Consider the following 72,089-nt stretch of genomic DNA (forward strand, 5'->3'; position numbering starts at 1 on the left):
CCCCGGCCCCCCATGGCCCCACGGCCAGCCTGGAGCTGAGGTGAAAGAGCAAGTCTGCCCAATGCCAACCTTTTCCTTGGCACAGTATGGGCATGCCCAGAGCATCACCCAGGGGGCATTAAGTTTCCTGGCCTACCCTATTTTAAGATATCTGTGCTTTTCCTAACATCTAAGATATAAACAGAAGTCTCTGGTACAGAACTGAGTGGGATTTGGGGCTGCAAATGGGAGGAAATTTTCACATCTGTCAAGCTAATTTAAATTGGTTAGTCAGAGCAGCTCAGTGGTTTGGAAAGGCAAACTAAGGCCTGAAGATATGAGCGGAGTCTCAGGAAATTATGATAAATATACTTATCACAGGCTATGCAATTTACTGTAACATATTCTATACGTGTGTATGAAGGCCACGTGCTCCTGCAACTCGCACGTGCACGCACACACTCACCAGTCAAACTTCAGAATGAGAATTAGGGGGGTCTTTTGTCCCTTACTGCATTAGAGCAGAATGGATTTAATCAACAGCTTGACAAATGACATGCCTGCTAAATTTGCTCAATTGCCAGGGCTTAGATTTTGTTCAATGCATTTCGGTGTCCCCGAACAAGAGCTGAATGGCAAAGCCGCAGGCCATGGAAACACCCGGCCTGGTGCTCCCTGCAAGCCCCTGCGCAGCAGTTAATGGCCATGACCTGCTGTTTGCTACCACAACTCGCCTGCTGCGTGCCCCTGTGCTAGCTGGCGGAGGCTGCCTTGCTTTAGCGCAGCCTCGGGAGCAGGCAGCCCTTGGCACAGCTCTCCTCGTCCCCATGCCTCGAACCAGGCGCGCTAGTGAAGAATCTAAGCTGCAAGTACAATCCTGCCTTGGACATGGCACTGAGATATTTGACCTGCAACACAAAGATAATAAGTTGACCCTTTCCAGCATTTTACAGTATGCACTACAAGTACAGGATACTCGGGCTGATCCCTTTCTATATCTATGGGGGCATTTCTTTTCCATCTCCAAGCCTAGCTGCAATGCCTTTCCTGCGTGTAAGCCATAAAGAAGCAATGATTCCAGGACTGTAAAGCTTATACATCTCGCAGTATCATGCATCAGCTTGATCTTTGCCCTCATACTCATACTTTTATGTTACTACAGCCCTTAAATAACACACAACTGCTATACGTGCACCATTTGCACAGATTCTCGGCTATACACGCTATAGGATGCAAACTACTTTTTAATTCAACTTTTTCTAATATTGCATAACATATACTGAACTGCCAAATTTTAATCTCTTTTAGACCAGCAAGTAGATATAAATAGTTGCAAAAGAGATTTGATTTTGACCCAAGGTATCTGCCCAGCTCTCCTTGTTCATTCGCTCTGCACTGAGGAAGCTGCAAGGTCCCCTGAAGCAGGACACCCTGGCAGACAGGAACGTGCCACATAAGTGCCCACACCAGCTCCGGTCCTGCTTGTCACACAGCTCCGTGCATAAGCAGACCTCTGTCAGAGACTCCCCAGCAAGGACTAAAACCATCCACAGAGAATTGAGCTTGAAAGATCTGAGGAATGTGGCGGTAAATTTTGTACATTACAGAGAATCAGACAGCATATAGGAAGAAGTGAAAGCTGTATTATTCAGAAGTAAAATGAACATGGAGGTGAGAGTGGACAGTACATTGTGGCACTGACCTTATCTCAGGCATAACAAGGCTCTTTCAAGCTATCCGAATGCTTTGATGTATTCCAGGAATCCTTACCTCGGTGTTTAGTACATGTACAGCCTGCCTTTAGAGGCAAAGAATCTCTTACTGCTCTGTTAGCATTAAAGATAAGTGAAAGAATTTAAGTCGAATTCACTTTTTGCAGATATACTGGTCTTGTGATAAACTGGAAGTATCATTTCATTAACCAAAACTGCAGGCACTAATTATATAAATAGTATATAGGATGCAAAAAGGTTCCTGACAGAGGAGGCAGGAGTGACTGTGTTACACAGAACATCAGGAACCTTTATCTTATTGATAGTTTCCTGATTTGCTTGTATTATTGTCTTTTACTTTGACATAAGCCATGGAAAATGACTTGAAGTTATAAATGGGCTCCTGTCCCTGAATCATGCTAGAATACATCACGCTCGTGGTCTCCATTCCTTTCAGGAGGGAGAGACTACAGGGAAGCAGTTTTCCAGCCCCACTCGCTCCTTCCCTGCTCGTTTGTTCCTGTGGAGTAGCTGTTGCAGAAATTGTCCTTCCCAAAGGCAGCTGACACTTTTTGCACAGCAGCTTTAGAGGAAGGTAACCTCATTATGCAATTGTTCTTAGGAACATTAGGAAAGCTGTTAAAATTTGATGTGATCATTTATCATGAGTATAGTTATTACAAATACTGATGCAACAGATGTGATTATAGTTTACAACTAAATGCTACAAGAGCGGATGAAATGTTGGCAATTGTTGTTTGTCACACTTGGCTTAGAATTAATTCACATGAAATAATGTTTTAAATGCATCATTTTGTTTTCTCCACTGCTCCCAGATGGATGTTTGTCTTCTGATAGCTCATTGTTTAAACACTGTAAATAGTTAAAACATCGTAACTAATGTTAAAATGAGTAAATTACCCAATAATACCAAATATTACTGCTTCACTTGTCAAACACAGTTTGATACAGAAAATTGGTAGTGTGCATTTCAGAATGAAAATATCTGCTTTGTGTGAGAAAAGTATTTGTTCTGAAAGGTCTTCAGGAAAAGCAAAACTAAAAACAATCCCGACATATGGTCTTATTGCAAATGCAGCAGTCAGGCACACTGTTAGCTAAGGATGTTTGCCTGACCTATTGCCACCTACACAAACCTTTGTATTCTATGTTTGCATTTTAGATAGCTTCTTTTAGGCATACTCATTTGCTAATCAAAATGCTAAATAAATCAATAACCTGTCAGACTTTGTGCCAGCAGTAACAGAAGGACGGGTGTCCCAGCATTAACCAAGCCTTATGATTGACGGTTAATCACTTCCTATCTAGTGATCAACCTTCTATAGATAAGCTCCTTTTTGCTCCCATATAAATGTGAAAAGGCATGCAGACAGCATCAAAAATAGCTTTTCTACATTTTCATTTACAGCTGCTTTTGCACTCTGCTGAGCCAGAAGATTTTTTTCATCAGATACTGTGAAAAATAGGCAGCTAAATAAAAGTATTTCATTAACAAACAGAGCTAATTTCTAAGGCCCTTATTGTCACCTTTGATTACTGTAGGAGCAGAACCACAACCAGTGTCAAACAAAAGCAACTAGGAGCAACATTTAGCTTTTTTCACCCTTTGCCTGTGCCCATAATTCAAGTTTCACATCTTACTTGTTCTATGTGGTTTCCAAAAAGTGAGGCAGGTTGCAAAATGCAGAGGTTCTTGTACAATGTCTCCAAAACTGTAATGAGGAACAAGTCCAAACACTACGCAGGTAGAAAATCTAAGCTTAAAATCCTACCAAAACATCCCTGTCTTTCAGTTGCTGGGATAAAATGGGAAAACATATCTCTCAGTATGAGGTTCTCACAGAGAGCAGTTGAATTCATCGAAATCTCACTGCTGAATTCAAAAAGAGAACGGGCAGAACAATTTATCTGGCAGGTAAAGCAGTATTTTATCCTGCTGCTATCCGTTCGCACAGGAACACGTGAGTTGTTTCGGGGGAGCAGAGGGGGCTGCACCGACGTGCGGGGCCCACAAGCGGAGCCCTGGGCTGCCGCTTTCCACCTATCCCTGGCACTCCCGGTGCTCCCATCCCTGCTCCGACGGGATTTCCCTTTTCAGCCTCCCCACAGGACCACACTCACTGCCATATTCACAGGCTCCAGGGCTTATAAGCTCTGCCCAGAAAGATGCACGGCAAACGCTAATAGAAATTGCTCAAATCCATAATGATTGATGAAGCAAATGAAGAGGTGAAGCTGGGGCTCCTTGAAGATCCCAGTGAAGGTAAACCTGCAGATCAATGGCAAGCTTTTATGCTGAGTTCTTTTAACCTTTGTGAACACAGAGGTTAGGACTAGAGCAGGTAAGATATTTTCACTTTCCACAGAGGAACGATCAAAACTGTAGATGTTAAATGACCAGCTACTTAGGACAACAGGTACTGTACCCTTCCCTAGGAAAATCCACAAACACTGTGCACACGGTATAAAAGTAAAAAATTATTCTTTTCCAGATTTGCCCCTTCTGCAGCAATTTGTTCATTTATGCACGCAACTCTAGCAATCACCTTGGCCACTGCCCTCCTCTATGAGCTCCAGCAGCTCCCCAGTCCCTCTCCTTGCACCACCTTCTGCATTACCTGCCACAGAGGCTTCGCAGCGAGACAGCAGGGTCATGGGCAGTGATGTTGGATGTATTTGCCCCCATTCAGCAGCCTTCCCTCTGGCTCAAGTACCCCCAAGGTAGATGTCCCCTTCCTCTGCTCTCGGGATAGGCTAACATCGTGCCTTGCTTGGAATCACATGGATTTGGAAGCACAGCGCGCTTTAGTTTTACGGAAAATTATTAAAAATATTTTTAAAAATTGTATCTGTAGTGAAAATAAATGATAAAGACTCCTAGAGGGTATTACCTCCCCCTAGCATTTTATTCGCCAAGCAAAATACAAAAAAAAAACCCATGAATTTAAAGCTACATTCATATGTTTAAAACATTTTTAAATTATTCATTTCCATTTTTTTAAAGCCCAACATTATTACTGAAGCTCCATTGCTTCAGTAATAAATATTTAAGGTGTGAGGGGACATTTTACATCTCATAGTACTCTAGAGACTTTGCTTTGCAACGTGAGTTGTGCATTAAGCCAGGAACATGGCACAGGATTTGCAAAAGGCGTTTCTGGATCGGGACTGCCTGGGCACAGGCGCCGTGTTTCAGGTTCAAAAGAAGGGAGGGATGCAGGGCACGGCGCACTGCTCCCTGGCACTTGCCTCGAGAGTGAGGGCGGCTTCGGCAGCGCGAGCTACAGCGATGCCCGCACCACTTCTTGCTGTTACAGGCTCTGCTGGTGTCACTGTTTTTGGGGAGCGTAGGAGCTCAAATTTGGGGGGGAAAAACAGAATTAAATCTCTTTGTTTATGCACCTGAAATTGTGTATTTTTGAGGCTAAAGCCCCCTCCAGCAACGCTCTAACACCACTTAAGGCTACTGTTGACACTCTCCTCATATATAAACATTCCCTACTCTTCTTGTGGGCAAATATAATCATCATTTCATAGCACAGGATCTCTCACTATCCTAGAACTACCCAAACTAAATACTATAATAGGTTAGCAAGCTACAAATTTGCACTGAATTTTTAGTATAATGATGCACACTTGACTTTCAAAGCTACGAATCCAGTGAAGCTTTACATACGGACAATACAGAGAAAAGCCTTCACACACAGAGATTTTAGTCAGCAATTTCTTGCAATTTGCTTCCAAAGAGTGGGGACAACAAAAAGCAACTACCCCTCCTCTCCCCAAATCCACGGAACGAGAAGCTTGCACAAGGAAGCGCGAGCTGGAACGGCATCCGGCGCCGAGCGTGGCCACCAACGGGGCCGCTCCTGAGCTCTTGGCAATTAGAGCCCTGCCCCGCCGTCCTCATTCAGTGGAGCTGATGGGAGTTTTGCCTGAAATTGGTTCTATGAAGCCAGCAATGTGAGACTGCCATGAATATTTTAAAGTAAAGGAGTTAGAATACTCTAATGATCTTATGTAAATCTAGTCTCAGAATTTCATTTGAAAATTTTTGAATGGGTCATTAAGCAGGGGAGAAAAGGTTGGAAAGCAGCCTGAAAAGGAGAACATTTTCAAAAGCCAAAATACTCCCCACATTCTTTGGAGCCATCCAATTAGCCTGGCTGCTGAAGTCAGAGAGCAAGAAAGTGGCAGAGCATCAACTCCGTGTCTAACTATAGGCAGATCCTCCAGTTTGTCAGGAGAGAGACAGCAGAGAGGCGCTAATAGGAAAGTAACATGCTTAAATGCTAAGTTTTGACCTTCAGAAGCATAAAAAATTACTGAAGGTTATAATATGTTTTTCTCCTTATCATTAGTTTAAAAAAAAAAAAAAACAACTCTTGCAGAAATTCAAGAGTAGCAGTTGTAAAGACAGTGGTGAACAGTAACACTGATGAGAGAGTATCAGCTTCTTGTGGCTTCGTGGGGCCGCTGCCCCTGGGTTACTGGAAACGATCATGGACCAAAAGGCTGGGCCTTTGCACAGCTATCCCCTAGCACCCTAGGGAAGGAGGCTGTCCAATTAGCTCAACTAATCAGTATAGCTATTTTCTTTTTTTGTTATTAACGTGAAGCTGCACAAATGCTTCCTTAAGAACTGTTTTTAAAAAGTCAAGCCATTGGCAGTTGAAGGACTTTTCATGCCTGGCTTCCTTAGTCTCTGTGTAAATGCATACCATTATTTACAATGTGGGAAGTGCATATTTATGAACACTTTTTGTGAAGAAGTGATTAGGACAGGAGCTATATTTGCACAGTAGGCAAACAGCTTTACAGTATGTGTCTGGCACAGCTCATTCATTAAATCTCATCAGTTTTCTGTTTACTTTCCTCTTGAAGATTTATTTCAGAAGCTACACTTAATGTCAGCAGCACCTATGCTGCATTAGCAATTACTTTATTGCAGCACTCCAAATGCAGATAAGTAATACTTATTCAGCACATATCTGGGTAAAGGACTTTTCTTCAGTATAAGATACTGTTTTACTGTCCTCAGAACCATAAAGGACATCCAACCTATCTCTCACCTTCACAGCTGAGCAGTCTTTCTCTCAGCTAAGGACTGATTGTCGCTGTGATTGCTCCCAGTGTTTTGGAAATGAGAGGCATCAGTAACTGGGGTACTCTTAGGACATCCTGGCACCTATGGACACAAGAGAGAATTTTTCTGAAATTTCAAAGTTCTCTTCCTGTCTGGTCCTCATTACGGCAGTACAATGACCAAGTTTCTCATGAGCTCCAAGAGGTTGTCTTGACCTCAGTGAGGAAAAGAGAGAGATGTCACAAGAGGTTGTCTTGGCCTCAGTGATGTGAAGAAAGAGATGTCACCCTGGTTTGGCAGCTGAGGAGCTGCCGTTCTGCAAGGTTACCCGGCCCCACCAAGGCCACAGAACCACCGTTCGGAGAAGACGCAAAATCAGGTACTTTAAGTCCTAGAGCAGTGCCCATATCACAACTTTGTTCTCCATTCTCTGTTGTGCAACAACATAAAACCTTCAAGGACACGTAGATTAAAAAAGAAAGATATTTCCTTATTACAGGGAAAAATGTAATAGTATTAAGAATCCCTGGCTTGTAAAAATGGATCGGCTCTTGAACATGCTGAAAACACAAACGAGTTTCAAGGAAGTAAATGTTTTCAAAGCAGAGGTGTTCTTTAAAACAACGTATGATTTGTTATGAGGAAAAATTAAAGTTTTTATGGCTTTACCAAGAGATAGTGCTGAAAACTGGTGCAGATAGTGCTAGCAATTCCAGGGGAACACAAGCTTGAGTTTACGCAACAAGCAAATTTTCACAAACTGCACAAGCTGATTTGCCAGAAAATAACCTCCTGAAATTATCCATATAATCCATATCCAGCTACAGAAGCAAGATCTGTGACCCCCCTGTGATTTAATAAGGAAAGGACATAAAACCAAATATCAACAAAAGTTAAATTTGGGGGGAAAAAAAGGCACAGTAGTTGAGTTTACTGCAGATAACTAATCCAGATGATCAAAATTGAAATCCAGTAGGTTCCATATCATCCCCAATAACATACTGCAAGAATTTACAACAAATGCAAAATACCTGGAAGTTGGCATTGGTGTGTGCTGAGAAGGCAGTTAATATTCAAAGATATACTTATGGCAGACAGAAATATATAGACTGTTTTCAGTAAGAATTAAGGGATCTGGGCTATTAACCTATTCACAAGGGTGAGTAAAGGGTGATTTACAGTGAAGAAGAGGTAAAATGGGCTGAAGGATCTTTACATAAACCCCCAGAAACAAAGCACGTTGTGACATTTTCTATGCTTCTCCTCAAGGCTTGGATTTGTTTCTTTTTCTGATAATGGAGTTGCTGCTTTAGCCTCTAAATGGGCACTCAAAACAAAATAATACTTGCCACTCGTATCTCAAAAAGTAAATGTGCAATACCAGATGACCGCCAACTACAAAATGATTTAAAAACACCTAGAATATTTTATACACTAATACTATATCTGAAAATACCACATTGGTTAGTAAATTCTAAAATTTAGAGAAAAATTGCATACTTTTAAGTGCCACAGAATTGCCTTTCATGCTTGGTATCAGGCAATGTAAAATAATTCTTACTGCTATTGATAGGAATTGAAACTTGCCTATATTTAGACATCAGAATAATCTTCCTTTTACAATCCTTTAAATAGGTCAGAATGTGCATTGTAGATTTATAAAATGCAACCTCAGGATCATTAGTTGATTGCTTCTCTTTCCCCTCCACATTCATTTCATGTGCAACTTTATAAGAATAGAAAAACTGACCTAGGTCCAAAGCATTAGTGACCATAATCCTAACAATATACTAGCAATTCCTTCCTTTATATTTGTCCTAAATATTAAGAGTTAAATCCAACCACTATTACAGAAAGAAACTGGATACTATTTTTCTATGTAAATTCCATCTTTTCATACTGCAAATATCAGTGCATATTAAATATTTGAATTTTCACTGCATTAAAGGTTCTAAAGTTCAACAGTAATTAGTGCAATCAGGTACCAAATGATTCAGTTCTCAGGAGAGGAGTGTTACAGCATGAACCATGGCAAGATTCCAGGGACTGAATCTATAATATAATAAGTGTAAACTTACAGTTTTAGCATGATGCAATAATTAATTTGGTCTGTAGGTTTCACAAAAAAGCCACTTAGAAAATATATTTTGAAGTAGCTTTTAGACAAAAATAAGAGCTATTATATACCGCTCTTGGCAATGTTTGAGGGTGAATATGACAAATTATCTCAGGAAAAAGATTCCTACTTCCTTGGGGTATGTGTTACTGTAGCATATTTCAGAAACCAAAGTTATGTAAAGGTCAATGCCCTCTAATTCCTCTTGATATTTACTCTACTTCTCCTTTTCCTCACACCAATCTCATTTTGTAACAGCATAATACAGTACTTCAGAAACAAAAATACACCTACTTGCTAATAAAAGGAAAACAACAAAAATATTTGTAATAATTAGCAGCCATCAATTCAGAATCTAATCTTATATTCTTGAAAGCCTGACAAAGACTTGGCACCTCACATCGCTGGCACTAAGATCAACAAAACAAGAACACACTTAAGACCTTGCATGGTTGGGAACAAAATCTTTCCAGCCATCATTTGATTTAAAAAGTACTTTCCAAGAACCTCATTTCTTATCTGATATCAAAAAAGAAGTCACCAAAGATAATATTATAAGTGGAGTGATCTCACTGCATTGCATGGCTAATAGAGGATCAAACCTGATGCTCTCAGCAGCAGGGTGCTCAGTCTGGTTTATAGCAAGCATGAGTACGAGCTTTGTGAGACACAACAGTCTCCTTCTCTCCTAATCCCATCTTCTTTCAGGCTTCTGTAAGCTGGACAGGGTCGTCCCTGCGGCAGCACCTTTAGGTCCTTGTCACCTCGGAGCATCTGCTGGAGCTCAGCCCTCCCCACCCAGATCTGCGTCTCCAGCAGTTCCTAAACAGAGATATCATTTTGGTTTGTGATAAATGGCAGCGATGAACGCAGGCTTCGTCAAGGATATTTTGTTGCTGGGACACGTTTTTCTAATCGTTCTCAGGAGAAGCTTACCTCATGGAAAGCCAAATAATCACCTAATCTAAATTAAATTGTAATGGAGAAATACTCAGTATATTGCTCAGCTGTTTTCCCTAGCCAAGAAAGTTCACAGTGTGCGCGCGGTGCAAGGCTGTTAGCACCGAAAATGAACTACCCTGAACCCATTTGGTGTGGCAAAAGCTTCATTTTCTTACAAGCAAGTTTCACTAAAAATTCATAAAATACAACCTCTAAACTGCAATTCGTTTGATTGATAATTTAATGTCTTCTAATAATTTTTTTCCCTCCTGAAAAAGCTTCACCACTTCTAATGAAGTATGCTGTGCTTTTAATGAAAAAGTCACTTTTGAACATCTCTGCTCAGGTCTTTGGGTGGAAACTATTTGGCAATTCAGGGCATGTCAAACTGAATAGAGCTGTAACTGTCTAGCACAGGAAGAACGCTCCAAAATATGTTCTCATGCTTCAAGGTTATCTCTTAGATTGCAGATTAGATATTCGTTTGCCTTGGCTTATATCAGCGAGCACTGTCCTAGGCTCTGAAAAGGACTTTGTTCCCTCGAAGTGCAGACTGTGCTATATTTGAGGCTGAAATCTTAAACCCAACTGAATATGTGGGGGACAAGGCCACGAACTGGCCAGTGTTTCCTTGTCACATGCGGACACTTTCCTCAGCCAAGCAACTCTTCCACTGATGCTTGCAGGAAAATCCTTTGTCCTTTTCCCAGAGAAGCCTTATGTAAATCTTAATTACTGCATCACACTTTCAATATTTACTGACATGCTATAAATCCACTGCATACAAAGCAGACTAGGATCCAATAATATGGATGCATTGCTTAATTATATGTTTATTAGAGTGGTAAAACTAATAATCCCCAGTAAAATCTTGGTAAATTATCCAATCATGATAATCACTCTCCTTTCAGCACAGAATAAAAGCACTACAAACAGATACTGCTGTATCAGACGGAGTTACTCACTCCACAACTGAATTCATCCTGCCAGCCTCACACACTCATTTGTTTCAAAAGATGCATTAGAAAAAGGAACCGAGTAAATTCAAATTTTGGCACCTAAATCCATTTACATCATTTTAATGGGTCTTACTCACAGGGAGTGGATTCTAGAGGCACGTTTAACACAGCTTTATTCAAAGCCAGTAACAGTTATGGGAGCCTTTCCTTCATATCAACTACCTAGATGAGACTAATCGTGACTAAAATCCTCCACCAGCCCCGCGCTGCTGCAGTTCATGGGGTTTTGTAGCTACAGAACAATCCGCGGGCAGACCTGTCAACACGAGGGTGTTTTGCTTTGTGCAAGACTACCGCTTGCACAAAAACACAAGCCAGGCACGTAAAAGACGACACCCATTCGCTGGCTTCGCCCACCAAGCGCTTCCTGCCCCTTGCCGCGAGGCAGGTGCGTGTCTCCGTTTGCGCCCGGCGCCTCTCCAGCTGCCCGCCCGTTGAGCGGCCGCGCTTTGGCTTGGGGCTGCCGCCGTTGCCAAGACGACTGCGGTGCCACCACCGGCAAGCCGGGATTCACCAGGGCCTCCTCCGTCACTGGAGCGGGGAAGGAGTGGGGCAGGCGCTGCACTGTGAGCCACCCACAGGCCCGGCACGAGCGGCTGTCCCGGCCCGCTCAAGGACAGCCGCTTATACTGGTCACTGTGCTCAAAAGACACCCAACACTGTGGTAAATGCGGCCTCCTCCATGGAGGGATCAAGAAGGGCTTCTTGGCATGGGGCTAGAGGCCACACGAGCCGCGTGAGGGGCCCTTGCGGCCACGCTACCTGCCATCTGCAGCCAGCAGAGCAGCCCGGCACAGCCGGATCGCAGTTAAACCCCACCGCAGTGGCGGCACACGCGGGTGCCACGAAGCCTCCGCGCTGACACCGACGCCCGCAGAAAGAGCTGCTCCTCGTCCTGTTTTGTGTTTCCAGCGTTCGCAGAGCCGCAGTGTGTGTTTGGGAGCGTGTCAGCGCTGCGCGGCCGAGTCGGCATCACCGCTGATAACAAGCGCCAGGGAGGAGGGAAGTGAAAGACAGCTATAGAAGAGAACTATGAAATGCATGTCAAAATATTTCATTTTCTTGCAATCCAGTACTTCTGTTTCTTTACTCTTTCTCACAGTCCCACACACAGTCAAGACATTTGTAAGTATAGCTCCCACTCAATTTTTCACGTGGAAAACAACTAGTCACATTTTAAAAAAAATTCACATGCTACAGTATACCAATATTTAAGATTCTTCTTATATTGTTTAAAAACTGAATTGATTGTCCAAAGTGCTGCATTCAAACATGAGCAGTCAAATGTATGGTTGTTGCTAAAAGTTCAGCATTTTCAAAAATTCCCCCGTTGAAGGGCCTAGATTTCAGATTTTTCCTCCAAGTACCAGTTTCTATTTTTGGAATCACAGCATAATCCAATATATTTGACCTCAGGTAACTGGCCCAAGTTTTCCTGCAGGGATTCACATCTCCTGGGCTGCAACACACACTTTGATCAGTCTTTTCACTGCCTGATTTTGGCTTCATAACTGAGTTCCTAAACTCCCCTGAACTCTGTGGGACTGCTGAGCATGAAAGGAATTGAAGAGCAGCAGGTGAGGAACATGCCTCTGCCCTCCCCAAACCCATCCTCCTGCAAAGTTCCTGCATTTCTTGCCTTTTTCCCCAAGAAACATGAAAGCTTAAGCAGATATAGAGGAATGCATTAATTAGGGCTGAACTGATGCTAATTTGACTCCGTTTGTTTCAAATGTACTTCAGTCGCAATCTGTTCTTAAAATGGAATGAATATGCAAATACCGAGCGTTTGCTGCTGTCCTCTATTTCCTTCTGAAGCAAGTCTATTACACAGTCATCTATTTACCCACCCTCAGATTTTCTCTTTGTAACTGAGCCTCTTCTATAGAAGCAGAGAGCAGCAAAATCGCTGCTGGGCTCCCCACATTATCTGGCTCTCATTTCTCACAGGATGGCACCACCTAGTTTGAGGGGGAGGAAAACTTCAAGCAGAAGAGGAAGTGTTTGACACTGTTCAAACCATTCTGGTTTGTCCAACTGGAAATATCTATTTCTGTAATGCCTGCTAATAAGTGAAGACCCATATATAGTCCTAGGATTTCTGTTCCTTATATTTCCCAAGTGGGTTTTAGGATGATGTCTGGATATACCTGACATTTTCCAGAAAACCTCCAAACATGGCCCTTATGACAGAATTTATAACTGTTCAAGACCACGGTCAAGCTCACCTTGAAATACAATGGCAGACTGAAGACTATACCCAGCACAAGTAGTAGGTCCTTCATTTCCCCCCCCTTACACTACCTATAAATAAGTGACAAAGTGAGCTCAAGGTCTGTCATGATTCCAAATAAGTAGTTTGTAATCAGTACAAAGGAAACAGTGAATGTCTTACGTGTCCCCTAACCGTAGGAGCTATTCTCAGAAAGAATGACTGCTGCTGCTTCTAGCTGGCTGGACAGCTGATGGTGATGGATTTTGTCATCGGCGGTATTAATGACAACCTATTTCGGTACAAAGACAGAAGCCGAGTCCTGTCTGCACCTCTCTTTTGAGGCTTCACTAGAGATTGCTGTCTTTTTCCTGAATGAAGAGGAAATAATGCCCATAAAATCCTTTAGATCTGTGTGTTCCGCTTCTCTATACTTTACTCTTTTTATTTTTTTAATCTTTGTTACATTTCAAGCACAGTATGTCATTTATATATATCAGCAACTTGCCTTGCCTTCTAAGATATTATATTTAAAACCTGTCTGAGAGCATGATAAGTAATTCAGTTTGACAGAACATGATGCATTAAGATATTCCATTCAATTCTTACAAGCACCTTGTCTGTTGGTAGAAAAAGTAATGGAGCATCAATGCCTTTGCATCCCGACTTCCTACCTTTCGCCACTCACCCAGAAAGAAGCAAGTTAACTCCAATCCTGAAAGTAAAGGTCCACTAATTTTATTGAATTTATTATTTTAATTGATGGATACTTCAGCCTTAAAGCAGTTTAAAGAGCAAGAGTCCCTGACTGTTTCAGGAATTGTGTCACTATTGTTGTTCAGGAAGGCAACCCCCTGTCAGTTTTATACATATGAAAGAAGTCATGAAAATTCATATCCCCTAGGACCCCTATAGGGTGATATTTCTCTCTCTTGGGGCATCTGTGAAAGTACTCTATACAAACATAAAGGAATATTATAAACATCAGTAAAGGCTGTACCAGAAGTGAACAGAAATAAAGAAAAGGATGAAGTACAGAAGTCCTGAAAAATGCAAGACTCATTTTTACAGTTAAACAGATGAGAACTGAATATATACAAAGCTATATTTGAAAGGATACATTTATAAATAAGAAATAATGATATAGAAAGGAAGATGATAATGAACAACTTCAGACACCACAGATAACAGAGAGAAAGATCAGGGCTACATTTTTGACTGATGGAAACAGTGCCATTTTCCGATTTCCAAAGGCAAGTGAATTAACAATTTCTTAATTTAAGTCAGGCCATTTAGACATAAGATTGTTCCACTGCCCTTTGAAAACCTCAGATTTATATTCTAAAGCTGCTATAGTAAATTCATTACTCATATCACTTAAAAAAATGGACACTTTTTCCTCCACTGGTAACACTGCAGCACCTTCTTGGGGAAAAAAAAAAGAAAAATGACTAAAATGTATAAATGACTTAGTTTCTAAGTGCCTATGGCAGAACTCTGACAATCACTAACAAAATCCAGCTTGTCTGCAAGCTTGCTTGGGTCTGAGATGTCTCTCATAAAAACAGAGCAGCTAAATCAAATCCTTGCACGCAATTAAAAAGGGCTATCATAATTTAGTAAATTATTCCACTAATGGAGGTAATATAACCAAAATGGCCCAAATAAATTTTAAATAACCTTCACCAGTGAACTTTTTAAAAAGGAACTCACTTTTAAAATGTCTTAATTAAAAAACAAATACAAACTATTCTTACAGAGCTCTTGTAAGGTTCTTTCTGCCTTCACTAATGAGGAAATATAATGGAGCTAATTTTTACAAAAGCTCTTGTTATTTAGTATTATTAAATTGGATCAGGTTTCGAGGGGCTCATAAGCAACTTATTGAAATGGAATTAAATGGTCCATGTGCTGGATTAAAGGTAGCATAAAAATAGAGAACGGAAGCACATAGTAAATAATATAAAAGGCAGAAATTTTCAATGCAGAGTATGTACCCTGTATTATTCATTTTTTATGAGCAAGTTATACATGAAAGAATATTGATTCATGTGTAATAAGTGAAGTGGAAGCAAAAGTAAGAACTGAAGGAATCTATTTTGTATATTTCGTATATAATGAAGGAAATATTCATTAGAGTCCGATGCTTGAGGACCTTCTAAGTCAAAACTTAGAACATTTAAGATTATTTCTTTCATTCCACAAATGACAAAATACTAGATATTTGTTAAAATGAAAAGCAACATATTAAATTGTTATCTTTGACTTAGTGTTTATATATCTATCTCTGGCAGTACAGAACTTGCTCACACAAAAAATGAAAAAATTTACTGCATGAGATTCAAATGGATTCAATATTTTCAGTGCAGACTGAACAGGATTAAGGATTACAACAGAAAGAATGGTGATTGCTCGAGATTTCTGAAATTAAACAATTCAGTTTCACTGAATATACAACATTTTCCTGCAACATTTCCTCCTTTCTTTCTCCTGTCCCATCTTTCTATCTTCCTCATAGAATAAATTAAACTACACATTCTTGCAAGGAGGAGGGAAGGGAAGAAATAACTCAATATAATTTTATGAGGTTTTCAGGTATTTGGTGATTGTTTTCATTTGAAGAAGGTCAGGTTTGAGTTTTACCAGCCTTGACAATGTCACTTTAGCTTAAGACCTATAAGCCAAGTGGTTGCTTTTGCACAGAGCACATATGGGCCCTTTTAAACAAACATTGACACGGTCTGCAAACCGTATCAACCCACTGCAAGGCACTGGTTATGGAGAGAGAGCAGCTTCAGGCAGCAGGAGCCAGGCACAAGGACACGATGAGGGGACAAATGAAAACGAGGGGTCTCTAGGACATCCCTTTAATGCAACCTGGTACTCCCTGCTCCTAAAGCAGGGAATTTAGGCACCAAACCAAACCTGGCATACAAATCACTGGCAGGAATGAGGACTGTGCATTTCAGAGAAAAAGATTATAAAAGCAAAGCTAGATTTTGGTGCTAGGAAGGGTGAAGTTCACAGTCTCTCATGGCACTATGCTCTGAGCAACCCTGCCCACCCCAAACATGCCATAAACATGGAAGAAGCAGGAGCTACAAGAAAGATTAAAACAGGTTTGGGAAAGGATGCTGGAAGCTACAAAAAAAGTGTGGATATTGTTACTGCTCTGTACATAACATCCTACTGAACCATGCACAAATGCCAACATCAATTTTCCTTAAGGCTGCACAGCTGAAAAAAGCGGAGGGACCACGGGTAAAACTTCTGGCCCTTAACCCAAAATAAAAGGCAGATGTGGAACAAACGAAAATGCATTTTCCATACTGACAATGCCAATTTAATCGAAAGGCATGCAACAAGATTTTAGGAAGGAGCTGGGGTGGGGAAGGTCTGAAGGAACATGGGAATGAGTCTTTACCATGGCACTCCTAAAGACTGAGCTGATTTTTAAAGTACTGCCCCTTGTCCCTCCTGCAGTATTTCCAAATCTTTTTGCTTCTTTCTCTGCTTGTACAGAAAGAGTTAAAAACTATTTGTGAAAACTGTTTGAAGCTGTACTAGTTACGTTCAAATCGGAACTCTGAACGTGCTAAGATTTGTGACACCACAAGATGAGACCCAGGTATTTAAAAAATACACATTTGGTGGCAATATACTTGACAAAGAAGCGCCCCCTTTCTCCTCCAGAGCCGACTGAAGCCCTAGGAAGGAGGTATTAACTTCTGTGGGTTCTGATCCCAGCCTTTGTATATTAACAGCAGTTGATGCCAAGTTATAGAGGTGTTAGAAATCATAAACCAGTGTTACCTCACTTTATTAGTTACATTTTATGTTTTATTTTGACTTTAACAGAGTCTCTGGTGGTATATTTCCCATTTAAAAAGCAATATATTTTCTCCTTTCCACCAAATAAAAGCAGTCAACTTTGGGATCACTTGTACTATTAACACTGGTTCACCAATTCACTTTCTTAAAAGACTTGTTTTCAATTTCAAGTAGAACACAAATTTGGCGTTCCTTTAAATGAGGTAGAGGAGTACGGGGAGAGGAGAGAAAGCAGCAGATCTGGCTTTGTAAGGAGCAGCCAGGCTCACTGCAGCTGACATTCCCCTTCCCATATATTGGGGGAGCGCAGGGAATAACAGCTGGGATACATGACTCACAGAAATGTTTACAGAATTACAAGTTCTTCATTAGGATACATATAGTTAATTATTGATGCTGTGCAATCTCTTTTTACTACAGTATTGACACAAATTACATCGGAGGCCTTACAGATCTGATTTGGGGAGCAATTAATTTACAACTTCTAGAGCAATTTCTCATTCAGCTTTTATCTACCCAAAAACTACACAAACATTCTCAAAACAGAGCTGAGGAAGCGAGATGTCCCTTCCAAAACCAACCCAGCGCCGAGCCGAGAGGGCATTTCAGACGGCGGCAGGTACCCTCAGCAGATGGCAAGTTGCTGACAGCTTTAGATGCTCTAAATTCAATGAATCGAGGTACTACTTGTTCCAAGTGAGTGGGTGGTTAATTACATTCGCCCTTTGTATTGCTGACAGATAATGTTGATTCTGGTAATAAGGAAACGGAGAATTCTGCAGGAGAGGAAAACGTGTTTTAAATTCAGAACAAAAGGTCAATTTTGCACCCATAATCAAATCATTTTCCTGCCCTAACAAGCCACATCTGAAATAGGGAAATGGTATTTTACAAGATAAAAATCTGTGGGTTCTGCAGTAGAGGTCAGTAAACAAGTTGTTGAAAGGTTGTGTGTAAATGATTATTTCTGTCACTTAGAATTACAGCAGAGAGAATCATCTCTGACTGCAAACCTTAAGGTACACCAAAAGGTATGTCAATTCACTCAAACATGTAAATCTTATTTCCATATTCAATTACCTTAGAATATATTGTGGTAATCATTTGTACACATCCATTTCATTACCCCACATCACTGATTGGCATTTGAATGATAAGCCTTTGTATTTTAGCTTGTGTTATTACCTTCATTAGCAGAATAGGAACCCAAAGCCCGAGTGGGCAGCTCAGGTTGCAGTAAATCCAAAATAATCATATGTAAAATAATTAAAGCTACTCAAATCAGCATCAAAGTGGCCTCTTGCATGGTCAGCAGCGTATGAGATTTCTGAATAGCAGTGACTAATCTTAGCTGACATTTCTCCAAGAAACATAAACTCTGTTTCATGATACTTGAGCACGACAGCATCACGAAAGATCCAACTTAACAGAGACTCGCTCGGGTGGCTTGGAGCAGCTCAGGGTGGTTCAGCAGGCACCGAGCAGGCTTAAAATGTTTCCCATGTTTTATCAAATAAGCAGCTATAACGATTATCCAAATACAAAACATAATAAATGTGGAGAATATCTTATGCATTATCTTATGCATTAATTGATATGGTACTTGGCCTTCTAGAGCTATCATCTGATGAGCCCCTGGATCCTTCCCGACACATGTGAATACACCACATGCCGAGCTCTACAGAGCAAATTACTTTCCCTTTAAGTGAGATAATAGGCCCACTGTGGTATCCCAATTAAGAGAGCCCTGGCATACTAATTTTATGCTTTCTAATTAAGACTCATTTGCAGCTCGAGGAGGCTGGCCAGGGCCTGGGAGAACAGAGAAGGGGAAGCGCAGAGGCCGCAGCCTCCGCTGGCCTCCACTGCCCCACAGGCACCAGCAGCGGGAGCTCCCTGCTCAGCATGGGGCTGAACGTGGGCACGTCCAGCCCCAGCTTCAGCCCCTTCTGCAGGTGGAGGAGGAAACTGCCCTCCCAAGGAGTTTTTTTCGCTTCAAATGAAATTCCACTCTGGAGTCGTCAGCTACATTAGAGAGACCCAACACATTCAGTTTTATCTTATATTATAAATAAACAATATTATGAAAGAGAGAAGTGCAGGCTGAGGTGTCTATATCTGTGCAGGAGAACTGGGGGGCAGAACTAGAGACGCTGTCACAGCAGGTGACACACGCACTGCTGCTGTGACATCTTCTTTGTGCTGCAGCAGGAGAGCCAGGAGGGAAAGCAGCCCGGGAGGAGCAGGCTCACCGCCTCTTACAGCTACAGCACCAAAACCACTTTTCTTCCCATTCCTCTGTATACATAAGGAAGGGATGAAGAGAACAAGTGTTCTGCTGAACCGTCCCACTGCTTCCCTGGGTCTTTACCACCAATTCAAAAGAAAAAAAAACTAAGGGGTTTTTAAAAGGTCTGCTTGGCTGGAAGGGGAATAACTTCAGAATCTCTTCCAGAAAAATTCCTTGCTAGCTTGCACACTGCCCCCATGCAAAACTTCACATGCCGATTGCCTGCAACTACCTATGGCAAACGTGTGTTATCAGGCACAGCCAAAGAGAGTGAAAAAAGAAAAAACTTACACTGTGAGAATAAGTTGAAAGTGCAAAACACAGCGAATCTAGATGTTGGTAAAGAAAATATTGGGGTTTTTTAAAAAGAGAAAAATTCAGTACAATAAGAATTTAAGCATCCAGCACCAGTACGTCTTTTTCCTCCACGCTGCTGTAACATGAGACCGAGTACAAACCACAGTGCCATGACAGAGCTATAAATATTGTCTCTGGCATTACAGACTCCAAGGCAGGCTTGCTTTCTAACACTCTCATTGCCCGAGGAAAACAACTCTGTCTTCACATTAAGCCAGCTTTCACTGTCCTTTGTCTTCCTGCGAATCCAATGGAAAGTATTCAGCTTTCTGATCTGCCCCTTTCTTCCTTGGATACAGTACAAAGTATAATTTCCTAATGAAATAAGTAAATTGGCTGTCTATAGAGAGACAAAATGAGAAGCCACCAAAGGGAATGCAGTTTTAGTCCTCGAGAGCAGTACAAGGATATCTGCCAGCTATAAATATAAAACATGGCTTGTTCACCAAAACTCCTTATCTTCAGTGAAACTCCAGAGGTCTAAATTTTCTCAGTTTACCCCCAAGATCTTCATCCTGCTGCAAGAGCCCTTTCCCAAGCCCTCGGTGGGAAGGCTAGAGCACAACCACAAAGGACTCTGCACAAAACTCAGTTTGGGTTAACACTGAACTTGGTGTGTGCAGTCTGAAGCGGCATCTTTTGCTCGCAATTCCGCAAAGGAATTTACATATTAAGAAATAAAAGACTGTGGGCCAGATAAGTATTAAAATATTTACGGCTTTTGGAAATCCAACTCCTGTTTGTAAATGTAATTTATTATGTCCAGTCTGCCCAAGAGACAGCACTTCCAAGTCTTCCTCTAAGTACCACAATCAGTGTCCCCTGCAGATGAGGGTCCTTACTGTTAAATATTCATAAATCACACACAGAAAATCAAAGTTCTCTAAAGCCCCCCCTAAAACCCTCTAATACTCACAACTTCTGAAATTTGTTTTGGGTGTGACATATGACTGCTTTAAAAGGTATCAGAAACACAGAAATTAGAAACAAGTATTTATGAAATAAAGAAAGATGATGAAATTTATACATTTCAGTTTGTATCATGTGCCTCATGGTTAAAAAAAGACTATTGGAAAAAAAAACTCTGACCTTTGCTTGTTTGTTTTTCTTTAAAACATCCTTGCATGAAAGTAGTGCACATGCAGTTAGGTGCCTTCTTCCAAACAAGTCTGAGTTTGCACATTGTCATGTAAACATCTAATTGGGTATTTTTATTTTCTCTTGCACGCACTTTATCTGATACTTACACAGACACATTTTTCTTAATCTAAACCAAAACAGAAAATACAATTTTTCTAAATTCAGGTTGCCTCGGGCCTGAGGGTTTGACTTTTCTAGATGACGGAACATTTTCCCTCTCTGGAGAAATACTCAGGGCGCTATGAACAGCGTGCCAAGGAGAGCATGATGTATAGGACCCCGCACACACGCAGTCCCCATCTGCCGAGAAGGCCCTGCTGGTCCCCAGACGCTCAAAGCAAAGCTGCTCCTATTTATCTCAGAGGTCAGAAACCCACCTGAGCTGTGCTGGGAGCACAGGCCTCACTCTGCAGATTTCCAGTTTAAAATCATGCATTTTTTCATGAATTTCCAAGGAAGACACAAGTCCAGTCAGAACTCATTCAGAGATTTGAGCTCTTCTATTCTCAGAAGTAATGAAAAAGTAGAAAAATGAGTTACAATTCTTACCGTTTTCTGTCAGTCAGAAATACTGGACATAAGATGTAATTGGAAGTAGCAGAGAATTTCCAGCAAGTTCAGAGTCTGCCAAGAAGGACAACTCAATAAAAGAGTCCTGCAACCTTCAGTGTTACCCTGAGGTTTCAGGGTACTTCTTGAGAACACCATCCTCCCACACATAGCTCCCAAGGAGACATGTCCAGCTATCTGCAAGCATAAGGGTAAACCCATTACAACAACTGAGCTTCAAACCACCCTTTAAAAATTGGGCCAATATGTACAAGACCAAAACCTTGGTCAGAATTCCCCCTGCTCCTATCAAACAAAACTAAGAATTCCTGGTTTACAAATGAAAACTGCTAACTGCAATTATACATGGCAGAAAGCACGCTTACAAATGTATAGGTTATTATATGAGGCTTTCTTCTTATTTCCTTCCCTCCTTTGCCCTGTAATGAAGAAGCTGTTACTGGCAGAAGGAATTAAGCATGAGCTGCTTTGAATGCTTTTAGTCTGTCACTTGGCTTAACACTCAAGAGCTGACTTGAGAAGTAACTCCTTTCTAACAACTGTGCGACCGTATTTCCTGAGAACTGCACTCTCTAATGAAAAGCCACATGCACTTTCCAAATGAAGCCTGACAGACCCTATCACAGCACTGCTGCTTTAAATGCCACCTGCACAGAGTCCATCTCCTGCACATGGACTTTAGGGAAGCAAACTACTATTGTCTTCAGTCACAATGTGCGAACAGCTAAAATCAAGTCAATGTTGGAATAAGCTGCTAGGGCTGTTGCTACCTGCTTCTGGCTCCCCTGCATTTAAGTGGTTTCTATCCATGGAATTCAAAGCACTGGGTGAACTGGGTGGGAGCCTGTCTGGCAGTGCTGGCAGGAGCAACCTTGGGATATCTCTGAAAGTAGCTCCCGCTTTCTGGGAGCTGCCTTTGGAGCCTTGGAGGGCTGTTCCGCCGCTGCCTGCAGTTTATGAGTGCAGTGGATGGTACCTGTGCTGAGGCTGGCAGTACGTTTCTGCAGAACTGGAGTGCTGTACCTTGTCCAGATAGTTTTCAGACAGGTTAAAGTGAATAGCATTAACTTTGTCACGGGAAATTCCTGGAAAAACAGGAATAGATGACTCAGTTCCTTTTATGGAATATGGGAATAAATATATATGGAATAAATATATACAGGGTATATTTTTATATATTATATAATAAGATATATATACCAAATATATTTATATATCTAAAAGTATATATGAGATAAATATATACAGGATGGGATGTCCATGGCATTGGCCACGCTCCCTCCCAGACTCACACGCCAGGCAGAGCCCCAGGGCAAACCACCCAAAAGGCCGTGCCGGCTGCTTCCTGCACCCTGCCTGGCACACCAGTTATCTCCCCTTCTTAGACTGCTGCTTTAAAGGATATCTTAGAATTTGTATCTAGAATAACTCAATAGTGTGATTGTGTTTTTTTCACTAAAGGCACCGAGACCACTGCATATATCTCTGAATGGCACCAAACTATCATGGGCCACGTGGTGGCCTTCCCTCCTGCACTGACCAGCCTGCATTGAAGGGCTCATGTTCTGATGGAAAATTGATGCAGGAGTTATGCTCATGATAAATATTCACACACTACATTTAGCATCATGGGGATAGGTCCTGATATATTATAGGGACGTATTATAGCACTATAGGGAAGTGTCCTGACTTACTGCAGTTAAACAGGGACACGTACATTGCAGAATCATTCTGACAGCTCAATAAATTGTTGACAGCTCTGGCTACAAAAATAACCACCCACAGTAGCTGACTAGGAAGCCTCCCAAGCAGCATGGCCAAGTGCTGGAGGAAAGTTGAGCTAACGGAGACAAGCGGGTTAAGGACAGTCATTGATACAACTTTTATTACTGTAAACAAACCTGCTCCAACTCATAACCTCGCTTGTCGTAACCCTGCAGGGCTCCCTTCCCTGCACATCTGACAAGCTGCCTTTCCTAGCAAGGGTAAGTAAATATCTTCTACCATGAACAACTATGCTTAACCTTAAAAGAGGATTAGAAAATGCCAAGAGCCAAGGCAGCTGCACAGGGATGTGTTCACCTGAAGACTCCCCAGTGGAAAATGGCATTTCTGGGATCAAAAAATACAGACTCGAAATATTTTAGTCATCACGGTACGGAACATAACAAGTCAGAAGTTGACTCAGGCAAGCCAGAAAGACTGTCTCAGGTCATAGGCAATCGCAGCCCTTTATGGAACTGTAAATTGTTTTTAATCAGGATGAGAGAATCAATTAATGAGAGAATTAATGCTTTTAACAGTAATGGTTTTGAGTCTCTGGTGGCTCTGGCGGCTAGGATCCAAATGCTAACTGAAAGTTTTTTGCACTTGATGCTCATAACACGTTACAACATTTGCAGTCCAAAAGATGGGGAAACCATTTGCTGCATCGTTGGCAGCGGACACGCAGTTCTTGGAGTGCCACTTCGGGCATTCTGCATGGAGACTGGTGCTCCTTACGGCCAAATCCCAGCGGGACTGCCCACGCTGCAGGGCTTGGGGAAGGCTCCCTGCCTTGGGGGCTCTACCACAACAGCCACATTGAGAGGTCTCTATTGGAAAACACTGCGCTGCTTTTCAAGGAACCACATTTTCTTGGGACAAGCAATTCTGGGTGCAAATGAAGTTTCTCAGACTTACTAAACAGAACTCCCCTTCTCTTTTCTTCCTGTGCCTCCTTCTAGCAATGATCTGGATGGCAGTGCCCTTATTGCACTGAGTAGGTGTTACAGGTAATCCCATTGCAGTCAACTGGGCTAGTCATCAAGTAGAAGATCGGTCCAAGTAAGCTAGGGCACCAGATCCTTTCAGAGAATCCAGGCTAGATCCAGAAGAGATTATTTTGTTTCTTCCCCAGATTTAAGGCTTCAGAATTCTATGCTTTTACTTTATTACAACTTCAGCAAAGGGCCATTTTTTTTGTGTTGAAAAGTATATACCACGACCGGGTATAAAATCATTATTTGAGAAAGACATCTACAGTTTATCTGGTTTCACCAGACTCATTTTTCAGTCTATATTTCCTCACATTAATAAAATACATACAGCAGACCCACTGCCAAAAACTCAGCATTCAGGAAAATAAATAAAATTTGCTGTTGTATTTCATTTCATTTTGACTATTTCACACACCTTTCACCTTGTATATTCATCAGCCTTTCCAAAGCTTCAGGGAGATCCTGAAGGATTGGCTCTGGAAGCAGTTCAGCTGGCACCAAAGCTGCAGTTTACACTGCAGTGCTTTAACCCTCTGACCTCTGCTTGTAGGAATTTATGGGCAGCTACATCCACCTCACGCCTGGAGGTGTGATGCTGAATATGAAGCTGGAAGGGAAGGATTTTTCTCTTGCAAATTGCTTTATTGCTTTTTCTCTGAAGTTTCATATTCACAAGCCAGAGACCTTCCTGTTCATCGTTCACTTTGAGGGAAATTCATTGCTAAAGAAGTAGGTTGAAGACTTGTAGTCTTGTTAACAGACTGTGCCCACGCAGGCGGAGGCTCCCGTGCTGCATAACCCCGAGCATCGATTCCAATTTGAAAAGGCAAACTTTGCATCTTTGAATCAAAAATTGAATCTTTTGAGTAAAGGCAACTTTCTGAAGTGGGCTTTAACCAAACTCTCATGGCCTTCAAGGCTTATAGGGTTTAGCAATCACATTTGCTCTACCCCAATGGTTGGAAACAGAACACAGGTAGGACCTCAGATGAGGTCTAAAGGGAAGCGAATGCATCTGTGATGAACATCAGTGGTGCTTTAGTCAGTTAATCCTCTGTTCATTGTAGGAGTGGATTTTTTTTAACGTCTAGAAGATCATTTGCTGACAAATAATATAAGAGGATGATCTATCACACAAGTCAATGAAATTTCTCATTATCAAAGATGTGCTGAAATTAAAGCAAGAAAGGATCTGTAAGGTCATCTAAGCTGCTATCCACGAGACTTCGGACTGTCACGGGCAGCTTTTTTCTTTTTGAAAAGCAAGTTTTAAAAGAGCAAATGATGACTTTTTTCAGCACCTGCCTTGCAGCAAACAAAGACAGGTTTCCATATCATCTCAGACAAAGGGCACAGAAATAACCAAGGTCCCTCGCGCGGCTTTGAGTCAGACAGCGGTGACAGCTCTGTCACCCGCACAAGGGACACCCCTACTGTAAATGGCAGAATGCAGCAGTTGCCACTGCAGGAGCTTAATTAATCTTTTAAAATTGCATCAGTGCAATTTTAGTACAACATATGTGTCCATTGACTAAGTGCTATTCCATTAGTGTTTTTAATAGACTTAAGTAAAAACAAGGAAAAAAGAAAAATGCACATACAGTGGGATATAAAACTCATATAGTTTTGCAGTACAGATACAAGTGTGTTTCAAACCACAGCACCTGGTTCCATCATTTTAACTTGGGCACTTTTTAAATCAAGCCTTTGCTTTTCTCCCAAGGTGTTAGCTGGCCACTTTGATCACTACCTGCCTCTGATATTCCTTTGTGTTCACACTATTGTCTGCCAATACAAATACAGAGGAAACTGCAGCTTAAAAATAAATGAACATTGTGCAGCATGAGGAGCTGATGTCAAAGCCGACTGAATAGGTTTTTGTCTAATGCTGAAGTCTGTGCTCCTTCCTAAAGCTACTAGCTCAAGGCATAGTAATTCAATGGAAAATTAACATAAAGTAGGCTCATAATAGATTTTGAAAATGGGTAGAATACCTCTAGGACTACACAGACAAAAAAATATGTATAATCTGCTGTAATATAGAAGATTTTCCAGCTCTGATACCCTGACAGGAAGCAAAAGAAACCCCTCACATCTGCACAGAGTGGTGTGATAAATCACCCCAGCACAAACGGGCATAAAAAGAACAAATGCTTTTGCCAGGGATAGGGACTTTGGAAGAAAAAGGGGACAGGATTGACTCAGGTTTTTAAAATTTGGGGCACTATTTCAATAGAAAGAAAATGGATTAGTAATTCAGCACTGTAAAGTCATAAAAAACCATGTCCTGACTGAGAGAATGCAGAGAACAGTGGAACTCGACACATACGCAGGAGAAATCAAGCTGTAATTGCCCAATGGGACAGAATGGCACACCTTACACACACCTTGCAATCCTCACACTGATTGTTTCACAGGTTCTGGAAGGACAAGCTGCCTGTGCAGGTATCCTGCTATCAGCAAATAGCTGCTTATCTCCCCTTTTAGTTTTATTTATAAACTGGCAGGCTTGCCAACGGCCCGGAGGACTACAGGTAGCACATCAGAAACATCAACTCCTATTTGCCTGCAAGACACTCAAAATCATTTTGGTGCACATGATTTTGAGGGTGGCTGCTGGTCCCAACTCTGCTTTCAGCAACTTGGCCAACCTCATTTCCAATTTCGAGTTACTCCCAGCATCTCTAATCCCAAATTTGAAATTCCTATTACCGGGAGCTCCGATCACAAGCGGCTTGGCAAGGACAGCGCTCCAAGCCCCATCGCAGCCGCTCTGCCCACCTGCAGCTGGGCACTCACCCGCTCCCGCAGCAATTACCGTGTCCCTCCAGCCAGGACCTTTGTCGTGCCAATGCTACAGTTAGGCTTTCGTAGGATTTCCAAGGCAGCTATGAAATTGAAAAAGTTAAACCACTCTTTTCTCATTCTTTATTCCTTTTCACCTAGACAGAGTCCCTTTGCAGATTCTTTTTGACAGTAAAAGCTAAAATAAATAGAATGTTTCTAATATACCATATATACCAGTTTTCAGAAATCAACCAGTTTTCACTTCATCCTTTCAAGCAGAAACTGCATTTAATGTGATTTAGCCACTCAAAAAATATCTGCTCTAAAATCTCTCACTTGTTGCCTTTCTTCACACACCCAGAGCCTCTACTGAGGCCATTCATTCTTTCATTACCTCCCTCTCTTTATAGCAGCACAATCTCAGCTGAATATAGAAGATTTTACATCTTTTCCAATCTGCTCTAGGCTTTTGATTTTTGAAATTGTTGACTAATCTGAAGTTTCCACTGTTAAGTGGAAAATAATTGAAAACATCCTTCCTGAACAAGCTGACAAATACCTAACCCCCTACAAACTAATTCATCTCTAATTTCATGCTCGCCCTTTGCATGAAGCTCATTAAGCTCCCGTGCGGCACCTCAGCTCTTCTCGAATTCACAGATGACACCCACGCTGCTCTGGGGAAAGGTCATTCTGCAGGTTTGTGTCAGTCTTTGTTGAGAGGAGCTTTTGCCACAGTTGCTCCACGCACTCTCCAAATCCTAATGCACAGCCCTGGTGTTTTCCTTTGTCCTGTTTCTCTTTCTCTCTTTGACTTAATTTTCAAAGCGTCTCACTGCAGACCTTCCTGTCAGAACTACTCCCAGCATCTGTAGGGCTTCCTCTGGGGAGGCTGGTGGGGTCAAATCTTTCCATCTTAACATTAATGCCTTAACCAGCATACATCTGAAAGATAAAATATTCATGCGTGTAGATGACATTATTCAACTGTTTATGGCAAATGATGTTACATCTCTCTCAAACATGCCTTCTTCTGCAAGCACATATGTGATCAGCTGGCTTAATAACCAGCCACAGACTCCAGTGCCATATAACAGTGTGGTGAAGATTCCTTGCGAGCAAGACCCTCGGCCAGCAGATACCTGCAGAGTGCACAGAACTTCTCCATAAGCCTTGAACAAATGCCTTAAAGCAAAGCTTGGCATTTGGGGTACTATGTCTTTGAAATAACACATCATAAGGGTATTAATAATAAAAAAAATTAAAGGTTGCTTATAGAGAACTAAATATTTACACTTGGTATAATTAATGTGACTTTATTGCTTGGGTTATATATTTATCTGTAAAATTAATAGAGTCATTTTCTTCTTGCTAATTCTTTTAATTCCTAGCAGAGTTAGAGTCAGTATGTTTAGCAAGTCATTTTATTCAGCTGACATGCAGATCATATTGTAATGCAACTGGAGTGGAAAACAGGGGGCATAACATTTTAGGCCATTTTACAATGCACATGCTTCTGGATCTAGGCAAATTACTTTTATTGATTGTTGAGAGGTCTAGAAAAAAAATCAGCTGAATGCACAAACATTTTTCCTCTGAGGAAGAAAAACAGAAAAAGGATGCAAGAAAGAATATGTGCTCAAAGAGAATGAGAAACAAGGCATCAGATGAGGTTTTTTTAGTTAAGTGCACTTTCGCATAATAGACTTACCACACTATATATTTAGAGTTTTCATAATACAGTATTCTAGCTATATATTATTATAACCATGCTAAAGTACCTAACTCTGAAAAAAAAAAAGGAGCAAAAGGTGCTACAGAATTTGTCTTCCCATTAAAGTAAAAATATTTGTTCATACTAAAAGAGATATATCATCTGGCAAACATATATATGCAATTTATTTGCTAAGAAGATTTACGCTTAACTTCTAAATATATTGCTCTATACAGAGGAGACATGAAAGGCCATTGTTTACTATGCAGAGAGAGAGAAAGTTTATCCAATTAAAATACTGGGATATAAATATGATATGAATCCCAAACCTCAGTTCATTCCAAAACCAAGCCCTAGTTCTCATGAGCCTTAGGGCGACAAGCCTTCCCTGGCAGAGGTGACACAGCGGCAAAATGGCATAAATTCCCTAGCAGGAAGCAAATCACTTCAGCTTCGAGAAAAACAATAGTTTTAACACAAGTCTTTCAAAACTCTGCCACACACCATTGGAAAACATTATAAATTCCAGAATCTGTTAAATATATTGCCCAGGAAGAGAAGAGTACAAACATGCAACTAAGTGCAATTGAATTCCAAAAGCTTCATGTGTTACTGCTCTTCATCTCAGTCACTGCAACTGAGTGTGCAGGCTTTCAGCCCCCTGCAGCAGCCCCATGAAGCTCGATATGGATTTTTCTGCAATTAATTTCAGTTCCCAATTGCCTTGACATGGAACATGTGCAAAGGCAGCTACAGCAGCTGAGCTCGAAAGGGGAGCACGGGAAGCCACCCCAGCCTGGGCATGTGGAGCTGGAAGCCCCCTTCTTCAAAGGGATTTATTAGGAGGCAAATGGAAAAATATTCCAAACCTTCCTGACATTGGATAGAAGTTTCTGAAGGACAACACCTACCCTCACATGAAGCTATGTTCTATCTTGTATCTACCTAGTGATGGGAGATTTGACTGAAATTCAGTACATAATTGGCACATGTAGATCTCTCATAAGGAAAACTATAATATATTATCTCAGTATTCCATTATTTCATAATAGTAACTTTACTGTTGCTAAAGGAGGCTGGATGTCCACCATATTTACATAAATGGTTCAGAAATATTTATAGGATTTTGATTCATAGGATTTTTCATCTGTAGACTTGAATTCTGTTTCCTAATGAGAGATTAAGTATCCTAGTGATCCACACTTAAAGCAAGAAATAATTTTAATTTCTTTATTCGCAGTGCCCCAGCTTTCAGCATCATCCATCAAACCCAAAATATATTATAACTGATGTAGCTATATATCTCCGTAAATCTACCCCCACAATTACATTTATTTAGAAATAAATAACTGCATTGCACTTTATTGTCACAGATGCAGAGGATAAATCAACTGTGATATGCTAAATACTGCAAGCTAGATTCCTCTTCTGTTTAAGGTATTTCCAAGGAAATAGCCTATCATAAGCTGAAAATATATTAAGAGCAAAGGGAAGGTAATCAATCCTACAAATGACTTGGAAGGAGGCAGTAACGAGGCTTGCTGCCTTGGCTACCTCTGCTTAAGGACACCGAGTAAAGTGAATTAGGGAAGCTGGGCTGAAGCAGCCCTTAAAAACCCAAAATGGTAGGAGGGCAGCAGGCAAGGGGGCAAATTCTGACTACTCAGGCAACAACCTAAAAGACAAAATTCAAACCAGACATCCAAATTTCCAATTCTGTATTCATTCCCCTGTTGTTGATACAGTACTCAGAGGGCCTTGATGCCCACTCCACTGCTCACTGCCTCCAAGCTGCACCCATGGATCAAATTATTGCAAAACAACACAGCAAGTTTCTCCCCCACACAAAAGTTACACACTTGCCTTTCCTTTACATAATTTTTTTCTTCAGTAATTAAATTCTTAAACTAATTTCTTCACAAATTAAAAGCTGAACAGCCTCCGCAAGCTGCAGCTTTTTATTTAAAATATTTGATACGAAAAAAAGTCTGAGATTAGATTTCCTCTAGCTTCTGGGCGTTTCAAGTCAAAGGTCTGCGTTTATCATTTATGAAGCATGTCTCAAAATACAAAGCACAGTTAGGTGCACACTTCCGTTTTCTGAAAATCCTACCCCCAACTTAACAAGGCAACCATGTAAAACACAAAGAGGGAGCCAAGCCCTGCCTCTAGTTGGGAAGAAAACTGGTTGGGAACAAACCTTCTGCCAGTGCGACTGTGTTGCAAGTCATCTGCACAGGTCTGTCATTCAGTGTCATCTTCCTTACTATTTTAAACATATCCACAAGTGAAATCACTTGGGAATATCTATAGAAATAAACAAACTTCTAAGAACATTTCATTTCATTTCATTCTCTTCTAAATGCTGAGAAAAACATGGGTTAATTTTCCTGTCTCCCAGTGTTTTCTTCTGCTAGGTCACATCTTAATTTCTTTAACTTCCTTTCTGTATTTTACTGAATTATGAATATGTGGATGGATGGATTAATCTCTTTCCTGCATTGCCTCTCAGTAGAATCACTATTTCACTTACTGCCTACTGAACCCAAGGGAATAATCTGTTTTCATCTGTACCAGCAATGCTGTGTTGCTTGTGCAAAACCTTCAGGTCATGATTCAGTTTTTAACTTAGTCTTAGAAAATTCCTTATTGCCATTCTCAGTGACAAGTGGGTGCAGTTTTCATAATCACAAGCAAAGAGAGTAGCTGAGAAAATAAATGTGTGACTTCAAACCTACATGAGGAACATCTTGACATTTAAATCCAATTACCCTTTCTCCTTTCCTGATGAAAATATGATATCAACTCGTGGGAAATTCTACTAGACAAATATATCATATTCTCTATCTCCTACAAACTTTTCAGCGCTATTTCTGGTATTATACATTACAATCTTTATCAATTATTTTTGCAAAACAAGTAATTCTGAGTGAATAGTAACTGGTCACCAATGCAAAAACATCCATAAAAATGCTTTTTGGAAAGTCTTCATAGAATTTTGATCCTCTCCCCAAGTTGAAATCATTAATTGCAAAACTGGAACGAACTCTAAGGTAAGATAGAATGCTGCTTTGCAATAAATTAAACTGTCAGTCACTCAAAGCACCCTTAATATCATACTATGTCCCTGAGCTCTTAAATTAGAGGTTGAATTTCATTTATCAGCCTGCTGTATGTGAAAAAGGATTAATTAAACTCATTCCAGTACTACAGTAAGGCTCCATTTCTCCTAGTACTAGAGAATAATTGACTCCAAATGAATTGGAAAGTGGGTAAGTAATTGTAGTTATTATTCTGATGTAAATATTAGTTCTCTTCTGACATTTCAAAAGATTTAGAGGAGGCACTTTAGTGATAACACAGATCATTACTCTGGCTAGGAAGCAGAGATAACAGAGTGAATGGAAAATTACAATAATTAGTTTATGTACCTAAAGGTACCTGTATCATTTAATGTAGCTATGTATCCTAAAAAAAATGTCATTAAATGTAGGTCCTGATTTACTGTATTAAGGTCAGTGCAATATATCCTGCTGCTTTGGAAAGAATTCAGAGCAATATGAGTTCTGAAACTGAGAGAGGAATTACTAGGAAGCTTCTCAGAGACAGTCATGATATTGCCAATGCTTTAAAATTCAAATGAGCTGGTTGCCACTGCTAATGAAAAACTATAGTGACAAACACCAGAACCACATAATAGTAAGGAATCACCTATTAATTGGGCAGACTACCTCAGACAAGAACCTGTAGTGCCTTCAGAATATTAAAAAAAAAGAAAAGGTATTCACATTAAAAGCTGCAGATAGCATGAACGCACCAAAGCCAGTTTCTCAAGATGGTATCTCCTAACATCTGGCTGTGGATTAGAGCCAAGAGTTCAAAATTAGCATCCCCACATTAGGTATGCATTTTCATTTCCAGGTAGGTGGACCAATTTCAGAAAGTCTTGCACTGTTTTTTTAAAAAACTCATGTAAACCAAGATGTGAAAATAACAGCTCAAGTCAAAGCTCACAATCTGTCTACTTTGGCAGCTTTTGCTTCTTTTCTCCTTTCCCTTCTCAGCCCCTCTGCAGCTTGGATTCTGATCTCAATACAAGATCAGAGGACACCTTCCAAAGCAGTGTTAGCAGTGAACAGTCACTGAAACCCAGTATTTGAGTCAAGGCACTATTGAGAATAAATATATGAATACCAATTAGCACACTGAACTAGATAATTAATTTACCTGCAGCTATACTTTAGAAACAATATTGGTGGGCTGGTGCTTCCTCCTTATCTATTGGTTATAAAGTACTGTATTTTCCGAGTTACTAAAGCAATCTGCAATGAGATAATTAAGTTTGCTCATATGTTGTTGTACATGAAAGTAGCAGATCAATGTGGCCGCTGAAGCACAAGGATTCTTTAAATTAAAGCCAATGCATCTGTAAATTGGGTTTTGCTGCTCCCCACCATGGACGACTTGTCACCGATTAACTGCTACAAACAGGCACTCGGTGAGCGCGGGGCAACGTAAAAACTGACCAGAGGCAAATCAAAAACTCCATTCCCAATGCTTAGTTAGTTCCCTCATATATAACAGGTTAAAGGAAAAATAAAAACAGGTGAGAAAGGGAATTATTAGGTTATCAATAAAACTTCTATTGAGACAAATGCAGCTGCACCATCAAGAATTGAGCTTTTACTGTGTGTAGAATTAAGCATCAGAGTATTATTCAAAACCCTAATAAATTCCTAATATTTGGCCAAGGATTTGCTGGAAAGCAGAAGTTTTCCAGAGGATTAGAATAAATTCACAAGCTTGGACAAAGGATCATGAGCTACATAAAGACATGGCATTGTGTTGGGAATTAGGAAAAAGGTAACAAAATGGTAAATAGATACCAGTCCCAGAGTAAAATACAAAAAAAGGTACCCTGAAGAATCCCATTAGCCAGTGAAAGTTGCACTCTCATGCAGACATACAGAGCACAACAGGGAAGGTTGAGCTCCAGAAAACCCAGTTATCGTTCCATCAAATCCAAGTGAAACAAGACCAAGGATACTTTCAAAAGTAGTTTCATTCCTAGGTGTCAGCATTTGGCTGGTTAAATAAAAATAAGAAGCTCAAATATTTTGCCCGAGTAATATTTACTGCCAGATGGGATGGTTGCAGCCACGGGGAGAACTCTTTGATCAGTTAGCTGCGGAACAAGGATCTATTTTCCAGCAGAAAGCCTCTGCATCACAAGCTTTGCATAACATTCACAGCCTTCTGTCTTTTCCTAACACCTCAGTTAGTAATATCATGCTGAAACACGAAGTCAGGTCACCCTACTAGAGAAACCATGCAAAATAAAATTCACAGCCTTTAAGCATATCCTGAGAATCATTTCCAGTGAAATAATTCAATCCAATAGAAACCGGCACATTCCTTAGAGTAAGTTGGTCTTAAGATCTTGTGCATCTCAAACATCAGGGGAAGTTTGGGTATGAAATTGAAATATGGCAATAAAACGGTGAAATAAGATGGGAATTAGCTGGTTTAGTAGCTATACTGCAGAACAGAGGGACAGGACTCTAAGGCTCTCCTCCTGCCTAAGAATATTTGTACACAGACAAAACAGGTACCTTAATACCTCAGTTTCCACACACACACAGCTTGAGGAAAAGAGTAAGATACTGAGATTTTCTAACTGTGATGTGCAGTATCTGAGTGTTAGTATTTTCCCCATGCTCATCACATCATCAGCATCAACGTAAATATATGAGAAGGAATGCAAAGGAGGAGGTTTCATTTGGAGCTGACCAAGGATGGCCCAGGCATTTATTCAGGGAAAGTAGCAAACCCAGTATTTCTGTTATTTAAATGAGATGTCAGGAAATTAAAGCAGTATTTACATCCAATGGTGGCTTAATTTTAAAGTAGGATTAATACATGGCCCATTTGACTAAACTCCAGTAGATAGCTACAGTGTTCATTAAATCTATCATTGTACAAGTAGTGATGTATAAGACTATATATGTGATGTATAAGACTATATAAAGTGATAAACTGTTCAAAACTTCTAAACTTTCATCACTTTCAACTCTAGCATTGAAAGCGTTCCATATAGCAGCTACAATCTACATCTATTCACTATTATTCCTTTGTGCTTTAAGTCACAAAGGCTTCTGACAGGAGACTATTGTGCTCTGTGTGCAGGTGGGATCCGGCTCAAAGGGCTTTCTTTTGCCCACTATCAATTACGTCTATCAGATTAACAGAGAAGGTGCAGCAGAGATTGCACATCACCCTTTGCAAATCCAGCATAACATTAACGAGATAGTTAAGGTTAATCACATTGTTTAAGAATTTCACAGCATACAGGATTCGGGAGAGTCCTCCGCGCACCGTCCAAAGCCGAGCTCAGCAGCGCCCGGCAGGCGCCTCTCGTTTGTAGTTACGGCCTGTGATCTTCTCTCTAGTGACACCTCATTACCCAAATAGGCAGGACTGCCAACTGGAAATCTCACCAAGCTCACACTCAGACTGGCCTTTGATCTACCTGGTGCAGATGGACAGGAGGGGGAAGTGCTCCTTCTTCTGCATCGGGGTCTTCTTTGGGGAATTTTTCCATCTGATCCCTTCTCTCTGGTGCCATAGCTGCCTGACACCCTCTCCCGTTTTCTTCAGCAGAGCCAATCACACCCTCCTCATTTAATGTCATGTCTTTCCATTACTATCCTAAAGAACATAATATTATAAATTTCACTTAGTCCAAGAACAAAACAAACAACCTTTCTTCTTTTTGCCCTCAAAAAGACACGAGTTGAATCAATTCCTAAAACAAGGACTTCAAAGTGCAATTTTATATGTGCCTTGAACTGAATGCCAGGATCCTACCAGGAACTGAAGACCTTCAGGTCCCCAAGGCTTCAGAAAGACCAATCTGTCTTCACTAAAACATTTTCATTATTCCTTAGCACAGATGTGAACTGGTCAAGTCAGGACTGGAAAGGGGCTTCTGGCTCAGTGGGCGTTGCTGGCTGCACAAGAGGCGCTTCAGGAAGCCTGATGGCAAAGGTCTAAGAGCAGCAAGGTCTAGCAGGCACTAGGAAAAGCTTTCACTGCATAAAATGCACTGCCCAGCTCTAAATTAACAAAACCCATCGTGAATTCATTCAAATCATGTTTGCTTTTTCTTTAAGTGATGCTTCATCCAAAATAAATTTGATTTTGCCACAAGCAGTGGAAAACACTGGCCTCGAATGCTCCACATTAATGATGTTTGCGCATTCCACCAATAAATGAGACTCATCAATGATGCTCCTACATACCCTAGAATATTTCTTCCCATGTTTCTATTTGTCCACAAGTCCAAATATTGCACTAACACTCTTTCATTGTGGTCCTCTTCACAGATATTAACTTAAATGATGATTACATTAAAATCCTGTTATATTGTATACTCTGATACACAATACCAAATTTATTTTCCTCAGATTTTTAAGCTTCACAGTGCATCTAATCCATTTACATGCACACCAGATTCTTTGATTGAACTGCTTTCTAGTTACTCTTAGGAAAAACCTCCAAACGAATGTGGAACCCACCTAATTGCTATGCAGAAAATTCTTTCAAGGACTGCCAGAAAGCGACGCGGCAAGTCTGTGTGTGTGGGCAAGGATCCATTCAGAAACAGAAAATAAATACCAGATGAAATTAATCTCAAAATTGCATGCTCACACATAAAAGATGTGAAATTCTTCTACTGATTGGACTAGGCTCCAAGAGTACTTATATGAAAGATGCCTTGAACATTTAGAATTAAAATTTCTAACGAGGATGGAGCATCACATTAACTAAATAGCTGCAATACCCGGTGTTCAATCAAAAGTGCAGGTTTTAAGTCTTGGTCTGTTTTGTTTCTTACTAGAACCTACAGCCTGACTCATAGCCACAAAGCATCTGCAGTGATGAATTTTTCGTGTGTCACAGACAAAGAAAAAAATTTAAGGAAAACAAAGAGCACATAATGGTGTGATTTTATTGGCTTTGAAACAAACACATTCCGAGGTCACCAGCTATATAGATTTTACTGTTTCATGTCAAAAAATATAAAAAATAAGACATTTTCAAAATGGGGCAAGCGGAGAGAAGGTCATACTACAAGATCCTCCAAAAACAAACAGCATGAAGAAAACCTCTCAATTTAAAAAACCACCAACATCCTACCATTCCTAACACTTTCCCTGAAACACAGAATGAGCTTAAACAGTTTTTAATCCAAACTTTGAAAGTTTGAGGCACCTTTACCTTCTTCCTGCCAATGATGAAATTGCTTGTGCTGAAGCCTGGCGAGCAGGACCTGCCCCACGTGCCCTCTCAGAAGGGTTAGTGCGCGACTGAAGCATCAGTTTTGAGTTAAGCCTATAAGAAGATAGTCCTGCTATCTCAGACCTAGCACTCCATGCATCTGCTCAGCAGCGTTCTACAAGCAGGAGCAGCAAATGTAGCTCCAAAAAGCCAAAGACGCCCAGTAGTTTAGATGCATGCACAAATCCAGCAGCAAGGCATTTAAATCCCGTTTTTTTCCCCTCACAACATATAGGATGCAAAGGACCAGATGTTCACTCAAAATTAGACCCTGCAAAACTAGTGGCATTTTTGGAAGTCTACAGGTTAAAACCTTTCCCTCCTGGAAGCCGATGGGAATTCTAAGATGGATATACAGCAGATAAGGACTTAGTTTGCCCTATTGTTATCGGCCAAGTGTTCTCTGCTCCTGCCAGGGCTATGAGATTTCTAGTGAGCGTTTTGGACTTCTGCCCTCCCTTTCTGCACACTGAAGAAATAAAGCTGTGCAGTTACATTTCATTTCTTGGGAGCTGGAGGCATATGTTTCTCCATGTTGTTTCAGCACTTTTTAAAATTTAATTCAACATTTTGACTGCTAATATACATACATGAAATCAGATAATCCAGATGGCACAAAATCATCTTACTATACATGATCAACAGGGACACCTCTTTCAAACTCAGCATTTAGAAGAAACACAGCCTTCTTTCAGGGATTTCATGTTAATTAAAGATACACCCATCTTCTTTATTGACTGCAGCACACGACTTGCTCATTTCTTTCCGTGCGTAACACTAATTTCATTTGAGTCCATTTAGAGGTCTATTACATTAGTGGATGGAAACTTATCACTTCATCAGTTATTCTGTTTAGACTCACACTAAACCTTACAGCTTTAACCAGGAGATGGATATAGATTATTTCTTAGGGTGAAAGAGGCAAAGATTCATGACCAAAAAATGATGCAGTATCACAAAGTTATAAAATGCCTGTAACCAATTCTGTTGGTGCACACATGCTGCTGTAAATCCAGAATTACACCACTGAACATATCCCAGCATAATACTGATTAATGTATAACCTTCACTTGCAAAGTCCAAGTTACTATAGTGTCATCCAGAGCTCTTTCTGGATGAGGGCCCAAAGAAAAAGAATCAAGCCCTAGAACTTATTTTAATTTTTAATGCAGCTTCTTAAAATTCACAAGCAGAACAAACACAGGGCTTTAGGGCTTGTCTACATAATTTAGTTTTTAAAACTCTGAATTAAAACAATGCAAACAGTGAAGATACTAACCTGAGTTTTAACTACCCCTATTTTAATTAAAGGAGAAATCCATTTAAGACTCAAAGAAGGATTTAGCTGTATAGGACATTAAACAAACTACTAGGGTTCTTTCTGATGGACTGTTCTGTTTTATGATCTTTTCGTAGCAAAAGTAGAGGAGAACTTGTCTGTCCTCTCCAGGCTGAGATGGAAAATTACAGCAAAGTGTTGGAGAACTGTCAGCACTAAAGCTCCAACCTGTCAGCTCTAGCCTGAATCAACATCTCATTATAGACACTGCCATAATTAACTGGAGTTCTACCACCTTCCGAGTTAGGAACTAGTTAAAGGCACTAAGAGTGAATTTACAGGATTCTGATTGAAAATGGCATCCTGCTTAGGGATAAAAGTACAGCTACAACTTGACTCAGCTCTGCTATGAGCTTAGAGGACTAACACACAGTTCTGCCACAGAAACTCTTGTAAAAAAAAAAAATCTGGATTTTTCTTCCATGCACCTAACCCCCCAGTACACCAAGTCTAACACAATGCCTTCCATTTCTCACCTCTGACCATGCTGAAAAGGGAAAACATGACTCCTCATTACCCTAAAACCTGGTTTGGAACCTTGTACAAAACTGCATCTCTACCTCTAAAAGGCTACTACTTGTAGCACTTACATCACTTAAGTTACACCACTGACTTCAACAGGTGATGGATCGGGTCCATAGACCACAATAGACTGAACACCAGAAAAGGGAATTGTATTTGTGAAGTATTTCATCAGTGAAGCTTTCTTCAGACAGAGGAAACAGAACAAAGTTAATTAGATGGAAGAGAATCTGGACTGAACTCTACAGAGCATAGAAAGATGAAAGAGGCAGAATGAAACAAAAATTAAATTGTGAACAGAATAGGGGAGGTACATTGATAAAGGGGTCAGGATCTACGTGAAGGAGGGCACAAAGCCCTGGGGGTAAAAGATGTTTAGCCATTAACATACATCTGAAATGAGGTGGTAATTGTTTTAGAAGCAGTAGAGAGTTAAACCCAATACATAGTAATGATACTACGCACACAAAATCTTTTGAAAAGCTTGAAAAAGAGGGCATTATAAAGCAGAAAGAATGAAAGGATGAGTCTGTGATGGAGAAAGATGAAAAAAGAAAAAGGAATTCACAATTTACAAAAGGCATGTTAGCAAAGGGAAAACCACAGGAAAAGATCCAAACGTGCGATGCATTTAACATCAGCTGCCCAGCATCTGCAATGTCACAGTATTGATGTTTGGTGTCCTGGAGCTCTTCCTTTAAACCGAAGGGGAAATCAATTGAACCTCAAATAGCAAAATTTTGGCTCTGCAGAACATGGCTTTAGGCAATTCTTGTAGGCGAAATTCTTGCAGAATGGAACAGCAGACAGGTAATTTAAATCATGATCACACAGAAATGAAAAAGGAAGCAAAAATTCACAGCAATCACCTCTTAAGTGCTCAGAACCAACTTATATTTTTTCTTGGATATTCTCTTATATTCGCTTCTTCCCATCAAGTCCCTTCAGCTCCTTCAACTGTGCATAGTAGCTCTGCTCAAAAACATTGTTGATTTATAGAATTCCTTTTTAATTTGGGGGAACCAGAAAACAGCACCTTCAGGCACCACATCTCACCCTCATCCTGCCCACCCTTCCCTGTGCCCCGGTGCCGCTTCCCTCCTTTCCAAGAAGGAACGGTTTCCATCAGATAAACCGGAGCTACAAGGAACTGTTGTTCCCCCATCAAACCCTCTGAGAGAAGCTATCACAAATGAGCACAATTTAGGCTGTCAGAACTGTCACTTTTCTACGCGTGTGATTTTAACACAGATTTATTAATCCACATCAACAGTGAACTGAAAACCTTTTGTCATAATAGGAGAGGAAAGAGCTCTTTCAAGCTAGTAGGAAGGCTACTAGACATAGAATAATATTATGAAAACACTCATTTCGAAGTCTCTATAAAATGATTCCTAACGTGAATCACTGAACTGCTCCATGAAACTTTTCTATTATTTAAAATTCATTGTGACAGAAATATCCACCTAAGGCTCAATTTTACAAACAGAACCACTTAGAAATATTTGAGCTTGAACACACGGCTCCCTTTACAGGAGCACCTCGCACCAGCTCTCGAGCCCAAAGAAGCCACCTGGGGATGGGGATGTGCCCACAGGGCTGACAGGACCCTCTCTCCAGAGGCTGCCCAGACCCTCTCACCTCCATTTCTTGGCCTTTCCACCTTCACCTCCATTTTTCTATAGCTTTTCCATGACTTTCTTGCTGCCTAACAGAGGCTCTTCACTTGCATTAATTCCTTGTGTTGCTGGAGATGGAGATCAAGCCACTCGCAGCAGCCAGATGCTGGGCAAATCTGACGACCCCTCTTCTTCCCCCCACAAATACACTGTGGGCTGAACTCAGTGTTTAATGGAAAACAAGGATAGCCAAGAAGATAGTTCCATAGGCAAGGAATGGCTGCGGAAAGGCAGGGATATCCTCTACCGTGCACTGCAGGAGTTGCGCCTGCTTGAGCAAAGCAGCACCCGCTCCTTGGTCTGAGAGGCTGTTCCACTCTTTGCATAGGAACTACTGTTATGCAAAACAAAGAGGAAAAAAAGAGGGGATCAAGCCTAGAAAACTGCTGCTCAAGTGTCGCTTGACATGAAGCTTGGCAAATACTGAGCACTCTTTTGGGAGCACCCCAAAATCTGTAATCGCTCAGAAGACACGGTAGCGGGCAAGCAAATCATGTACTATGTGGGATTTCATTCTAATTCACCTCCTTTTTTCTGATCTCAGTGTAGTTCATAAATGTATTTTACAAACAATGAAAGATAACAAAGTCATGTAAAGGTAATTCAAAAATCCCGTTGCAGACACATGAGTAAAACCTCAAATGATGGTATAGCTTTCTGTCTTAACCTCACAATTGCAAATCACAGACATGAAGGTCTAAGGGAACCACAGTGCTATCAGTTCCTAACCATTGTACACAAATACATTTACTTTTTGTGCTCAGCCATTGCAGCCTTAGAGAAAATTGAAGTTTGCAATACTTTTTCCAATAAACTACAAACAGTAAAGCATATTGCAAGTCTACATTTATTAATCTTCTTGGAATGACAAACAAATCAAAATAATTCAGTTACAAGAACTGAAGTTACTTCTCTTCAGCAACTGCATGAGAGCAATATAGTAAAATATATTCTTAAATTTGTTTCTGGAGTTTAATCATGATCTGTAGATAGTACCAGGTGCTATAATATTAATAACATCATAATCTTCATTAGTATGCAAATCTGTACCATCTGACAAGCTCCCATTCTCTTCCATGAGCCCTTTTGTTGCTGCAGCCTCATGAATTCCATTATGAGCCTGGATTATCATCAAACAAGGGGAAGGAAAAGTGGGGAAGAGTGAATGAGTGAATTTAAAGAGCAAAAAAAGAGCTTAGAAAAAAAACAAAGTTATAATCTCTTATTTTAATAATGATCCAGTTCCATTTGGCACTTTGCTTTCTTGTACCACATGTGCTGAGAAAAAAAGGTCACAGAAAGGGACAAAGTTTACAAAAACCACTCCTGCACAGCAACCTTTTCCAGCAGATATCAATGGAAGAGAGGCTCCCCAGCCTAGCATACACTTCAGATAACAACCATGATTCTACCCATACGTTTCTGCAGTTTATAGCTTTATGTATGACAGAAGAAAACAAACAAGATATATTATTCAGTACCTGGTGACCATTTTCTCTCCAATTAACTGATATCAAAGACATCTTGGTCTTAGTACTCCAATCACAGCAATTATTTAAAAGCTATGATTAGTCTCAACAAAGCTGGTGCCTATAAAACCAAGTACAATCTGACAGAGGTGCAAAAGCCATCAGGAGCGCTACCTTCCTTCCCCTTCCCGAACACCAGGGCCCCATGCCTATTTCTCCAAGGGTTTTCCAAGCTCCCTGCTTGGGGCAGCCCCAGCTGCCCCCGTGGTTGGCACTGTCCCTTCTCTCTCCCGACACTCCTGTCCTTCCAGACCAGGCTGGATTTCGGGCAGAGTCCACGTTTTCCCCAACACCTGGAGAAACCCCAGGCGTTTCCCACCATGGCTGTCGTTGCGGGCAGCTGAGTCCTGCCAACGTTTTGTTCAGAAGCAGGACCAGACATAAAGGTGGGGCTTTCACAAAACCACAACATGTTCCACTTGTCTTAAATACTCAGTTGTGTGGCCTCACTTCCTTAGGTGGGAATGTCTCCTTCCCACCCAAAAGCCAGGACAGCTACCCATTACTTCTCTCACATCAGGTATGAGAACAAGAGTTATTTTGGGTGCATGAATTGTAATGATGCTAAATGATGCTGTTTACTAACCAGGCTGTTGAAAGTCTCCCCTCAAAGTAATATTTTTAATGGAAAAGAATTTGTCTTTATAAATTTTAAAAACAGATGAATTATACAATTAATCTAGGAGCCACCTACCTCGTTTTTGACTTGAAAAAAATCACAGGAAAGATTTAGCGAGTGCCAAGTTTTAAAAGCTGTTGTGTATTACCTGTGCACCCTGCTCCTGCTCAAAGCAAATATATGCTACATTGAGATCTACATAAGATTTTTGTTGCATATATATTCAATTGCTAGTATAAAAAAGTTTATATTTAAAAATGCCATGTAGCATTTCATTGATGCATCTTAATTAAGCCACTTCCAGTTTTCATATTTTCCTCATAGAAGCCTGTCAGAAATCAGAGCTTTCATCACACACAAGTCACACCAGCACGTTCAGAGCTCCCTTTGTTCTCTTCCTCATTAAGGAAAAACCTGTCATTAGGAGAATCTATTTAAAGTAAGTACGAAAATGTGTTTGGACTTTGATTATAGCAATTAAAAACCCTGCTATTCAGAGAAGGTGCTTTTTTATTATTTAAATAACATTTCACATTCCTCTAACACATTTTACTAAGAAGATTGTTAAATTAGGTGATAAAAGGTTACTTTTGTCTTTGAAGTTGAAATATGTAACCACTATTTCTTATCTGTCTGGAATTAGAAAAGCTTCAACATCATATATTTTAAAGGACTCATTATCAAAATTCACCAGACTTCATAAAACAAACAAATGCTTCACTTTTTGCCCCTGTTTAATCCCAGCTAGACAATTCCTTTGGCTTTTCGAAAAGGAAGATTTTTTTCAACATTTGACAGAGCAATATCTTTTTATTTCGAAGCTGCACAAAGTGTGGCTGGGAAACCATAACCACCTTCTTTTCAAAGCATGAGAAATGGGGCCACTTGTCAGGGATATATTTTAGCAGGAAGGCTCAGGCAGAGCAGGCAAAGCAAAACAATGTTCTTGCTTTTTTCAAAGCCAGAACAAGCCTAAAATACAAGTGAACGTGGCGAAGTAGGTCATATCACAATGCAGAGGGAAATATGACACAGAACCTTAATTCTCCTTACTCCCCGCAGATTTGAATATCTGCAAATTATTCATATTGTGCCCACAACAAGTTTCTACGGGTGACATCTGCTGAGGGGGGTGTGGGATGGGTGTGATGAATGACATTTCTGTGCACTTCCCATGTTCTCACCCACCCTCTCACCACTGATCCCTCCTACTGAAATCACACTATTCCAGCTCCCTGAGCACACTTGCAAAACATCATTTATTTTTAGGTGGCCCAACAATAACATCGTTCACCTTCAGATCTAGCATTTCCCATCTAAATCCCGAATGATGCTGGTCTAATGTTATCAGGATGCTGCTGCATGCGCTCCTGAACAGACGATAAGGAGGAGTTATTAATAACAGCTTTGACCAAGTGCAAACTTACAAACTATGTCCAACGTACAAGATGACAAAATTACAAAGTGGAGAATAAAAAATAAATTTATCCAAATGTATAGTTTATTTTTATTTTTCCAAATAAAGGTGAAAACAGCTGCACAGAAAGAAGGCACAAGAATTGCCCCACAATTACTGAACTTCAGCTCCTAATTTTGTCACCCACCTCTTATACAAAACAGGAAGCTCCTCTGGTAATAAAGCAATGTAGAGCATGAAGAGCACCATACAGACAGGGATGGTCAAGATCTGTGCCGGATGCCACCTACCTCCACGTGGGGCTGAACACCCAGCAGGAACACCCTTAACAGAAAACACACGCAGAGCCCTGGGGTGGTCTTCTCAGGGTACGGATTGCAAGAAACACCCTTCAGCCCAGCAGTACAGGAACGCCTGTTTCCAGGGACAATGTTTGCAATGGGGCACCCGCACCTACTGAGAGCCACTGAGCTCCTCCCCGGCTCCCGGGTCTGTGATGGACAGACCTGGTCCCACTGAATCCTGCAGCGGGGAAATGTGCCCCTCAGTAATGGGCACCTACTGCTCCCGGGAACACGTGGGCCAGGGACCAGCAATTCCAATAGCACAAACTGGGCAAGGCTTCCCAACAGGAGTTACCTGACCAGGCAACAATTATCCAGGAGACTATTTCAAGTATAAACTCACTCATTTATCCCTCACCCTCTACCTTTTCTCTCTCCAAGAATATCCACTGTCTGCTTCCCAGACTTAACCATCCTCACTCGCCTATTCTGGTAATCCAATATAACACTTATGTTTTCACTTGCATGATTTTAAGGTCCAACAAGTCTGAAGATCCAGGTAAATCCCACAGCATAAAGTTATATAAACCAAGACATAGAAACAAACTAGAAAGTCTTCAAGCACATATTTAGTTTTTAAACATCTTGAATGGTCTCTAAAGCTTGAGCTTAAAGTCTAAAGCTTTAAAGCTTAAATGACTCGAATTATAGAAAAATTTTCTATGTTCCTGCAACATTAAGCACAAGGTCAGGAACTAATTGTCAGAAAGGCACAAAAATCTCAAAAGATGCTGAAAAGTTTAAATTGATTTTGACAGTTAAGTAACAATTTCATTTTTGTAAGCTTTACCTAGTTACAGTTTTAGCAATAAAAAGAATCTTTTTACCAAAAGTATATATTAATGAGGAGCTGCATCATGCATGAGAAAGACCATTCTACCTTTCATTTTTTATGTATTTTAAAATCATACACTTTCACATCACACTTCAGAAACAGAGTCCTTATTAATAGTCTCTCTTCTATGACCTAAAGTTAAATACACTTCTGTCTTTCTTGTTGACTCTGAAAGCAGAGCCTATTATGAATATTTTCCTAAATGCCAAATTACTTCTCTGATTTCAATAAAGGACATCTAACCTTACAGTAGATACTTAATAAAAGAGCTTTTCTTAATCTAATGTGCTAAAGTTTGTCCTGTAGTGGCTGTATTTTATTAGATCCTAGTCTGTTAATTTATTTACTAGAGCCCTGGCAAATAAAGTGATTACAGGTACCTCAGAATAGCACAGGAGCCTGGAAAAATTCCTTGGGAGCAATCACTCAGCAAGAGAAAGCAGAAACTTTTATAAGTCATCAAAACCAGAGAGGTATTATACAAAATAAATCAAAAAAATACAAAAAAGTACATCACATGTACTTACATTTCTAGAGTTATCTCTGTGAGATTAAAGAGCATGTCCCACACTGAGGGCAAACCAGCCACAGCTGACTCAGAGCACTCATTGCCCAAAGCACTAAGTGCCACATCAGGTTGTAAAGAGGGGCCCTAAGCATTTTTTGACTTTTCTACACCTAAACTTTTATGAAACCCAACATGCTTGGTGATAGATGGTATTAACACAGCCCTGCCTAATTCTGAATCCTTTCAGAAGGCAACAAAGCAGTAGGAAAGTAAGGTCAAGGAGAAGTTAACAACTTAAATGGCTTGCTGAATCCACACTTAATTTTTATACAGTAAGCTTGCTTGGCAGCAGGCCTGTCCCATGGGAGGTTAAGTGTAATCTCTGAAGAAAAACTCCTAGCAGCTTCAAAGGAAGACATGGATTGAAGTTCACATCTGAGCTGCTCCACCTAAGCAGCTAACTCAAATCAGAGCAGGCAAGCAGCAGCCAGCCCGAGCACAAGATTCCAGGCAGTTATGCTGCCCAGTTAAAGACTATGGCAAGAAAAGGCACGAAAAGAAGCCTTATGCAAAGGTATTTTGCCCTGCAAATGGTGACTAGAAATGCTTATCTGTTACAAAGTTTGTTTTTTTTTTTTTTTAAATCCTATTTGCTCTGAAATCACCAGAGGTTTTAAAAATTCTCACAGATAAATCCCTAAGTTGTTAAATTGTTTTTCTTTAGATGTGTGCATTGTATCCTTTTCAGCATTTCAGCACTTAGTTATCATAGACATTACCATAACTTTGATGTCATTTATACTTTGGGTATTCAGCAACTTGCAATGATTTGAACACGGCAAGTCAGTGACTGAATGTTCAATACAGGTTGGCTTGTGAGACCCATAACAGCTTTGATCACAGAGCTACAGAATGGAATTACATGAATAATGCTGGAACGTCTGCATTTATTGTAAGAGTCAACATTGAGGTTTACATTGTGTTTTAATTCCAAGTAAAGATGAGAATATAATCATTTGGTCCTCATCAGTGTAGTTAGGTGCGAGCCTGGTGCCTACAGCATGATCTATATGCAGACAGCAGAGCCAGGGGAAGAAGTTTAAATGATATATCTTTTGCTATCTATCTTTCTATATCAAGAACATAGAAATAATTTTCTGTTGTCAAAATATTTATATAATTCTGTAAAGATTGTAAACTAGGTAAATTTATTCTTCAGTTCTAGTTACCCAAATAAGAGCATTTAGTTTTAGCACTCAAATTTCACAACGCAATTGTTCCTAAAGCAGCAAAGTATAAAGTTTAAAAGATCATTTATACTAAAGGAAATCAAAATACTTGTTTAGCAAAAGCCAAATATAGCTCAAGTTATTAAAAATAGCTAAACCCACAAAAAATCTTGTGTAAAATTGGATGAATTAAATGTAATATTTTTACTCTTACAAAAGACATTATATTCCAACACATTTCAATTCATTATTGAAATGGATACAATGAACACATCTAAAAAAGACAATTTAACAAACCTATACCTTCACAGTTACCTTTTCCTCATAATCTATAGAAGTATAGCTATTCAGAAACACCTCCCACATAACCAAACACACAGAGCAAATAGTATTTTAATTGGTAAAAACAGAAACATTCTCGTCCTGTCTTCTCTGTTCTCTGCAAGTGTATTGTGCAATCTAGACAGCTGCACTCCATGTTATACTTCAAAGGCAACGAGATAACAGCTCGGGATGTCTTTTGATTCCTCTCCATCGCAACCTCCTGCTACACAGATAGCTATCCATGAAACCAGAATGACACTGTATTTGCAAGCTGACTGTTCCTATTTCTCAGATTCTTCCTGCTGATTTTACAGTAGGAGACAACGAAGAATATAAACCTAAAACACAGCAGCTCCAGCTTTAGAAACATTGTCACTTTTCACCATAAATTAATTTCTCTCTTATTTTGGGAAGCAAAAGAAATAAGGAAATTTTTTCAACCTTTGAATATTTCCATATCTACCAAGTGGCTTTTTACATAGTGAAGATTATAGAGAGTGGCTTCCGTCTTTTGGGTTTGTCTGCAAGTGCCAGCACTCAGAAAACAGCACCCAGGCCTTGCCATTTCTTTCCCTTGCCCTGGCCCTTGCAGCCACGAGCTGCCTGTCCCTCCAGAGCCACTGCCACCAGGGCTCTTCTCAGCACCCTCTGCCTCGGGCCCCTCAGGGCAGGGGCTGCAGCAGGAACCACCGACAGGAGCAGCCACGAGGCCAGAACGTCTCCTACCTCCCTTGCAGCCAGCTGAGAAGGCATGGAAAGAAGTGGGAAGAGGGAATATAGGGGAGGGAATGCTCCTATATCCACATTCCCACATCTCTCAAACAGCCAGCTAAGCACCTGCTACCAAGAACTTGGGGACTGAAAGGACTCAATACCAAACTCCAGAAAAAAACACAGGGAAATCCTTACACCTGCTAAAGCTTATGTCAGCTTATCTGAAAGAGAGAACCACGTGGCTGTGGAGAACACAGTCTTGTTGTTCAGACCTGAAAGAATTTAATCCAAAAATATAAAAACCAAAATATGGCTTAGGATTTTGGACTAAACATTCAGGTATTCCTGGTTAAATAAGTGCCAGTGTACTATCTCTTCAAAATTTTTTTCAAGCATGTCTTCCTTTCAGGAAGAAGCATAACATATCAGCGAAATAAATTGTTTTGCAAACTCAAAGTGATACATACTTTGAAGAAGAAAAACCGACTTCCTTACAGATGCTTATAATGAGCAGAACAGCATTATCCCAGAGTTTCACATTAATCATACTACACTGCTTTGTTGTTTTCACTTCTTTGTTTCACACTGGCTTTGTTCCCTTTTCCCTATGGTTTCCAGAAAATAGAGACTCAAAGCTAGACATTAAGAAGTTAATTTCACATTATAGATAACTGAATAATTACTCATGAAAAACCTTCTCCTGCTGAAGGCAGTTGTAAGTTATCGTTTCTTAACAAATCCACAACTCCATCCTATCAAGAGGACATGAAATCTTGAGAAAAAATGTTCTTATCGGAACTCACCTCATTAAGATGCACAAAACACCAACTCAGTTCAAACATAATGGTCCTTCTTACCTCGTCACATATGACAGCAGAAGGAAGTGGGCTTAATTGTGTAAGTAGAGCTCTTTCTCTAAGTGGACATTAGAAAGCTTTCCTGTCCATTTACTTCCTGTGTTTCTTGGGAATTGGGGCTTCCCACATGGTAAAGTTGGTAAATTTGACCCATGACTATTTCACACACAATCATTATGATCATCTTTGGGGTTAATTAATAAGGTATACATAAATATATGGCAGATTTCCAGTTCCTGTTTTGTGGTAGCACTTCAGAAGCTTCCTCTTTTGAGGAAGTTCATTGCAAAATCATGGATTTCTTGTGATACACATGTATTTTGGAGGAAATAATCTGGCAATTAGTGTTAGCTAGTGGATACTTCAGAACTTCCCCTGCTGTTAGAAAGTTGCATACATGTCTTCCAGAAACTTACTAATGTATTCTGTAAAATGACTTACAATATAATGATGCTATCTACTATTTGCATTGCACAGGACATCCTGCTGTCTCACAATTCCTCCTATTCAGAGGAAAGAAAATTAGGTTTTAATAGCATTTTTCACCCTCATCTCAATTTCACAGGCAATGGTGAAATAGGGTTTTGTTGTTGTTGTTGTTGCTGTTTGGTCCAGCTGAACTCCCAAGACTCCCTTTATACAATACAAAAACCTGAAATGCACACTAGTCTTACTTTTTTATAAATAGAATTCATTTCGTCAGACTTTCACTTATCCATAAAATGATTCAAACAGAAACAAAGTAAACAGTTAGTTTTCTTTTTATGCCTAGAACAAGCAGGCTTGCAGATATGAAGTTACAACTATCACATTTAATAGAGCTCTAGCCTTTCAACCATATGAAGTCACATTAATCTTAGTGTAAATCATTACATAGAGTTACTTCCACAACAGTCTTAAACTTGTTCTCCCTGTGTTCTGTTTGGAAATGCCACAGAAGAGCATGGTTGACAAAGCTATCACCAATCACAAGCTGGTATGTGGTATTAATACAGTCCCACTTTACAGATGGGACAGAAGACTTGATTTAAGCTGGCTTCCCAATTATAGGAAAGAATAAGTTATGCAAGGTGCCACAGAAAGCTTGGCCCATTGCACTTCCATATCAACCTGGAGTCATGGATCTCTCAGTAGTGGGAAGCTCATACTTCAGGCTGATACAAGTGCATTTTGTCCAAAAGCCTACATGAAACAAAGCTACTTCACCTAGGAATCCGAGTCTCCCTAACACAAGGATGTAGCTACCTGTCTCTGTCCAAGGCTCATAGGATGAGCTTGTTCCATCACCTGCCTGCATAAGGTGGAGGAGATGCAATATTATTGTCTAAAAATCTCTGAGGTTAAAAAAGCATTTTGACACCACACAATCATAGGAAGTCAGCACCCATGAAGATTAAGAACTACCTAAGGAGGACTTAACCAGATAGACAGGAAATATACGTGCTTTTTATGGAGCTTGCTCAAATAGATTTTCCTTTAAGTATGCTGTGGAGCTCAGGAGGAAAGCTGATTTATCCTGTGAGCACACAGCAGTCACTCTCTGCTAGAGCTGCTGTTTAAGCTTAATTGGAATACACAGCACTTTTGTAACACTGAGATGGTGAAAAACATTTAAGAAAATCATAGACACCCTTTCAGCTCACCACATTTATTTCTGTTGTGATCCCAACCACTGAACCCAAGTAGAAATATGAGCAACAGAATGATTTCTTTGCTGCCTGTTTCAGTCAAGTAATTTCAGAGGCAATGGGCAACTGCTCGCAGAGGGGAATAAAAACTAGCCAAGACTAACAAATGCAAGGGGCTGGTAATGGGATATGGAACCTTTCATCTGTAGGTCACTGGTCTGAATTCAGTACAGGCTTGTAGTAACCAAAAAAGTTACTACCAAAAAGTGAAATCACTTAAATGTTTTCAACTTGGTCTGCATACAGGTTTTTGCAGCAGAGATTTAGCAAAACTGTACGGCCATTAAGGATCTGAATCCTCACACAGCCTCACTACAGGCACCTATTAAGAAAATCATCTCACTTCCACTCAGAACAACATACACAAAAAGTTGGTTAAGATGCTCCCTGCTACAACTAAGTGATCAAAGCAGGAGAAAGACATTTTTTCTCCATCATTAAACAAATAAGGACAAAAAAAATCAGTAGGTTGCACTTGTTCTGTGAAGGTTTAGACAACTCCTTCTATTTAAGGATAAGGCTTGCTAGAGCCAACACTAAGCCTACCAAAATGAACCAGCTCCGGGTTGCACACAGCCTCCATCCAGGATTCACTTGGAGCTCTCAAACACTGTTCCGAACCCAGAAGCAGCCAGATGCTCAAGCCAAGAGTGGATTCAAGCAGACAGCCCTGCTGTATCTTGTAGTGTAGGAACACCAGGTAGAGTTTCTACTTGTACAATCATACTGTATAGGTGCAACCACTACAGCAAGGACCAGAGAATTACTCAGAATTTAATGGTTAAAGAGCCACCTGCGCTAAGTAAATTTGTGCAGTTCCGCTGTGCAGACCCTGTGTTCAATAGTTCTCATTAGGTCTTGTTTCCCGTTACGCCTGGATTGGTTTAATAACATGTTCAGCTGTAGAACAAAACACGTGGGGTAACAGTTCAAGGCTCCTGCTCAGTCCTTCACTCCACGGGTCTACACGAACAGCTCCTGCAGTATGAACATGCAGGAAGGGTGTTCCCATTTCCACATATTTATAACATCCCTCCAAAAAGCTCTAACACTGTATGTTTAAAGTATTATGGTTACTCAACCTAAGAGATTTTTTTTAAACAAAAATTGCTGCAAATATTTACAAGGTACAAACCGCTTGTTTAAAGCTACTCATATGGACAAAAATGCAACATACCCTATCTTCACTCCTCGAAAAAAGTGTCACACAAAAGTATAGGCAGAGATGTTTGATAGATAGTTGGAATATAATTCAAGAACATGATAGATACCCGAGTCTGCAACACACTGCTCTGGGATGTACTGATTTAGGTGCAACAGCAGAAGCAAATAAATGCATTTCCTAGTTAAAAATAGGACACAAATAAGAAAAAAATGACCTCTAGTGAAGCACATAGAAGAGTCCTAAGATCCCAGAAGATATAGAACTATTAAAACAAACTGGAATTTTGTAAAGACTAGGCTAAATTCTGGGTTTTTATCATCCTGAAAAGAATAGCTCATTTATTTCAGCTTGTTGGTGTCTTTTTGAAATAAAACAGTAAGGGGTGCAAGTAGCTTGACCTACGGTGCTCAGCTTGGAGGCCAGCGTATCTCACGTAATCAGCACTCCTCACATTTAAGTATGTCTGTAAATCACAAGTCATACGAGCTATTTTTAAGCACTATGTATAAAAAAGCTGGTCACACTGAATTGAATGATAGTTTCAGCAAAACAGGTATTATGCCATATAGCCATATTCACACAGTGAGAAAGAAAACAGAACTTTTCCGAGTATGAGAGCAACTGAGGGAAATGCTTTCCTATAGTGTTTAAAGGGAACGCTGTCCTTTCCCAAACCACCACGCATGTTGCTAGAGCAGAGCAGCAGTTGTGGTCCAGGTCTCAGCTTTGTAGGAAGGTTGTAAAAACTCCAGGAAATCAGCTGACTTGGATACTAAGAAGAGACTAAGGACCACAACTGCCAAATAGATGCTTTTCTTTATTAAAAACCTGCAGTGGTTGAAAGAGTTATCCAACAGATCCCACGAGTTGAGGTTTTTCTTTCCAGATATCCCAGGCTACCACCAAGAAAGGAAGGGAAGGATGAATGTTAATAATTAGAACCCAAAAAAGCCACAACAATCCTCAAAAGAGATAGCTGGGCATATTGACTACAGTTCCTCAGCTCTAACACTGCCTACCAGTGTTTATTGGCCATACAGTTCACATACAGCAAAAACGTGAAAAGAACATATTGACACCCAGAAGTTCTTCATACTTTTCACTCTGGGAAAGCAGTCATCGTTTCGTAAGAGAGGGAAGGCCAGTCCCACAGAGCTCAAGGCTCACACTGCTGCCCAGGGCTGCTGAGCTGCCCTGGCCCTCCACTCCCCGCAGGCCACGAGCCTGGTCTTGGACTCGGGATTTCCCCAGCCGCCAGGCAAGATACACCTGGCGGTCTGCAACAGCGAGCCAAATTCCTGAAGCAGCCAAGAAGTCACAGTGCATGATCCGTCACATCAGAATAACCCTGATTTCCCCCACATTGCTTCACAGTACTCGAGAGATGTCACAAATTCGTGGAACAGTGGTTGCCTGCTGGCATAGCTGAGAGATTCCACGTTTGTGGCACAAAGTGTGAGCTCAGAGCACGACACAGCAAATCCAGCAGGCAGAAAGGTTCTGGCTGTTACAGAGAGCCTTCCAGGCTCCCTCTCTATGAGCTTGCGCAGGGTGAAGCCGAGACAGGTGGGGTAGGAAGAGAGCGAGACCCTGCGCCGAGTGGATTCATTATTTCCATTTTCGAGTAATATCTTACTGAGTTCTCTGGGGCAGCAGGAAGCAAACAAACAGCAGCTAATGCTAAATGTCTCAAAAGAGCACCCAATAATTGAGCTATAACTGAGGCATGGTTTGCACACTGGCCAAATATCAAACGTGGCAATTACTTTGGATCACCTTACAATAGTTCACCGTTTGCAAGATTCCCTTTTGCAAGATTTCCTTTGCTGTCAGCAGGATTTTTTCCTCTTGAAGGAAATAGGCTTTTCAAAAAAATATTTCAGCCTCACACCAATACAAGTCTTTTCCCCCCCATAGCAACAGTAATTAAAAACAGGACCACAGTCAGACACAGTACAAGCAGACACCCTCAATTTTCCTTTGGTCTATGCTTAATATAAGAAAGAGTAGACATACTGTAGCTATACCTAGATAATTATTAGAAAGTGAGTCTATGTCAATCTTATATTGCATATCAACATAGAGAAACTATATTAATTGAATAGAACACCCTATTGTTGGAAAAAAAAACTTTTTATGAGGCTTCTACAGGCATCTGAGACCCTTTATTTACCTCTTCAGTTCTGCTTCATATGCATTTGGGACCATAAAATATCATTTAAATATTGCATCTCATGTAATTCTCTTCTCCCCACTGACTGTGGAAAACAAAGATTTGAGCAAAATTAGAAAACAAAAGAAAGTCATGACATTCTAGCAGGCTTTTTTGTGCTTTATGAAACCTTCATTAAACTTTTAGAAGACAGAGCCTTGAGTAGCTTGGGAGAAAGCAAAAACCTCAGAGCGCTTTTGGGGAACATCACCTGTAGTTTATTCACTTTGAATGCTTTATATAGTAGAGCTCAAGGCAGATGTATGACATGATTCCAACATCCACAGACCTGAGGCACAAAGTAATTGAATCCACAACCAGAAGTCAGTAAATGGGTAGTCTTAGGAGTTATTCCTTAAGTGTTACGTGAAGAACAGCTTGCTTCACAATCATTATTTTGCTGTGGCACAGAAAGCACATAATGAGGAACTCATCCTGACTCTTGATCATTAGAACAGTTTGGTTATATTGGGAAAATGACATATTGCAAGAAGACAGAGAGAAAAATAGTAATCAAAAACTCAGCAGCAGATTAAAGTCACTATTTACTTACCATTTGCCTCAATAAATGAATAGGTCTATTAATAGGTTTATTAATAAGAGTTCTGTACTGGTTTTGTCACACAGCAGTTACACAAGCTATTTTGTTGCCAAAAGCATGTTAATATACAGAGCTACAGAGAAATCTTATCTAAAGTTACTGAAAAAATGCTAAAAATTCTAGTTTCTGTAGATGATTGAAGAGGAACATGACCTTTAAAGCAGAGAGCCAAAAAACAATACATCCATCCAGCAATATTGATTTCTCAGTTACATATGGTGACTACATTAACAAAATAGAATTAAAAGCTAAAAGTCAACCCTGCTTGATAAAAATAACGGACTGCCGAAGAACAATTCTCACACAACGTTTTTCTAATTTCCACTGCAATTGTGATCATTATCATTATTAGACACCAGAGACCACACTTTATTTTTGGTTATGAAGTTGTAACTCTGAATTATTTCATAGGAAATTTCTTTGCCTATGAAATCAAAAAAAATGTCTTTCTTATCCAGATGTCCAAAACTGCTTCAGAATTTAGGGAGGGTGGAAATAGTAGGTTGACCAAAGACTTTGACCTCTACAAATGTGAGCGTATTTTGTTACCATCACAGAGCATTCCTTAAAAGCTCACTTATGTATTGTTTACCCCTCGGATATTAAAGAAAACACACTGTGTCAGAATAAAAAAAACAACAAAAAATCCAAGTGAAATGAGTCAAATAGATTCAGGCTTCTGTTGTGGCAACTTATGAAGATAAACACTGCATGGCTTATTTTTGAATTCCCTGGATGAAATTATTATAGAAAGAATTCATTTTAGTGGTTCACAGCTTAGCAGAAAGACAGATTTATAAAAATAATTTGTGTACATGTTATAACTAAACAAGTATAAACAATCTCCCACAATTCTTAGCTATTCCCAATTTATCTACTTCAATATGAAGTATATTGTAAATGGAATTTTGCTTTGTTACTTCTTTAATTATTTTCCTTTAAAAAATACACCTTAAGTCAGACTCAGAACACTAACTTTCAACATGACTCCAGCTGCAAGCAGATAATGATTAGATAAAAAGTCAGAAAACAATAAACAGGAAGGCTTCTAATCTCAGGTTAGGGATGAGAAGGAAGCAGCTTGCTTTGAAATGATTATTTTACTGCAGAGCAGAAATGGCATAATGAGAACTTCACACTGCCAGAAGCTGTAACCCTTGATTGCTGGAATACAGCTGTCACATTAAAAGTGACACATTGCCAGTAGATTGGCATTGCTGCAGTTATCACAGACCTCACATCTGTGATGCACTTACCCAATTAAAAAGACTCGGTGCAAGTCAAGGCCAAGGTTAATGAAATTATTTAATGTGCCTTATTGTAGCAGCGTTGCTCAAAGAAACGCACAGGGAAGTACAGTAAAATGTATTGTACTGATTGACAATGGAAAAAAAACGAAAAGACAAAAGCTTTGGCTTCTAAGAAACCCCTGCACAGAGCCACTGGTACTACAGCCAAAGAGTTCACCTGTAACTCCATACGCTTTGAAGACCAATGCCATGTTTCATAGCATCTCTTTGAGCAAGCAGAGATGAATGGAAAAATCAGGCCCTGAAGTATTAGCATTTTAGCTTTACAAAGCAGGACAAAGTCAGCAACAGTGTGACAGGGCAACACAGAAAAATCATCAAATCATTTGGCTAAAAGCTAATTACTGGTATCAAAAATACTTGAGTGAAGGGATGAAATCCACTATGATTATGAACCCTGTACTTACTACTTTAATGGACATCTCCAGCTTCTCCTGCTAGGACAGGTTTTGCTCAGAGGAGTTGCATACTTCCATGCTTCATTACATACACACACACACTTAGAAGTTTCAGTTGCTGGGACCACAGGAGTATTATTAATATTTTCTCTTTTAATTAGCTCAGATGATAGTATCAAATTCTGCATCATGCATTGTAAAACAAAAAGCAGGATCTCTATTTAATAATGTGCTGTTAAAGAAAGAAAAAGGAGCACCAAGCAGAGTGTCAAAGACAGCAGCACCTTGGTGGGGAGACGCCTGCAGCTATTTATTGGGCAGGCTGCCTATCATGAGAAACTGTTAAACAACTCTTTAAAAATGTGACAGGGAGGATTAATGTAATAGACTATTTTCCATACTTTATAGTCCTTTATTTTTGCTCTATTACAGGTGGGAAGGGCTATCTGGGCAAGAAGGATTAACAAGGATAGAGCAAAAGACATTTCCAATACTTGGTTATCAAGCCTTACAGATGAATTTTATAAGTTAAGTTTTCCTATTAATTCGATTGAAAATTTAATGAGCTTCTTAATTTATGACTTCACTAGACTTGAATTATAAAACAATAATACAAGCTGCACTCTAATTGCCTTACTGCATCTGAAAATACAATGTTTAGGCTTTCACTTCAGCATCTAATCTAAATATATTAACAAATAGCATAAAATCTTTGCAGTCATTGGAAGAGATAGAACAATTTTTTTTGGTAAGGAGCAAAACTGTTATTAAAGTGTTATCTTTACTGATATATTTAATCCCCCTCATGGTGGAGGAGCTCCAAGCTCTTTGAGTAATGTTAATAAAGTTTCGTGGCACTCCTGAGAGGTCATTAAGCAAGATTATTCCCATGTAACCAATAAATGGAAACAAGATGGAACTGAGGGTTTCATGATCTTTCAGGAACTGAGTTAGGCCTTTGAAGGCACAAAACATGTTCAGGAGATGTAGTCCCTATCCACCTCACAAGACTAAGCTCCTTCTTTGCCCCTTTTGAGACATTGCAGTCCCTAGAATGACTTTCCACTTATTTCAAAACACCTGAACTTACAACACTTATTTCAAAACACTTACTGTGGCTATAGTGCTGCCAAACCCTGCCGGTGCTGATCCGCTGTGGGTCAGCAAAGGCAATCAGGCTGTGCTTCCAACGCGGTCTCACCAAGGACGGTGTCACACAGTGTCTCAAGCTCTAGAACCCAGACTGCCCCGGCAACCCACCCGCCCACAGCAGCAGCTCAGTCCAGAACCTCTTAACAGCCCAATTCCTCACTACAGAACCCATCAAAAGGGACATTTATTTAAAATTGGAGCCTTATCCTCAGTTATGCCAAACAATTTTTCCCATCAAATAGATATTTTAGAAGTTTACAGAGCTACAGCATTGGTTTTCCATTTTCCTCTTAAGCTTCTAACAGTTTTAGCCTAGTTCTTAAATTTTAATAGGAGCACAGCTACAAAATTGTTACTTACATAGATGTTGAATTATGATTATGTTACTTAAATAATCACAGTAGATAATACCCCCGTACCTTTTCAAGGCAGAAAATTCACAAAACACTTCATATTGCATCCTGCCTTCTTTCAAATTTTCAAAAAGTTTTGGTCAACATTTTGTCATGTAAGACTTATCTTTATTTCATTGAAGAGTTATCCTCTAGCTTTGAGTTGAAATTGTTTTCATTTAAAAAAACAGATTTCTGACCTTTCTGGCTGCTGTAGACAGAGGGTACTTCATTATTTTTCAATCATCATGACTGTTTCAAAAGTGTAATAAACTCTCTGCAAGTTCTCAGTGGCAGGCAGGAGCAGCCACTTCAGGATTCAATCTTCCTACTACTTAAGTGCATCGTTGTTAGAACTAAATGACCTGGAAGGCTGCAAAACCCAAGCACTCCATGATCATCATCTCACACTACAAAGTTGACTACCAAGACAAATAGATAGTTTGGATCAGGCAGCTTGTTGATTATTTATTTTTCATGGTGACTTCTGGTTTTCAGATCCACTTAGAACTTTGGGAAAAGAAAGAAAAAGAAGCCATTTATGAACATTAGTATTCAGCAAATTGTCTTTTTGCAACCTCCTCCTTTCTCCGAAGGAAAAGCAGAGGAGAACATGAACAGAGGTAGTTGCAGGGTCTAACAGTGCCATTTATCACTGCCAAGATTCATCAGTGATATGGGATTACAAGAGGGAACAACTGAAAGGTTAAGGATTTATCTAGAACATCTGAAAAGGATATTAAACTGAGATTTATAGCAATGTGTTTGATGAAAATTAATGTTTACTGTCTCAGGTAGTAATGCAAGAAACTGAAAGGAATTTATTCCTTTCCTAAGGGCCACCAGCGACCTCTTCCACCAGTTACCACCATGAAAGAGCAGGTACACGTTTAGCACTTTGCATTCCGACTTTAAAAGGAAACAAATTAAAAGAGAGAAGAAAATTGCATCTGCCAAAATACGTTTGCCCGGGTAGAGCACTGCAGGAGCAGGGGCAAAGGCTTCTGAGACACCTGCAAGAAACAGGCTTCATGTGTAAGTGGTTCTCAGACTAGTGGGACTAAGACCCTATGGGAAGTAAAGACTTCTTATAAAAGACAATAAAAATAAAGCTGCTCTCAAGTCATCATCAGTATTTGATTTTAATGATTTGGTTTATTGAAATGATTTCAATTGAAATAAAATAAAAGTTTTCTTATAAAAACATAGAATATAGTATGCACCTCAATATTTGTCTACTAACTTGAGAACCACATAGAAAGGGTATTTTTGAATTAATAGCAGCATTTTACATGTCATGAATATCCTAAATGTTTCCATTAAAGGAAATATTAAAAAAATCAATAAAAATAAAACTAGTAGAAAAAACAAGGATTGTTGGCACTTGAGCCACCCATTTCTCTGACTTCATTCTAATATTCAATTATTAACTAATTTAATAACAAATGAATCTGGGTTCTTCAACCCCTGTTTAAGGCAGGAGAAAACCCTATCTGAATTTCTCATGGCATGCAAGTTTATTCATTATAGAAAGCCATATGCACATAAGGAAAGGTGGAAAGCATTGCAAACAGTAGAAATCCTAATAGGGATTTCTTCTCCCAAGATGTTCATTTGCATTCATTTTAGTTATTGCGATGCCTTTAGGGTGTTAAAAAGCAGAAGGAAAATCCTGAACAAAAGCAGGAGTCACTGTTCTATGGGGAAAATCGATGCACAACAATAAAACAGACTAATTGCTTTTGGAAGACTTGCAGAGGAGTGTGGTTTAAGCAAAGACACAGTTTTAGATCTCTGCAGCCTTAACAAAACACAGAAGCCCTTCGTATTACCTTACTGACAAAGGAGAAATCATCATTAAACGCTACTGCAACAGGCTCAAACAGGTTTCAAGCTATTCAGGTTTACAGAATATGAGCAGAAACTAGTATTTCAAAAACATAACTCTTGATTTAATAAGCATGGATCTACTCACATCTGAATTACCTTGAAGGGCTCTGCAGAAGCAAGAAAAGCTCAAGTGCCCCATAAACACTCAAACCAGTGGCCTATATTCTATATACACATGTATCTAAGTTTTGCAGGAAATTTTTCCCCTCTGTACATTGGTCAGTCCTTTGTGACCTTAGGGGAGAGAAGACAAAAAGCCAGATAATGATATATGAAAGTTTATCCTATCAAAACAGCACGCATTGAATGAATATTCAGAAAGGGTCCATGCTAGCAGATCATTTTATCACTAGGATTAACTGATAAATACAGATAAATCTTGCAAGTAATTCCAAGGCAAAGGAATTAAGGAAAACCTTTCAGACGGGGATTTAAAAATAAATAATCATTCCTTGTTCTACAGTCCTGCCCACAACCAGCAATAGTCCTGGATGAGGGAGACCACTCGTGATGTCTGCAGGGCAATACTCACACCCTTGGTCAATCAGTATGCACAATTCCCCTGGCAGGAAAGCCACCTCTCCCCATTTAATAGCTGTGGACAGAGGCGGAGAGACTTGGGGCTCACCTGGGGCTACAGAATAAGTCCAGCGTGCCAGGACCACAGCTTTATACCACGTAGGCACCCATCACCCTGCAAATTGTTAAAATCAAGCCCATCACAAACACAAGTAAAACAGGAGATGAACGCTGACCAAGCTAAGCAACAAAAGCTTGCTACCTCATCCATATTCAGCCATATACTAGCAACAAACTACAAACTTGTCCTATCACTTCAGCTCAAGATCATGTCTTATTTACTATTCTGTCTTGTGATTTGACAGAATGTATTTAAAAAACACATCATTACAAAATGTATAATTAATCACTACAGGAACGATCTCTTGAGGATTCCAAGTGGCAAGAAATACGCTCAAGCATTACATCAGAAGTTCCGCTTCTAAGCTTTTCCCAGAATATTATTAGTCCTTCATAAAAACAAGGAAGGCAGTGAAGCAGTCAGTCTTTCAGTCAGTTCCCCAAGCTAATGCAGTACGAAACTGGGATGGCTGGTAGCTTGAAAAACATTTTGGTATATTGGCAAGAAACAAGTTTGCTAAAGAACACATCTTATCTTTTCCAGAGTATCTCTCTCAAGAATATAGTTTGAAAGCCTTGTTTGAAGAGTCTGACAGTCACCAAGGAAATCACTCATGTTGCTGCTTCCAGCACTTATTGTCAACAGTTTGGCAATTAGCACCTTCCATAATGTGGGGGGAAAAAGTGATGTGAATAGTTGGTCTGAAGCCCCATTCATCTGTAAGCAAAACTGCATGTTATGCATTCAAATGCCAGAGATAGAGAAATTGAGATCAGAACACGCTTCCCCCCGATAACATTGACCTGATTCATGCAAGACCTTCTAGATTTTCAACCTTGTGTGATTTAAGAGCCATACCAGTGAAAATGCAGGTTTTCTGCAATTCCTGTGTGTAAGTGGCATGAGAGAGATCTCAGCAATCTCCTCTGAAGAGCTTCAGCTGAGTGCAAACAGTTGTGGGAAGGGACTTGAGGCTTTGCTGCTAGATGTTTCCACAGAACAAATGGAATCTGCATCCTCTCTAGCGGACCATATATAAAGGCTATTTGAGGCAGCCCAGGATGCATCTTGGCAAGTTACTGCTTGTTTCAGCTTCAAAGAAAGCTCAGAGTATCCGCAAAAAAAGAAGAGGAATAAATTGAAGGGGTGAAAAGCATAGATCTAGTTCCTGCTAAAAGCATTTAGACTATTTAAGATGAAAATGAAAACCAGAGCAGGAGGGAAGGAGAGAGATTTGCATCAGGAAACTCAGATTCACTTGAATAAACACATATATTCACTCTGAAATTATGATTCAAAGCATTAGCTTCATCATGACTTAATCCTTACATTATAGTTTTGGGTATCATCTCTTTTTTGGACAGTTGGAGCTTCTTCCATGGGCACTAGGGGAATAAGGTCTATCTATGCAAACCAAAAAAGGTAGGAAACCAGTGAGAACGCAAAAAAAAGGTGTTCTTTCCCATATATCTTATTGATTTTAATTTTTCTTGTGACAAAGGAAGAAAGAGGTGACCAAAACTTTAGAATGAAGACTTTTTAATCCACATTTACTTTCCTAAGTAAATTGATTATTAAATAACAGGAGAAAAGTTGCTTTTTGCCAAATATAGTTTTCCAGAAGTTTCAGTAGAGCAGCACTAACTTGCCAGCCCTTTTTGTAAAGGACGCAGTGAGAAGATACAACATGGGTAAGAAGATTGAGGGCAGTTTTCTGTAACCTGCAAAATTGCCAGTGCATTTGCTACTCGCTCGCAGAGGAACTGATCCTGTACCCACTGAAGTCAATGCCAAATTTTTCATAGTTGAAAAGACAGCACTAACCTGTCATAAATATCTATTGCTGAAGTAGGAGCTGTTATAACACCATCACAAAGACATTTAAGTTTAGATAGTGGAGTTAAGAGGTTTTTAATATTTCATTTCTGAATTGTGAGCAAATCTGTAGGGAACTCGCCCACTGATCCAAAAATATCAGCTCTTTCCCCTCCCCACCAGTTGACTTCAAGGCGTGAAGAGACAAATCAAAATGACATGAAAATAATTACGTGTTTGATGCTGATGAACACTATTCACTTTAAACATAGCAGTCACTGGCAATTACATCAGTCTACATTTAAATGTAATGTGTAATTTCTGCTTAATATGGGACCAAAACTAGAAATCAAAACTGAGAAATAAATTGACTTGTCAAAGACAAACAGTAATTGACAGTTGAGATGAGAACAAGAAACACATTCATTTTGGGGGGGGGGGGCTATGTGGTAGAGTTGCATATACTATCCCCTCAAAGAGGAAAAAAGGTCTTTTTAATGTTTAAGCATAATACAAGAATGCAATCTGCAAACATACATTTTCAACAAAAACACAAGACAGTAGCTTAGTTAAAAGTTCACATTTTAAGTGAGAATATTGCATTTCAGATGAAGATTTCAAGAGAGAAGCAAGCAGAGGCAAGAATCTTCAATTAATCTATGACTAATTCAGCTAGGAAAAAGTACTTAAGTTTTCTGTTCCAATCCTGCAGGTTAATCAGCATTAGAGCAGAAGCAGCAAGAAAGTCACAAAACTGAATTACACTGTTCAAACCATACATGCAGTCAATGGTGTTTCACTTACAAGAATTAGTTCTATCTGTGAAACTACCGTCTCAGATGACTAAGTAGCAGATTAGTTCAGGGGTCCTTTAGCTGATGCATAGGGAGAATAAATTGCATATAACTGTATGCAACACACCAGGCGAACCACGAATATATTGAAACTCTACGAACAATGACTACCACAGAAAAGCTTTCAAAGGAAACAGTCACATTCTCTTACTTCTGTCAGCTAAATCACAGATTCATTCCTAGTCAAATATATTCATCCAGTAACAATTGACTATGCATTGCGTGTATGCACCGCTACATAAAAGCGGATGTCTCAATTGTCTTAGAAACTATATTCCATGAGTGGATTGTCAAGGCAGATCCAAGCAACTCAATCACTTGGTTCACATGGCCTTTTTTCAGGCTGTCACACCCTCCCATAACACGATATTAGGAAGAATTCTGAAGTGCTTTTGTGTGCAAATGAAAAAATGCAAATACAGTCATTAAAGCAGCAGTGCCAGAGGGACTCTTACTTCAGGTACCACTGATGGTTCAAGAGTGCCAAAGATGGTTGAAATGTTCCAGGTTTGTGGCAAGCCTTCCACACCCCTTCTAGCTCCCGAGTTCAGCCAGTAGCTCAAACACAGAAAGGACATGGATAGAAGTGGCAGGGAGAAGCAGTAAGTGGCAAAACCTCACCATTTCTCCTTGCCATAGGCAATGGGACCTTCTTAAAGACATAAACGTCTCATCTAGCTGTGGAGATGGCAAGAACAATCATCAGCCTACAAGGAAGGTCTCTCTCATCCACGCACCTCAAGCAGACGGCCACACCACCACCTCCCCTTTCACTTCTCTGCCTGCTCCTGCTCCCACATTGCTCAGAAGGGGAAGGAAAATGCGGTGTTCTGGCAGGGGCACCGGCCAACAGAGCAAGCACAAGAGTCACACGGAGAGGGGAAGCAGCCCTTGTTCTGCAGCAGCTCCTGACTTCCCAGCCAAGGGGCTCGCAGGCAGGCCTGGGTGAAGAGAGTGCCAGAAGAGACGCAGAGCAGTGCTGGGAGGTGGACAGGCACCAAAAGCCTCCCTCCAAAGCAGATACCAAGGGGGGGATAGATCTGACTCAGCACTTTCTAATAAAATAATTGTGAGCAAAAAGTACTCTAAATCCACACACGTACTGAAATTGTCCTAAAAATTTTGATCAAAATCAAATGCATCAGTTCTGCAACACCACAGGCAAAGCAACATGTGCCAATTTTTCCCCACACGCTCTAAAAGAGTAAAATTGCTGCAAACCACTACTCCTTATGTGATAGACAAGCATTTATGGGGAATATCTTCTGTTTCAGTACGTTTCTTTGTTTGTTTCAAATCTTAGTGAGAAAAGTCTGATGCTTTTCAATAACACTCCTGCTTACCTTACTCTTACCTCCTGCTTACCTACTCTTTCCTTAATTTAGTATTAGCTTCCAACGCTACTGCCTAGGGTTAAACAGTTAACTTCCCAGGCAGGAAGAACTCAAGAACTCTTGGTTAACCAAGAAGCTTAGTTAGCTCCTTCATCCCACTCACCTCAATTAAAACTTTTTCCACATTTAAAAACCCCACCTGTCCTCAGACATGGTCCCTTACATTAAGATTAGTAGACATTTGACAAACTGTCCAGGCATCAGGTTTTGCTTTCCAGGTGTCCGACTACCAATTTTCAGTGACATTTATATAGCCAAGGAGAAAACACTAACACCAAACTGCCACTTTCCTGATTGAGGACTGCTTGTTGACATGCCTGGTGGCCCCATGGACAATAACAGCATCTGACTGCTGCTTTGATCCGCTGACATGATTTTGTCAGGCAAAGGCACTGCTACAGCTCCATGTTCTCTGCCACCACAACCTTGAAATCCCCCAAGGTCTTTGATACATCAGCATTGTTCTTTGTTTATTAATTGGACTTGAGAAGAATTCATTTAGCTTGTACTTTGGCTGGGTTATCCTTAATTTCCTGAAAAAACATTACAGCATCTGGAGGCTCCACAGTATTAGAGACCTCTGGATGAAATAAGTCCATTTCACTGCTGTCTGTTCCATATATGTTTGAGAGCTATCTTGGGCTTTCTTGGAAGAAATATTGTGCTGTTAAGGATGCAAAAGAAAGCTGTCTGCCTTATGGCATACTTGGTGACAAATCCCTCAGCATGGTGTCCAGAGTAGAAAAGTGTAAATAAAGCTGACGAGGAGGCTGTTTACAACTCCTTCTGCATGCCACAATGTCGCATGAATACAGGAAGCAGTCAGCACTGTTTCTGAGCAGAATTCCTGAACCATTCCATAAACTTTTTTTATAAACAGAAAGGCAGTTTCAGAAATGATTATGTAAATCATTTTACCAGTCACTCACCCAACAACTTTCTTCAGACTTTTAAATAATCTAAAGCCTGAATTTCCCTTCCATAGACTTTCTAAGACTGATGAATCTTCTCAGTCCAGTTTCTCCTCCAAAGGAGACTGCAATCACTAAAACTTCTGGCGAAGCAGTGCAGCAAGTGAGCTCTTGAATAAGCGACAGTGAGTCTGCAGCAGTGCAGAGCAGTGGCCCTCTTCCAGCCACTGTCTACTAAATGACTAGAGAAAGTCACCACTTTATTGCTTATTAGTCAGGAATAAAGCCCAGGCCAAGAGTTCAACATTTCACACCCAGCTTCCCCACAGCCATCACCTCCTGTTTGCTTCTCACAGGAGAAGATTCAAATGTGGTCCAAATAGCACCCTTCTAACACCAGAAGCAGCCACACAGATATTTTAAGTTAAAAGTTACATAGTGGATCTCTTCTACAGAGAATAAGAACAGGAAAAGGGATAACATCAGCTCTAACCCAACTCATCTAGCCCAGATGCAACACTTGAGTACAAGCCTGTGGTATTTGATCTCAGGTCAGTCTATTAAACCTGTGAGCTCCACCACTCAGAGGCATTTCTGTGCACATCTACCTTTTGAGTTTTACTCACAACCTTTTCTCTACTTTCCAGCTGCATTTCCCCCCCCCCCCCAAAGAAATCTCTTCAGAAACAGTTACATGAAAGTAGTCCTGAACTCTTACTTTTTCTTTCCTTCAGCAGGAAGGCCACTCAGTCTTTAGCACTCTGCTTACACAATTCCTTGAAGCATTTCTGGGATTCGAGGGGAGCTATTCTGGCTAGCTCCTTTGCTACGGTCATGGATCACATACAGTGCTCACTTCAGACTGCTCTGGAACTCCACCTCTTAGCTGCATAGTTCCTGCAAGCTGCTAAGTATAAATGAGGCATTATATTTTAAACCTTAACTTTTTCTTTTAAAGATAAACCTGAACTGAGTGCAGTGTCCTCGTCAAAGTCACACTACGAAGGCTCTCTTTATGCAAATATTCAATGTGACAGTGGAGACCAACAGAAAGGTATTAGGTAGAATTTGCAAGTAACTGCTGATTGTGCCTGAAAGCTAATGATGCTAATTAATGATATACCCAGGGATAGGTCTGTGAAAGGAATGGGGGATGTAATAGCACATACTTGGCTTTTCTGCCTTTTTGTATAATTCTTACTGAATATAAATTAAGTCAGAAAATGTCACTCTCTAATTAGGATGCCTAAATGGCAAAGAAAAAGTAAACAAGCAGTGGTACCTTCCCCACATTTACAAGCAGGAACATTTTGTATTCTTTCAATTACACTTGCATTATAAAGGTATTTTCTTTTCCTTTATTAGTTATCAAGGAGAAATACCAAATTGAATGCATATTTAGCCAAGATTTAGGATAGAACAGTAGTATGCACGTCTATCAGTATGTCACAAGGCCAGCAGGTACTGGGATCCTTCATTTAAGTTATACAAAAGTCTCCTCTCCAAATAACTTTGAATCTAAACAATAGTTTAAAAGACAGGTGAAGAAGCCTCTTAGGTAGTTTTTCCTACCTAAAAGAACAATTTAACTTGGATACATAAACAGTTAGACACAGGAACAAGTTCAAATCAGAACTGGGCAATTCTCTAGAAGCTAGCAATTTTTTTTTCCTCCATCCTTTTTGACCATTAAGTGATATGACCAATATTCTGAGAAAAAGAACAGTTTTCAACATAGAGATTTCTTCACAGTGAACAGAATTCTTAGTCTTAACCTACTATTCATCCTTGACTAAGAACTAAACAAAGAAAAGCTGTAACACATGATGATGGGACACTCAGCAGATGTATATGCAGGGTTATTACTGGCCCTTCCAGAGTATGTATTCCACAGATCAGTTAAGGACCCACAGAAGTATATATTGCTCATAGAAATACATTACAAAAAGGATCACAAATGCACACTTGAAGTTTTCATTTATATCAAATATATATGTATTTCAACTATAACATAGCCCCAGAACAGGGAAAAACACCAGAAGCAAATCAAAATTAGGTCCCGAAGCAGAAGCAGAGAAGGGAGACAGGCAAAGCTATGTAATATCACAGAGGAAAGATGAAAGCTGTGTTATTGTATTGCTCGTAGCCAAAAGAAAAAAGGCTCTCAATGGGATTGCCTATATGGTAGGACCAGAGGCAGCACAAGGCTCGTATTTCAAGACAGACAACAAAAGCAGGCATGAAACATAGGCCAAGCTCAGGTCTGCAAAGCCATGGCTGCGTGCACACAGCACATGAAAACAGCCATAAATCAGGTGCAGCTCTTAGGAGTCTGTCTCAGCTATTTCTTCTGTCTGAGCACTACTAAGATGTTCATCATCGTCATGTTTAGCACCAAACATTTAATAATTGTTAATGCTACTTGGGTGCAATAGCTATCTATTTTTTTTCTTAGGGTAAAATATTATAATCTGTGTCAATTTCTAGATTTTTGGTATGTATAAGTGCCAAAAGAGCAAGGATATAGTATAACTTTCAATTTAGATTTGATTAGCAGATCTGCACAATAAAACTTCACTTCAGTGATTTTGCCAATGTAGCTTCAAATCTGAAGTGACAGACTATTACAGAGCTAGAAGTAGCAAGAGATTAACAAACTTTCTAGGCTTTTCATATATTTACTGTTACATTTTCAGGTAGCCTTCACTATAAAGTCAGAAGCTTTGGTAAAATAATTGTGGATTTTCTTGTCTTCCAAAACTCCACACAGACTTACTCATAACCCCACTGTACATTGCATAGGCTTTACAACAAAAAATAGCTTTTTACTGAATGTTGTAATAGAAACATGTACTGTAGGGTCCAAAGTTTGGCCAGTCAAGCATCATCTTTAGGTAAGTACACAAAGAGGAGACTTTTCTAGAGCACTGACCTGGAATCAGGAGTTCCAGCTGCTTCTAGTTCTGCTAACAAGTCCATTAACTGGGGTTAAGCAAATGACTCCTTCCTTCATCTCAGCTTCCTCATCTGTAAAAGAGGAGGCAGTGACATTTAATTCCTTTTGCAATTGCTTTTGACAGCTGTAAATAAAGAGGAATATTGTTACTATGAATTATAAATTAATTTTGATTCATCATTGGTCTGTATTTCATTGCACTAAAAGAGCTTGTTCCTGCTTTCTGAGTTAAGAAGACAGTCATAAAGAATATCAAACTATTGTTTGTATCATTACTAGATATTGACTGCAATTTCTTTCTTTGTTTAGGAATAAAATATAACATGGGATTCCAGCAACCCAAAAAAGTAAGTTTTCAGAATTCCATAAGGAAAGTTGTGCCCAGGTTCTGAACACAGAGCAAGGATAGAGATGGCTCAGATGAGGCTGTTAGAGTAGACACGAAGCACTGAATAGAAATAACGCATCTGAGCTTTGCTATGAACTGCATATTTTCTTTTTAAAACGCGAATTTGCTGAGCTTTGCAATTTCAGCTTTATGAGGGGGGTTTTTTTGCTAGTCTGGATATCGTTGAAAAGCCCCGTAAACTTCGCACATTAACATTCTGTGCAAAGCCCTGCTCAACAGCCGGAGAGGTCATTAAACCCGGGCCGGAGGGAAAGCCTGGTGAGCGGCCCCCATCTAGCGGCGGCGGCTGCAGCGGCGAGAGCCGGACACCGGCCCCGGGACCGGCCCCGCGGAGCGAGCGGCGGCCCCGGCCCCGGGACCGGGACCGGCCCCGCGGAGCGAGCGGCGGCCCCGTCACCCGCGGGGCTTCCCTCTAAGCAAGGAAGCTTCCCCCGAGGAAAGCAGGGCCCTCATCATTGACATTAGTGACAAGGATCTAGGGAGTTGGAATCCAATCACCTTGAAATATCAACTGTTTTACACATAACCTTTCAGCCACCTGTAAAGCCTAATATTTAAAAGTAGAGCAAAGTTGGTCTTTTAAAGATACACAGAAACTTAAATTCACTCTTGACTACTAGAAGAAACTAGACTACTAGAAGAAGGGTCTGATCATTCCCATCCGCTGAATACACAGCACCTTATGACAGGTTATCTGTTGAGTTTCCCCATCCACATATAACATGACACTATCATTACCAGGAGAAGTAAAATAGACAAAAATGAACCTCCACACACACACACACATTTTGGGCACATTGCTTTGATGATCATGATAAAAAGAAAGCAAGTGTAGAGGGTGCTTTGCACCTAGCCTTGTTTCTCAGCACACAGTGTATGCCCTGGTGAGATGGACCCCGCTTTCGTCTTCATTCTGCTGCAGGCATCACAGCACTAAGCTGTGTCTCCTACTGAGGTGCTCCATTTTAAACCATAATTACCAATTTAAGCCAGTCACTAAGCAATTAAGTTTTCCTGTTGTCACCTGAGTTTTTTGCAGTGAACATTAGAGTTTTCTCCTGCACAAGGAGGGTGTCTGGGACTAGAGAGACTCTCACCCTCAGAGGATGTGGCAAGATAAAATTCTGGTGTCATATAAGCTACAAAATAGCATGTCTCCTGTAACTGAAAGGCAAGAAATATGTAATCTAATCTAGGTTCTGCTCAAGATGCTGAGCACCATGAAAAGGTCATCAGCTGAGGAAGTGTTTTACACCACATTCGATGTGATTCAAGTCATCCCAAAGTTCAGTCTTCTGCAATAGCTCAGCCAATCAGAAAGACTCGTAACCTCAGACTCATAACCTCATTATTACATGAGGTATTACATTACATTTTAAGACTTAGTCTTAAAAATTGAGAAGGCATGACCCCTTTAATCTCCACAGAACCCATCTTAGTTCACTATACATCTTATATTTAAAGTCAAGATGCACAAACAGCTGAGGATCTGAACAGGATGAGGCCAAACTCTTCTCAGTAGTAGCCAAGAATAGGACAAGGGGTAGCCTGAGACCCCCTTCCCTTTCTCTGCTCTCCCTCCCTCCAATCCAGGCCACAGCTTCCATAACCACCATACGCTTTCAAAGCTCTTTCTCACCAAGTCCACATTGCTCCTCAGTCTCTTCACTCAAGCATCCTGGCTATGCTGCTGCTGTCAAATCCGCTTTCTCTCCAAAGATGCCACCATCATCACCCATCACATGAGAACCTCATGCTCCCATTGCATTTTCTGCTTCCCTCCTCCCACACTTGCTCCCTCCACCCTCACCCTCCCAGTGCAAGCACCAGGAGCCTCCCTACCCCGCCAGGCTTCAGTCCATGCAGTCACTTGCACTACAGAATGAAGTTACTGAAGGAGACAGCAGCTTTGTGTGCCTAGAAAGGCAGATGGAATAAAAACACACACATGCATATACATATACACAAACACAGAATACAGTTTCTGCTAAAGGTAGCCACATGCACCTGAGACTGTCAGAGCCTGGATGCAAAGACCACCTAAATACAGTGATATCTAAATCCGGCCTCACATTTTCTCTGCTCAGACTAATCTCTTCATTGCATGTGAATGTAGAGCAAAGAAAAGCAGCTCCCCTGTGAGCACCAGCAGCCCTGCTCTGCTCACCACAGGGCAGTGCAAGCAGAGCTGCATTAAGCCATTCAAGTTACTAGTAGCTACAAACTCTGCTGTTTGGTAACATCTTTCATCTCTTTCCACCAGGACTGCATTGCCAGCACTAACCAGGACGGAAGGCTGTTAGGAGGCAGCAGTGCACACGGAGGGGCAGCAGTGGAGCAGAGCAGGTCCTTGCTCCTTCCCGGGAAGACGCCTGCCAAGCTCCAAAGCAGCCACGGCAGGCAGGGCAGCACCGCGCTGGGCACGCAAGGGCTGCAACAGAAAGGGGAGGAAAGCAATTCCCTGCGGCTCCATAAACGGAGGCGGAGATTCGTAATTAAGAAGAGCCCTATTCTGATTTCAATGAACAGCTCCGCTCTCAGCCTGCCCACGCTCAAAGCCGAGGATAGAAACAACAACAAGTGGAAAAGCCTCTATCAGATCCAAAGAGAAAGAAAGAGGATAATGAGGGAAACTTGCTCTAAATACAAGAGTAACAGTAGAAGAATAATCACTCCTTATCATGTTTCTAGAATATTTGTAGAAGATAAATACAGAGTTTTATACTGTGAAGTACCAAAAGCTGGCTGTTCTAACTGGAAACGGGTGCTCATGGTTCTCAATGGCCTGGCTTCTTCCACAAAAGATATCCAGCACAACACCGTGCACTATGGAAACTACTTAAAAAAGCTGGACGGGTTTGATCGCAAAGGGATTTATCACAGGCTCAACACTTACACAAAGATGCTTTTTATTCGTGAACCTTTTGAAAAGCTGGTGTCAGCATTTCGGGACAAGTTTGAACATCCAAACAACTACTATCACCCCGTTTTTGGAAAAGCCATCATCTCCAGGTATCGTGTCAATGCCACCAAAGAAGCACTAAGGACAGGCTCTGGAGTCAAATTTAAAGAGTTCATCCAATATCTCCTTGATGTGCACAGACCAGTGGGTATGGACATCCACTGGGATCACGTCAACAGGCTTTGCAGCCCGTGTTTAATAGACTACGACTTCATCGGGAAATTTGAAAGCATGGAAGAAGATGCAAACTTTTTCTTGCACTTAATTGGTGCTCCACAGAATTTGACTTTCCCTAAGTTTAAAGACAGGCACTCCAATGATGAAAGAACTACCACTAAAATTACACAACAGTATTTTGCACAGCTTTCTCCTTCTCAAAGACAACGCAGTTATGATTTTTATTATATGGATTATTTGATGTTTAACTACTCCAAACCTTTTGAAGATTTATACTGATTTGAGAACAGGGACACTTCTGTGGACATATCCTTTGAATTGCATAGCAAATGCTGGTGGCTTCTGTTTATATATACACACACTTGTCTCTAG

The 72,089-nt window shown here is 40.4% G+C and overlaps 1 protein-coding gene and 1 long non-coding RNA gene across 2 annotated transcripts in view; one reads left to right on the forward strand and one right to left on the reverse strand.

Moving 5' to 3' along the window:
• Window positions 1-17,015: 17,015 nt before the first annotated feature.
• Window positions 17,016-22,359, reverse strand: LOC112945049. Its single transcript, XR_003248933.1, has 3 exons — window positions 22,299-22,359; window positions 21,255-21,452; window positions 17,016-17,694 (listed from the first exon to the last, which is right to left on the reverse strand). It is a non-coding gene; the product is annotated as an uncharacterized LOC112945049 (long non-coding RNA).
• A 45,702-nt stretch (window positions 22,360-68,061) lies between these two features.
• Window positions 68,062-72,089, forward strand: part of CHST8 (carbohydrate sulfotransferase 8) — a 4,197-nt gene continuing 169 nt past the window's right edge. The window contains exons 1-3 of the mRNA XM_026036557.1: window positions 68,062-68,107; window positions 68,398-68,516; window positions 70,842-72,089. The exon at window positions 70,842-72,089 is cut by the window's right edge and continues 169 nt beyond it. Coding sequence (XP_025892342.1) covers window positions 68,062-68,107; window positions 68,398-68,516; window positions 70,842-71,996 — 1,320 coding nt within the window. The 3' untranslated portion in view covers window positions 71,997-72,089. The remainder of the gene's footprint in view (window positions 68,108-68,397; window positions 68,517-70,841) is intronic.

The sequence above is a fragment of the Nothoprocta perdicaria genome, unplaced genomic scaffold (genome assembly GCF_003342845.1).
Source record: "Nothoprocta perdicaria isolate Ctin4 unplaced genomic scaffold, notPer1 scaffold_18, whole genome shotgun sequence".
Taxonomy (NCBI): Eukaryota; Metazoa; Chordata; class Aves; order Tinamiformes; family Tinamidae; genus Nothoprocta; species Nothoprocta perdicaria.